This window comes from Schistocerca cancellata, chromosome 9 (assembly GCF_023864275.1).
Source record: "Schistocerca cancellata isolate TAMUIC-IGC-003103 chromosome 9, iqSchCanc2.1, whole genome shotgun sequence".
NCBI lineage: Eukaryota > Metazoa > Arthropoda > Insecta > Orthoptera > Acrididae > Schistocerca > Schistocerca cancellata.
Genome location: NC_064634.1, coordinates 348,537,011 through 348,609,099, shown reverse-complemented (window position 1 = coordinate 348,609,099; position 72,089 = coordinate 348,537,011).

Here is a 72,089-nt window from a genome sequence, read left to right as displayed (position 1 = left end):
AGAAAGGCTCGTAACTATCTTTTTCCGCCCTGTAATCAGTCTAACCTTTTCCTCACGACCTCTACTGGAGCGATGCATAGGAAGTTGTAGTGTATTGCTAGATTCCTTACTTATGACTCATTCTAACTTGGCTTCCAAGACATCTCTGTTCAAAGCTAGGCCGAATATGCCGGACATAAACCGAAAATTGCGAAATAATACTCTTGAACGAATTTATCAATCACTACCTTCATTCAAATGGCTCTGAGCACTATGGGACTTAACATCTGAGTTCATCAGTCCCCTAACTAACCTAAGGACATCGCACACATCCATGCCTGACGCCGGATTCGAACCTGCGGCCGTAGCAGTCGCGCGGTTCCCGATTGAAGCGCCTAGAACCGCTCTGCCACTGCGGCCGGCTGACCTTCATTGCAATGAACTTTTTCCGTACGTACTGTGTTTCACTCCACCAATTCTCTGTTGCCTTCGAAGGGCTGAAGAATGAAACCTGTTTTACAAGTCTACGTTCAGTATATATGTTCAAAATCTAACATATTTTGAGAAATAGTGTAATCCAACTTTATTTTGTTGCAAAGTTTGAATTTTCGTTCACAATCACAGATCTGTAATTGTACTGCATTCTATGATAAAAAACCTGCGTGTGTGTGTGTGTGTGTGTGTGTGTGTGTGTGTGTGTGTGTGTGTGCGCGTGCGTGAGTGCGTACGTGTGGTGTGTGTGTGTGTGTGTGTGTGTGTGTGTGTGTGTGTGTCGGGGGGGGGGGGGGTGTACTCGAAGTACTTACTTACTACTGTAATTACAGTTCGATGCAGGGACTGTATTTTCGAGAAAAAGAACCCGTTGCCCTTGACAATGTACGGTCGCAGGTTCGAATCCTGCCTCGGGCATGGATGTGTGTGATGTCCTTAGGTTAGTTAGGTTTAAGTAGTTCTAAGTTCTAGGGACTGATGACCACAGATGTTAAGTCCCATAGTGTTCAGAGCCATTTGAACCTTGACAATGTTTCTGGTTTGTCTTGGTCCACCATCTTTGGTCACATTGTATGTTTACATCTCATATTCAGAGCAGTAGAAAGTTATATTCGTATATTACAAAAATACGCAATTTAATGTGATATATCACCATAAAGATCTTATCCAAACACCTTCTTCCTTCTTAGAATGGTGTTTGGTCAGTTTGTCTCTTGTCTCCAATGTTTGTGAGTCTGTGTTTTTATATCGTGTTTTTTATTCTGGTTTTTTTTTTTTTTTTTTTTTTTTTTTTTTGTAGGTGGTTATTTGAACTACAATTTCACGGAGCCTTGGCGTCCGAGCTTCGGTTGGTAAATATTGTAGCGTTCTTCAAAACTTCGTTTTTACTTAACCTGCGGTATGCTCAGTTGTAATGAAAATTAAAAGTACTGTAATATTACTAATAATATCGACTGTAGTTTCTAGTGTATAACGGGATACAGTACTTTGTCCCCCCATAAAACCGAGCTTTCCAAGATGAAAGACACTTGTAAAAGCGACAGGACATGACAGTTCATTTTATGAACGCACATAATATCAGATTGAAATACCAACAATAATTACCCATTTTAAAGTTGGAGATGTCATTCTAACACTTGAAAAGCTTCATAGAACAATCTGGATGCGAAAATATTTAAGTTGAACATTCGCTCTGCTTCACACTAAGTTTAGGCCTAGAAAGTGGAATTAATTATTAGGTTGGTGCGTAAGTGTGTAACATTTTTCCATAAGTTCAATAAACACAACAGATGCACATAACAGAGACCTTAACCATCAACAATATACCCTCCTTCACTGTTCACAACAGTTTGCCAACGCTGGGGTAACTGTTTGATTCCGCGACTGTAGAAATCACGTCGTGTTGAGGCGTAGAGCTCGTCGAGCCATGTTCGGAGCGCATCTGCATCCGGAAAGGAAGTTCTTTTAGGATTGCTCGACAGAGGGTGGAAAAGACGAAAATCTGAGTGCGCAAGGTCAGGTGAGTGAAGTGGGTGCGGAATGACTTCCCAGCCTAACTTCTGTACAGTGTTTTTATATAGCAGAATGCGTGAGGGCGTTACCGTGGAGTGCCATGACTTGACGCAGTCCTGGTCTTTGTTCTTGGATTGCATCTACAAGACGTCTCTGCTGTTGTCAATTAATGATATCAGTGATCGTTACACCTCGGCGAAACAATTCGCAGTACGCCACACCGTCACTGTTCCACTATATGCATGACATTATCTACATGAAGATAGTAACTGTTCCGAAAGAACAGAGACCAATGATGACCATACAGATTCTCTAGAAAGAAATGATAATTAATCGAAACCCTCAACTGCCAACAGGTGTTGTTGATATACGTCAATGCGGACAGCTGAAAATGTATGTTCCGACGGAGACTCGAACCCGTAATCCCCTGCTGCCATTGCAGACGCTCTGTCCATCTGAGCCACCGAGGGCACAGAGGATAGCGCAACTGCAGGGACTTAAACGTTTCACGCTTCCCGTGAGACCCACATTCCCAGCTGTCCACAACCGACATTCGTAATGTTCCTAAAGAATATTTGCCCATTCACTCGGGGGGGGGGGGGGGGGGGGGGCGCTTATGGGCGCTCACCGTCGAGGTCATCAGCGGCCCATTCACTCATTACTCGTGCCAACTAAGGTGACGATTCCCGTAAGAATTCGGGCAAAGTGTGCGCTTTCGCATAGAAGAAGATCATTGTAGCATTTGTACACACATTCTCGACCATTTGTTGCACATATTTCAATCTCTGCTGTCCTTTTTAGTTTCTCCCATACTATCGCTCCCTCTCGTAACACTGTGGGAGGTCGTTTTACATTTTATTCTTGTCTGTACTCGGAAGGGGATTGACGCTCTAGATTAATTAATTGAATTCTATTAGGCGTCGATAAAATGTATGCAAATGTAATCTCTGACATGTGAAGGGGGAATTTATGAATATTAAATAAAACAAAAATTATAATAACTTCGTTTTATTGCTATATAGTGAATATTAAACAGCGGCAACCTGTAGCAACATTCATAATAAATTATTGATAAACAAACAAACGAATGGCAACCGGTGGCAACTTTACTCTAATATCCTTGGCATATCTGACGTAGGGTTTGGGGGGAAAGCTAACAATGTCGCAAGCAAATTACTTATAATTGCGGAATGCCTAGAGATTGTCGAGAGGTTACTGGAAGCAACTCCCACTAAAGAAAGGAAAAGCGTCCCATCTGTGGGGCAAAGCCGAAAGCAAACTGTCCATTACTGACAAACAAGGGCGCCCGTACCTATGGGCAATGAGTTGCCGTCGGCCCCTCCTAGGTGCCAGAGAAAGGAAAAAATATAGTGCATCCAGGTGTTTTTCTTTCAAGAATACGATTTAAAAGTCAATATTACACAGGTTTTCAACATGGGTGATTCGATTGCCGAGGCTAATATCTTTCAAGTGTTCTATTGTCTCCTTAAAAAATGACGTCAAGTTGGTGATGTTTCCTTGTTAGAGCGTATTCTATCAGCCGATGCAGTGTTTTCCTCATCATTCTGCGGAGAACCACCTCTTTTCTTATTTTATGAGTCCACCTAATTTTCAACACCCTTCTGTAACACCACATCTCAGAAGGTGCATTTTTTTCGAGTCCGTGATTCGTTTCCACGCAGTTTTGTGTTCGAGACGTACTTTCTCAAGTTAACATCTAGAGGGTTCTGTTCACTAGGAATGTTCTCTTTGCAGCTGCTGCTCTTTCACTTATTCTCCTTGCTTCGGCCGTCATGCGTACTTTTGCTTTTAAAGTAGCAGAATTCCATCACTTCGCCTACTATCTAGCCTCCAGTGTACCGTTAATCTCATGTCTGCTCCTCCTCAACACTTCCATGATTATCTCAGCCTATATTCTGTGCGCAGAGGAATGTTCATGAATTGGGCCTGTAATTATTTCTCACTTGGATCGAGAATAGCATTATCTTTAGCGGATCTTCTCATCGATTTCCTTTCACCCTATGTTTTAATCCCTCTCCTGTATCTTTTTTTTATTTCTATCATAGTTTCTTCGTTATACAGATTGAACAGTACGGAAGAATTACTGCTTCCCTGCGCTCGGCCAGTTTTAGTCAGAAGACTTCCCTGTCGGTCTCCCATTCTTATACTTCTCCGTTGTTTCTCGGACATATTGTGCATTATCGGTCCTGTCATTTAGCGTATACTGATGTTTCTGAAGGTTCCTAACATCTTGGACTTTTGTACGTTGATGAACGGTCTTCCTTTATCGACTAATCATCTGAAAGAGCCTTGATTTTTCTTAAGCCTCGTTTCAGCTGTCAAAAGCAACGCAAGAACTGCCTCTCTAGTTTCTTTACTTTCAGTAAAGCCAATCTCAGCGACACACAACAGATAGTTCCATTTTTCTACCTACTGCTCTTGTCAGTAACTTGAATGCACGAGTTGTTAAGCTGACTGTGTGATAATTATTGCAGCACCACATCGAGGTCGAAGTTGAGAGCGGCAGTAAAGTTATCTGCTCACGTATAACAAGTATAGGTGAAACCAATTTAATGGTTGGATGTTTTTGCCGGCCACCCGATTCCACTGTGATAGTTCTAGAGTCATTCAAAGAAAGACAACGGCAACAGCGCGGAAATACTGAGACGATGCAATACTAGTCAGAGGCGACTTTAACCTACGGAGTATAGACTGGGATGTCAATGGATTAATCGGAAAGGGTAAAGGCAGACAGTCATGCCAAATACTTTTAAACATATTTCCTAAAAACTGCCTTGAGCGGCTAGTACGGCAGCCCAAACGCAATGGAAATATGTTAGACCTTGTAACTACAAATAGGCCGGACGTTATTGACAACTTCAGTATTGAAACGGGGACTACCGATCATTATTTCATTACAGAAACTATGATTAAGGAAGTTCATAAAACAGTCAAGAAGGTTAGGAGAGTGCTTCTATTAGATAGAGCACATAAGCAGTGGCTAGCATTTCACATAGAGAATGAGCTGATGGATGTAGAGGAATTATGGGCAAAGTTTAAGCATATTGTAAATCTTGGTCTGGAGAGTTACGTGCGTATGAAGTGGATGAAGGATGGAAAAGACCCACCATGGTTTAATAACGAAATTCGAAGGATGTTGAGGAAGCAGAGGCTGTTGCAATCTCTGTTCGAAAGGAAACGCAAAAATGACGATGAGCGACGGTTAGTAGAGAGTCGTGCGTCTGTGGAAAGATCTATGCACGAAGTATATAACAACCATCACTGTCATATTTTAGCAAAAGAGCTGTCAGAGAACCCGAGAAATTTCTGGTCGTATGTCAAATCGCTAAGTGGATCTAAGGCTTCCATTTAGTCCCTTATTGACCAGTCTGGTGTGGCAGCTGACGATAGCAAAACTAAAGCCGAAGTTTTAAATTTCACGTTCTAGAAGTCGTTCACACAGGAGAATCGTACAAACATACCGTCATCTGACCATCGGACAGACTCCCGTATGGTCGATTTAGTAATAAGTATGCCTGGCGTATAGAAACGACTGAAAGATTTCAAAGCAAATAAATTACCACGTCCAGATAAAATGAAATGTCGTGTGGCTGGGGCCTCCAGTCTGGTAGACCGTTCGCCTCGTGGAGGTCTTTCGAGTTGACGCCACTTCGGCGACCTGCGCGTCGATGGGGATGAAATGATGATGATTAGGACAACACAACACCCAGTCCCTGAGCGGAGAAAATTTCCGACCCAGCCGGGAATCGAACCCGGGAACTTTGGATTGACAGTCTGTCACGCTGACCACTTTTTTTTTTTTTTGCGTTTTGTTCGTTATTGATCGTTGTGTTTGGTCGTTGCGGACGTCGCAAGACATCCTGTTCAAGTTCGGTGGTTGATCCTTTCACTCAGTTTTTTATTACAGAAGCCAGCCGGCTCTCTGACCGAACACGCTGAGCTACCGTGCCGGCATCCACTCAGCTACCGGGGCCGGACACCACGTGGAATGCCAATTCGGTTTTACAAAGATATTCTACGGCATTAGCCTCTACCTCGTTTGCGTTTATCGTGACCATCTCGCCCAGCGCAAAGTCCGTAGCGACTGGAAAAAAGCGCAGCTGATGAAAGAACGGACTCGCAAAATTACAGAACAATATCCCTAACTTAGTTTTTCTACAGAATTCCTGAACATATTCTCAGTATAATAAATTTTCTTCAGACCCAGAAGCTTATGTCCACAAATTAGCATGGTTTTAGAAAGCATCGCTAGTGCGAAACTCGGCTTCCCCTTTTCTCACATGATATACTGCTAACAATGGATGAAGAGGAAAAAGCAGATTACATATTTCTAGATTTCTGGGAAGCGTTTGATACTGTGCCCCACTGTAGGCTGAAAACTTGAGCATGTGTAATAGGTTCACAGATGTTTGAGTGCCTCAAAGACTTCTTAAGTTACAGAAACCAGTATGTGGTCCTCGACGGCGAGTGTTCATCAGAGACAAGGGTATCCTCTGAAGTGCCCCAGGGAAGTGTGATAAGATCGCTGTTGTTCTCTGTATACATACATGATTCGGCTATCAGGGTGGGCAGCAGTCTGTGGTTGTTAGCTGATGAAGCTGTGGTGAACGGTAAGGTGTTGAAGTTGAGTGACTGTAGGAGGAAGATACAAGACGACTTAGACAAAATTTCCAGTTGGTGTGACGAAAGGCTTGTAAGTCTAAATTTGGAAAAATGTAAGTACATGCGGATGAGTAGGAAGATCAGATCTGTAGTGTCCTACTTGACACAGTCAAGTCGTTTAAATATCGAGGAATAACGTTGCAAAACGGTCTGAGGTGGAAAGAGCGTCTGAGAACAGTGGTAGGGGAGATGAATGGTCGACTTCGGTTTATTGGGAGAATTTTGGGAAAGTGTGGTTCACCTGTAAAGTTGAACACATGTAGGACGCTAGTACGACCTATTCTTGAGTATTGCTCGAGTTTTTGGGGTCCCTACCAGGCCGTAATGAAGGAAGACGACGAAGCAATTCCGAGGCGCTCTTCTAGATTTGTTACCAGTAGGTTTGAACAACACGTAAGTGTTAAGATGGTGCTTCGGGAACACCAATATCAGTCCCTGGAGGGAGGGCGATGTTCTTTTCGAGAATCACTATTTAGAAAATTTAGAGGATCTGCATCTGTAGCTAACTGCCAAACGATTCTACTGCCATCAACATACAGTGCGCGTAAGGACCAAGATAAGATACGAGAAATTAGGGCTCATATGGAGGCATACAGACAATCGTTTCTCCCTCTGCCTATTAGCGAATGGAACAGAAAGGAAAATAAGTAGTGGTAGAGGGTTCCCTTTCAACACGCACCGTTCGGTGGCTAGCCCAGTATTTATGTAGGTGCAGATGTACGAGGGCTATTCAGAAAGTAAGGAACGACAGGTCGCGAAGTGGAAACCACAGTGAAAATCAAATCTGTTTCATTTGCAACAGTTAGCTACAACTTCCAGCTACTTAACTCCATACTCGCCGATCCGACTTGGACGTTTGTCGTAGCTTTGTACCAACTTTCCAATAACCTCGTTATAGAAGGCAGCCGCCAGTGCTTTCCTCCAATTCTCTACGCTGGCCTACAGCTTGTTGTCTGTGCCAGAATATTGTCTTCACAGCCAGCGGTTCATGTGAGCAGAGACGAAACTCAGAGGGAGACAATGACGGGCTGTATTGTGGGTAATGAAACATTAAAATTGAAAACGATGCAGGAGCATCTTAACTGCCCCTGCAGAACGCGGCTAAGGATTGCCTTGAAGAAGAAAACGCACGACAGCTATGCAATGTTGGCTGCATAGCTTCAGGCGTAATTTCTCACCAGGCCCTAGTACTTGGCGAGAGACCCTATTGTTCTAGGTACCTTTATGTGCGCCCTGTCTGCTCAGAACTAAAAAGAACGACGTAACGCGACCGACGGGCATACTAGAGACACTGCCCAACACACCTGTGCAAAACTTCATCGGATTTTCACTGTGTTTTCCATTTCGCGACCGATCGTTCCTTACTTCCCGAATAATCCTCGTAGATTCTAATTCTGGGATGATTTTTCCTACAGTTTCACTGTTTTGCTGCTCAACAAGTACATAACATAGCTCTGCAGATTGGGAATGCGGCATTTATACCGGGTGTCCCTCCTAAGGGTCAACAGGCGAGTACTTGAAATTTCGTTTTTGCAGCCGTTGCTGGAGTCAGCCCAAAAAATTAATACTCGGCGCCCATTGTCGACGGAAATTATCGCTTTGTTTCTCGTTACAAACAAAATTATTTTAAAGAGGAATTTTACATTCTCATTCCACGAAGTTTTCTCAGATTTGTCTAATGTGATGTTATTTTTATCGATATATATTAACAGGAACAGAAAAACACGATAAATAACCAATTTTCAGCACCAACTAGGCAGCGCTCCTTCATGGCTGTAGCATTCAGCGCGGGCCGGGGCGGTGCTGTTGTTGCTGAGTACTTGTTGTTTACCGAGCTTCAGTGTCCCTGTTAACATACACTGAAGCACCAAAGGAACTGGTATAGGCTTGCGTTTTCAAATACAGAGATATTTAAAAAGGCAGAATACGGAGCTGCTGTCGGCAACGCCTGTATAAGACAACAAGTGTCTGGCGGAGTTATTAGATGGATTACTGCTGCTACAATGGCAGCTTATCAAGATTTAAGTGAGTTTGAAAGTGGTGTTACAGTCGGTTCACGTACGATAGGACACAGTATCTCTAGGTAGGGATGAGTAGGGGATTTTTCCTTACGACCATTTCACGAGTGTGCCTTGAATATCAAATCTCCGACATCGCTGCGGCCGGAAGAACATCCTGTCAGAACGGGACCAACGACGACTGAAGAGTATCGTTCAACGTGACAGAAGTGCAGTCCTTCCGCAGAATACTGCAGATTACAATGCTGCACCATCAACAAGTGTCAAGATGTGAACCATTCAAGGAAAAATCATCCATATTGGCATTCAGAGCCTTGATGACTGCACGACACATAGCTTTACGCCTCACCTGGGCCCGTCAACACCGACATTGGACTGTTGATGACTGGAAACATGTTGCCTGGTCAGATGAGTCTTGGCTCGAATTGTATCGAGCGGATAGACGTGTACGAATATGGAGACAACCTCACGAGTCCATGGGCCCTGCATGTCAGCAGGGGACCCTTCAGGCTGGTGGAGGCTCTGTAATGGTGTGGGGCGTGTGCAGTTTGGAGTGATATGGGACCCCTGATACGCCTAGATACGACTCTGACAGGTGACACGTACGTAAGCATCTTGTCCGATCACCTGCATCCATTCATGCCCATCGCGCATCCCGACGGACTAGGGCAATTCCAGCAGGACAGTGCGACATCCCACACGTCCAAAATTGCTACAGAGTGGTTCCAGGAATGCTCTTTTGAGTTTAAACACTTCCGATGCCCACTTAACTTCGGAGACATGAACATTATTGCTCATATCTGGGATGCCCCCTCCTGCTCGCCGGCCGGGGTGGCCGAGCGGTTCTAGGCGCTACAGTCCGGAACCGCGTGACCGCTACGGTCGCAGGTTCGAATCCTGCCTCGGGCATGGATGTGTGTGATGTCCTTAGGTTAGTTAGGTTTAATTAGTTTTAAGTTCTAGGGGACTGATGACCTCAGATGTTAAGTCCCATAGTGCTCAGAGCCATTGGAAACATTTGAACCCTCCTGCTCATACGGATTTATTGACAGCCCTGCAGGATTTATGGTGTCAGTTCCCTCCAGCACTACTTCAGATATTAGGGGAGTCGATGACACTTCGTGTTGCGACACTTCTGCGTGCTCGCGGGAGCCTACACGATATTAGACAAGTGCACAAGTTTCTTTGGCTCTTCAGTGTATATACTGGGTGGTCAAACAGTCAGTATAAAATTGAAAACTGAATAAATCACGGAATAATATAGATAGAGAGGTACAAATTGACACACATGCTTGGAATGACATGGGGTTTCATTAGAAAAAAAATACAAATGTTCGAAAAATGTCCGATAGATGGCGCTTCATCTGATCAGAATAGCAATAATTAGCATAACAAAGTAAGTCAAAGCAAAGATGATGTTCTTTACAGGAAATGCTCAGTATATCCACCATCATTCCTCAACAACAGCTGCAGTCGAGGAATAATGTTGTGAACAGCACTGTAAAGCATGTCCGGAGTTATGGTGAGGCATTGGCGTCGGATGTTGTCTTTCAGCATCCTTAGAGAAGTCGGTCGATCACGATACACTTGCGACTTCAGGTAACCCCAAAGCCAATAATGGCATGGACAGAGGTCTGGGGACCTGGGAGGCTAAGCATGACGAAAGTGGCGGCTGAGCACACGATCATCACCAAACCAAACATCGCGCAAAAGAGATCTTTCACGCGTCCAGCAATACTTAGTTTTTTTTGGTTCTAATAAAAACCCATGTCATTCCAAGCATGTGTGTCAATTTTTACCTCTCTATCTACATTATTCCGTGCTTTATTAAGTTTTCAAATTTGTACTGACTTTTTGATCACCCGGTAGATAAAATGAATATCGCACTGGACCAGTTTTGGACCGCTCTGTCGAATGGGAACATGAAGTTCCTCTGTTAAAATCATTTTGTATGTATCGGGAAGCAAACTGATGCTTTCCGTCTACACTCGGGGCCGCGTGAAAGACTTTATGATCAATATTAGCTTTGGTCCGACTCCAGTTACGTACTGAGGAAATGAAAGTTTTACGAGGGATACATTCCGAGTACTCTGCTCTATGGAACACATGGGCGTTGGCGATTCGTGGTAGTACAATAATGTAATAATGATTTATTCGGTTTCTTGCTGCAGTCACCCTTGTATATGAGAAAACACCTCCAAAACAGTGAAAATGCCTGCAACATGTAATTACGAAAATGTGAAACACAAAATACAGAGTCCTGCCTAATAGCTCCCTGATTCAGAAGTACTGTAGTGTGTTGCCGTCGCTGCGTGAACAATTCGGCACAACGTTGCGTGCCGCTCTTCCATTGCATGCAGTGAACCCATACACGATATGCATATCTGCCAACTCTCCATTTGTAACCTGTCCCCTGTACCACTGTGTTAATGCACAACTGACACTCCAGGAAAACAAAACCCTGGACAAAACCGAGCAGTACTGAAAGCAAACCTGAGTGTAACGAGGTAAAGAGGACGTTACTATTGTCAACAGTAGTTACAGTGAGCGGATGGAAACAGGTGACACAGTGCATACCGTCGACAACTGCACTGTTGTTTACTATTTTCAGAGCACTACAGATGCAAAGCTAATTGGGACATGAAACAAAACGAAATGGAGTAACTCTGTAATGAGCCGCCCGAGACAGCGAGTCCTACATATCAAATTCCCCAGAAGGTACATATACTGCTCCTGTGCCGATTTTGATGCATCAGTACAATGTTGTCATCCAGCAGACATGCAGCTCAGATTGTTAGAAATATCCTTGCTATCTTACAGACTACTAGAAACATTTTTACCTTTCTAGAACAGGTGTTTGGTTTTAGCTAGACTAGGTACCGTAAATTCGTTCTCTAGTAGAATGGTATGTCATTTAGACTCGAATGAAAGAATTCAGAGGCGAGTTCGTGTGGTGACTACACATACTAAGAATTTCCGAGAGTAACATTATTGCCCTCATTCAGTGCACTCGAAGCAGCATTCAAAACATAACTTGCTGCAGATTGGTTAAACCCACTTTTCTGCTGTTGCTTGATGTGAAATACGCATTATGCTATGTCCTTACTGTTACACTGTAGAAGGAAAAATTCTTAGCCTCACCGTGATGAAGGACAGGTGGCGGAATGATTCTTGTCGGTCACCCCTAGGGCCATGATGCACGTATCTCAGTACTTCTGCAATTTTTCTGCCCTTTGTGGAGAAGAAATTTTTCTCTTGTACCTCTAAGTACGGTTCAGCAGCGTTACTGACGTCATATACATCTATATACACTACTGGCCATTAAAATTGCTACACCAAGAAGAAATGCAGATGATAAACGAGTATTCATTGGACAAATATATTATACTACAACTGACATGTGATTACAAAAAATGGTTCAAATGGCTCTGAGCACTATGCGACTTAACTTCTAAGGTCATCAGTCGCCTAGAACTTAGAACTAATTAAACCTAACTAACCTAAGGACATCACACACATCCATGCCCGAGGCAGGATTCGAACCTGCGACCGTAGCGGTCGCGCAGTTCCAGAGTGTAGCGCCTTTAACCGCTTGGCCACCACGGCCGGCATGTGATTACATTTTCACGCAATGTGGGTGCATAGATCCTCAGAAATCTGTACCCAGAGCAACCACCTCCGGCCGTAATAACGGCCTTGATACGTCTGGGCATTGAGTCAAACAGAGCTTGGATGGCGTGTACAGGTGCAGCTGCCCATGCAGCTTCAACACGACACCACACTTCATTAAGAGTAGTGACTGGCGTATTGTGACGAGCCAGTTGCTCGGCCACCATTGACCAGACGTTTTCAGTTGGTGAGAGATCTGGAGAATGTGCTGGCCAGGGCAGTAGTCGAACATTTTCTGTATCCAGAAAGGCCTGTACAGGACCTGCAACATGCGGTCGTGCATTATCCTGCTGATACGTAGGATTTCGCAAGGATTGAATGAAGGGTAGAGCCACGGGTCGTAACACATCTGAAATGTAACGTCCACTGTTCAAAGTGCCGTCAATGCGAACAAGAGGTGACCGAGAAGTGTAACCAATGGCACCCCATTCCATTACGCCGGGTGATACGCCAGTACTGCGATGACGAATACACGCTTCCAATGAGCGTTCACCGCGATGTCGCCAAACACGGATGCGACCATCATGATGCTGTAAACAGAACCTGGATTCATCCGAAAAAATGACATTTTGCCATTCGTGCACCCAGATTCGTCGTCGAGTACACTTATCGCAGGTGCTCCTGTCTGTGATGCAGCGTCAAGGGTAACCGCAGCCATGGTCTCCGATCTGATAGTCCATGCTGCTGCAAACGTCGTCGAACTGTTCGTGCAGATGGTTGTTGTCTTGCAAACGTCCCCATATATTGACTCAGGAATGGAGACGTGGCTGCACGATCCGTTACAGCCATGCGAATAAGATGCCTGTCATTTCGACTGCTAGTGATACGAGGCCGTTGGGATCCAGCACGGCGTTCCGTATTACTCTCCTGAAAACACCGATTCCATATTCTGATAACAGTGATTGGATCTCGACCAACCCGAGCAGCAATGTCGCGATACGATAAAAGACGCGCAGGTCAGCCGAGCGGTCTGGGGCACTGCAGTCATGGACTGTGCTGCTGGTCCCGGCTGAGGTTCGTGTCCTCCCTCGGGCATGTGTGTGTGTGTGTGTGTGTGTGTGTGTGTGTGTGTGTGTGTGTGTGTGTGTTTGTGCTTTAGGATAATTTAGGTTAAGCAGTGTGTACGCTTATGGACTGATGACCTTAACAGTTATGTCCCATAAGATTTCACACACATTTGAACATTTGATACGATTAACCGCAATCGTGATAGGCTACAATCCGACCTTTATCAAAGTCGTAAACGTGATGGTACGCATTTCTCCTCCTTACACGCGGCATCACAACAACGTTTCACCAGGCAGCGCCGGTCAACTGCTGTTTGTGTAAGAGAAGTCGGTTGGAAACTTTCCTCCTGTCAGCACGTTGTAGGTGTCGCCACCGGCGCCAACCTTGTGTGAATGCTCTGAAAAGCTAACCATTTGCATACCACAGCATCTTCTTGCTGTCGGTTAAATTTCGCGTTTGTAGTACTTCATCTTCGTGGTGTATAAATTTTAATGGCCTGTAGTGTAGATACTCCGCAGACCATATTAAAGTGGATCTATGAAGGTACCCTGTGCCATTGCTAATCATTTCCTTTCCTGTTCCACTTGCAAACAGAGCGAGGGAAAAACTACTTTCTATATGCCTCCGTATGAGCCCTAATTTCTCGTATCTTATCTTCGTTGTTCTTACGCGCATTGTATATTGGTGACAGTAGAATAGTTTAGCAGTCAGCTTCAAATGCCAGTTCTCTAAATTTTCTCAACAGTATTCCTTGAAAAGAACATTGCCTCCCCTCAAGGCATTTCCATTTGAGCTCCCGAAGTATCTCCGTTCCACTTGGTGTTTGTTCGAACCTACCGGTAATAAATCTATCAGCACGCCTCTGAATTGCTTCGATGTTATCCTTTAGTCCGACCTGGTACGATCCCAAACAACTCAGCAGTACTCAAGAATAGTTCGCAACAGTTTCGTACATGCGGTCTCCTTTACAGATGAACCACACTTTCCTATAAATTCTTCCAACAACCCGAAGTCTACCATTCTCCTTTCCTACTACAGCCCCGCATGCTCGTACCGTTTCACACTTCTTCGCATCTTTACGCCCGGCTATTTAAACGACGTGACTGTGTCAAGCAGGACACAACTAATTCTGTATCCGAACATTACGAATTTATTTTTCCTATCATCCGCATTAACCTACATTTTTATAAATTTAGAACTATCTGCCATTGATCGCACCAACTAGAAATTTTGTATAAGCTATTTTGTATCCTCCTACTGTCACTCTACTTCGACACTCTACCTTACACCACGGCATTGTCAGCAAACAACCGTAGAGTGCTGCCCACCTCATCAGCCGAATAATTTACGTATATAGAGAGCAACAGATCTATCACACTTCCCAGGAACTTCTGACGATACCATTGTCTCTGAAGAACACTCGCCGCCGAGGACAATATACTGGGTTCTATAAATTAAGAAGTCTTCGCGCCACTCAAATATCTGTGAATCTATTACACAAACTAGTGTTTTCAGCCTGCAGTGGGGCACAGTATCAAATGCTTTCCAGTTATCTAGAAATATGTAATCTGCTTTTTCCTCTTCATCCATTGTTAGCAGTATATCATGTGAGAATAGGGCAAGCTGAGTTTCGCGCTTGCGATGCTTTCTAAAATCATGCTGATTCGTGAACGTAAGCTTCTCGGTCTCATGAAAATTTATCATATATAAACTGATAATATGTTCAAGTATTTTGCAGAAAACCGAAGATAGGTATATTGGCCTGTAATTGTGCGGGTCCGTGTTTTTATCCTTATAATATACAAGAGTCAGGCAGGTTACTAATACACAGCGTCACCGGTTTAGATCCGGTCCAACTGTCTCGGTGGACAAGTAAGAGGAGACTCAAAGCAACGGCTGAAGAGCAGCCGAGCAGAGCACTTTGAAAGTGTGGCGGTGTAACTTTAAGTTCTGTGCCACTCTACGACGGTGGAAGCACAGAGGAGGGGTGCAGTAATGCTCCAACTCTATGGTCAAGGAGAAAGGTGGCTGGGCGTGAACAGGCTACTGCTAGTGACTGTACGAAACGGACAGAAAAACGTGGTCGGATTGGGCCTATCGTTAGTCATAGCCCGAATCCGAGTCCTCCAGGATGGTGAGCGGAACGGAGTGTCTATGCCAGCGCCGTAGAACTGTGGTGCCGATGGTTTGGAGTCCAGGGATTGTCTCACAGAGGACATCCACTTTTCTGTACAGTTGGCGAGCCTTACGGCCAATGGTCGTCTTGAGAAGGGCTGTGTTTGTCTCCTCATGCAGAGTGACAATCCTGGTGAGCGGGGGGGCGTGAAGACTCCACCTGAGAACTTTATTCTGTAGGCGCAGGAACGTCAGCATCCAGGACTTATTAATCGTGGCCCACGTTAATGAGGGTAGGACAACGGAGTGATACAGCCAGAGCTTGGTATCTAAATTTAGCTCACAGCTAGAGAAGAGCGGGTACATGGCCTTCGTCAACTTTATCCCTCAATGGGTGACGTATTCGGAGTGGCGGTGGAGGAAAATTTTCTTATCCATCCAGACCCCGAGATACTCGGTAGCTTGGACCCACGGGACCCGGATGCCCCTGATTGAGATGTTGTTTCGGAGTATAGGGCGCTGTTTAATGAAATACACAGCCATGGTTTTGGTGGCATTGAGGGCCATTTTATTGGAGCGACACCAGGTGACTGTGGTGTCCACTTGCCTTTGGAGGCGAGCAATGAGTTGATTAGGATTGCAGCCGGTCGTATAAAGCGCCGTGTCATCGGCGTACTGCGCCAAATGGCAATGACAGAGGACGGGCATGTCATTGACATAGACATTATAAAGAAGAGGGGACAGCACAGAGCCCTGAGGGGTACCCATCAACATCTGGCGTACACTGGAGCGCTTTCCACGCTGAGCAACGAGGAAGGTCCTCTGGTGAAGGAAATCATCCACAATCTTAATGTAGAAGCCAGGGATGGGTGTTTGTGTCAGCACCTTATACACCAGGCTGTCCTGCCAAATCTTATCATAAACATTTTTCACGTCCAAGAAGACCGCTGCCGTCGACATACTGGAATTAAAACCCTTGTTGATGTGCTCCGTGATCTGGAGAATTTGCAGTTCAGTGGACAGGTGGGAATTAAACCGAAACTGTTCGGGATGGATCGTCCCTGCTGCCGCCAGAGGCTGGGAAATGCGGTGGAGTATGAGAGATTCCAGGACCTTCGCCATGGTGTTCAAAAGGCAGTTGGGGCTGTTGTCGGTAGGTACCGTAGGGTCTTTAGAATGCTTTGGGATCGCAATAAGCTTTGCCTGTTTCCACTGGAGAGGGATAAGACCACTCTGAAGACAACAGTTCAATATCCTGGTGAAAAGGAGTAGGGGCTTTCGCGGTAGCTGACAGAGATGTTCGTTGACGATTCCATCCAGGCCAGGGACCGAATTACCTCATTTCCTCTGGAGGATTTGGAGCACTTCCGCTGTGGACGTAAGGAGAAAGGTTATAAGTTGTGGTCTGTTTCGGACTGCAGCTACAGCCCTCAGGATATCTTCGTCATCCTGGAGTTCATCTGGCGTGGAGTCCAGGACGAGCAGTTGGGTTTGGGCCTCAAAGGCATCAGCCAGTGTTTCCACTACACAGAGGGTATCATACATGAGACCATCACCCATCTGGATGGGATGGTGGGTCTCCAAGGTGGTACAGTGCAGGGCTCGGATGACAGCTCAGTCTGATTTATGCTGGATGAGAAAGGTGGACATCCTATTCTCCCACTGTTCCAATTCCCAAGCCGCTAAGCGGCGACGGAACTCCTGTTGGAAATGCTTCATGTGATGATTGTCCTGAGGGTCACGGTATTGCTTCTACCGATGGCGGCAGCAGTTCTTTTGGATTTTCAGTTCGCACAAAAGTGGAGGTAAATCATCCAGTGGGTTTAGAGCCCTAGGAACATAGAGACTTTTACTGCTCACTGGATTTTCACGGTGAGATAGTCAACCACATATAAGATTGGCAGTGGTCATCAGGTCTAGGTCCAGCCGGGTGCTGTTGTTGAGGATCCTAGCAAATTTGGCCCAATCAGTAACTGTGACAGTAGAACGGATGTCAAAGGACAATGCAACATCACTTACGTGTAGAAGGATCGGGTCATGGTTAGAAGTTAGGTCATGTACTGTTTCCAAAGAAAACTGTACAGCAACGTGTTTAAAAATGGCCACATCCAAAACATCTGGCTGTCAGTTGGAGCAGACTGGTATGTGCGTGGGCTATAGACACACAGTGCCAAGATATCTTCCAGCTCAAGGAGGTGGAACCCTTGGGACTGGCGACACGAGAATGCCACGCTGGATGTTTGGCATTGAAATCAGCACCAATTATAAGCTTGTCAAATGACGTCAGCTTGCGGAGGTCAGCCTCAAGGAGTGGTTAGTTAGGGCTCAAATAAGCTGCAGCATATGAGATGGCCCCAAGGTGGGTGGAGACTGTGACAGCTGTGGCCTCTTTGCAGTCCAGTGGCTGAAGAGCCTCTTGGTTGTGGACCAATGCCCTGCAGAGGAACATGGCTGTGCCTCCACCACTGCGATTGAGCCAGTCAGTCCGATAGCAGACCATGTTGCATAGACTTAACTCATTGGTCAGCTTAAGAAGGGCTTCAGTAACAAGGGGAATATGCAGATGGTAGTCATGTATCTAGGTGTTGAGTTCAGCCTTCATCCATTTGACAGCATTGGCACTAAAGACACAGACGACAAGATCCCTAGGGGGATGGTGGTTGTGTGGTGGGCGAGCCGCCATTATAGTAAGATCTGGCTGAGCCGTTAAACCAGGGCGATGACCTTCATGAGCCCGTCCTCCTACCGACGGATTTTTTGAGCCGTATCATGAATAATCGCCCTGATGTGGGGCTTCGTGAAAAAGGAGACGACCTGTAGGATTTCTCGGATGTCTTCCTGAAAGAATGTATCGACCTCTGCAGCTGGAGGAATTTCCCAGGCCGGTTACTAGACCCTGCGACGAGTGGGGGTGGGAGTTGGCACTGGCGGAGGAGATACCACCCCAACAGGTTGAGCCACTTCAGCAGGTGGATGTAAGGATGCTTAGCTGGTCTTTTTTGTTTGGTGATCATTAGCGGCCGCCACAGGAGATGGACGAGGAACAGGAGACAGAGCCACATCAGCAAAGGTGGGCGTATGGGATGGAACTGAAGGGGGCTCCTGTGGTGCAATTGCAGAAAGAGGCTGAACATCCCCCGTCAGAGGAAACTCGGTTGGCCCCAGACGAGGGGAAATGGCGGAGGTTTCGCTCAGGTGGAGGTGGCAGATCCGACTGAGGTTTCTTCCTGGGAGGGCGGGAAGATTTAAGCGCCTTTTGATACACAGGGCAGCCCTTCCAGGAGGCCAGGTAGTGTGGGTCATGAGAAGTGCCCTGACATCTGGCACAGGTGGGCTTCTCTAAGGCTGGGAGGGTGCACGTGTCCGAAGCATGTGGACCTGCACGCTTGACACACCGCAATGGCAAGGAACAGTAATTAGCAGTGTGGTACAAGCACTGGCACCTATGGCAAATGGGGGTGCCGGCGCGGCCTTCATAGGATTCAATGTGCACTATAGTGTTCAGAAGATACTGGATTTGGTAGATCCTTTCAATATCATCTCTACTAGAGACGGAGATCACATGTGTGGGCAATGGGATAACCTGCAGGTCTCAGGGTCCCTCTTGCTGTATTGATGGACCAAGGGGTCCGTGAAGTTGAGACGGAGCAGTTCGCTCCTGACATCCACTTCCGTAACTGCAGGTGGCAAGTCTTTAATGACAGCTTTTGTCTTCCTGTCACCAGATACTTGACGAAATCAAGGACAGCAAGATAATCTTTTTTGCTATCAAGGATGTACTGGACATGGTCCATTTGAAAGACAGCCCTCAACTGGCCACCAATGAGGCGTTGTAGTTCAGCATTCAGCTTTAGGTAATTCTTTGGTTGGTATACCACAATTGGAGGGATTTTCTCCTTCTTCGGTTGTGCAGACGGCGGAGCTTGAGAAGCAGGACCAGGAGATGGACCCACCTCCATGGCATCCTCGGGCGCAGCTTCCCCTTGAGAGGGTGCGGCAGATTCGGAACCACCGCCATTGTGACGAGCGCGTTGGGAGTTTCTGTGATGGCGCGGGCCGACAGTAGCGAAGTCCTCAGAAGGCCCATCAGGCCGGCTAGACGGAGTAGATGAAGCAGCACTCAGTGGGGCGGCAAATTGGTGGTGCATTGGTGGGGCTGACGGCGCAGCCTAAAAAGAGAGACGAGCAGCGGGGCCCACGTCCTTGGCCGAAGCAGGTGAGGCTTCCCCAGGAAGGGTGGGATCTGAGCCGGAGCCATCACCGCTGCGACGAGCATGTGCGGACGAGGGGCAGGATGTACGGTGATGGCGTGTTCGGACAGGGGTGACGGCCTCACAAGGCCCATCCGGGCGGTGAGAGGAAATGGACGAAGCAACCCTAAGAGGGGCGTCCAGGTGGAGATGGGGTATAGCAAGTGACTGATTTGACAGGAAAGGACAGCCGTCGGGTGAGAGATCAATCACAAGAAGACCAGGTAAAATGTCAGACGATGACAACGACGACGATCAGTCCCGCATATGGGGGTGCGGGAGAGGCACACTTCGATCGGTGTCAGTGCCAGAGGTGACTGGAGATTTTTGGCGGTCGGAACGCGTTCGTTAGCTCGTTGGGAGATGGCAGTGTGGGTGCCACCGACAGCACGCTGTTTCATAGGCACCACAGCGCCACGTGGGGCAGCGGGCGAGTCGCCATGCCGCGGCCTCGAGGGCCGTGCGATATCCATAAGACAACACAACGCTATAGAGAATATTGAAACCTCCCCTTAGAAAAATTTATTAATGACTGTGCTGATAAACCTCTACGTTATTTGATTTTTAAACAGCTGAGAAAAACTAAACGTACTCAGACATTGCTCTCTTTACTTATTCTGATCAACACTAAACTGACACACATTATTTTTAGCGCAACGCAATCTGACTTTCAAAAATCCCTACAAAAGAATGGCCCTGACTAACAATAACCTATACCTTTCATGAATCACTTACCTCACAAAAATCTTCGTTATTCGAACACCTGCAATACAGCGAGCGCCACTACTGCCAGCTAAATAAAAGATTCTAACTACTGAAGGCACTAACTACTGATAGGCATAGTTAGCAAATGAAAGATTTTGATAGAGAACAAACAATGTATTTACCTTATTAGTGTTCAAAAGTCATTATATATATATATATATATATATATATATATATATATATATATATATATATATATCAGTTCATGATATCCATTCTTACAAATTTATTGTCTCTGATGGACACACGTCCAGATCATCCACTCTCAAAACTCCGCCATCTCTCTCCCCACACCCACCACTGCTGGCGGCTCACCTCCAACTGTGCAACGCTACGCGCTGTTCACATCCAACTGCCCAACACTAAAATAGCGAATATTACAGCAATGCCAACCTGCCACAGATTGCACACAGCACAGCCAGTGATTTTCATACAGAGCGCTACGTGGCGTTACCAATATAAAAACCTAAACAGCCTACTTACAATACTCGTGAACGTTACGAAAGATCTACGCGCACAATCGCAGGAAAACGTGCAGTGAACACTACGGGACTCCAACCCGTTCATGGGCTGTAGTCCGGAACCGCGCGACTGCTACGGTCGCAGGTTCGAATCCTGCCTCGGGCATGGATGTGTGTGATGTCCTTAGGTTGGTTAGGTTTAAGTAGTTCAAAGTTCTAGGTGGCTGATGACCTCAGATGTTGAGTCCCATAGTGCTCAGATACATTTGAACCATGGGCTGCGGCTAGGCTGAGCGGCTCTTATATTCTCTTCGTATAGGGTCCGCTCCTGTCGTGGCGACGTCCTAGTCAGCGTACTATTGGCTGACGTCGTTTCACAGCCCCCTCTGCTGTAACGTTCCAGGCCAACGTGCTGGCGCTTGATGTTATGCCAGGATACTTAGCATGTCTGAAGATATGGGCGATACGTATTCTTTGGCTGCCAGAGGTTGTGGTATTAATGAGTAGAGCTCGAGCGACTGCATGAATCGGAAGCAGTTGTCGGCCAGAGAGGGAGAGAGAGTGTTGTGTCATGGTAGAGTGAGGAACCTAGACAGCGTATGTGCCACACAGAGATTTTTATTTGAGATGTTCCGTGATTTGAATGACGATAGAAAATGATTCTGACATGATTTCATAGAGGGACGACGCTTTTGGAGGCAGATAATAAGCATTAGTTTTGTTTGCTGCAAGCGCAAGAGCTAATGTATTGTAAGATTTCATTGTGTCTAATAATATGTTCATGTTGGTATCTAGGATGAATTATCAGTCACGTGTTCAGCATGTTAATCAGTTTCCTCCCACAACTGTTAGTTAAAAGTATTTCATTAAGAAAACAATGACAAATTTTGCGTACTGTATGTTAGAGTAAATTTTATAATAAGTGACAATCTTATAAAACCGTTATCGTTCATACATGTTCAAGTTTGTTTTGTATAACGAAAAGGATTAAATACAATTGCATTATAGTTTCTGAATCGTTTATAAATATTTCATGAAGATTATCCGCATTACTAGGCGATAAGTAGATTGGGTAAAACCTACTCTGTCACGCGTTGCACTATTGCGTGGACAGTAAACAATATTTTCAGAAAAGAAACAAAAGTTTCATTCGAAAAAAGGAGCCTGAAAAATAAGATATTATATCTTATTTGCCAGGCCAACTGTCGCACAGTGATTTATTTAAGCTAATCATTCTCATGGAATGCTTTTCATGAATGATAGCACAGCAGGTCGAATAACCAGATTGACGCACAGTTTTGCAATCAGTGCGCCTGGGATAACCACAAATGTGCTCTTGCTATCATACGGAATTCCACCTCAAACCATTCCTCCAGGTACAAGTACAGGGTGTTTAGAATGCAGATAGGTTCGGTGCAGGTCCTCAACTGGTCTCTTTCCTACCAACACACAGCCACGACTGACACCAAGGCACAACCGAGTTTCATCAGAAAACAGAGCTGAGCTCCGCCCCGTCGTCCAATGAACTCTCGCATGACATTGTTGAAATCGGAAATGGTGATGGTTTCGGGTCAGTGGAATTAACACTACTGGCGTCTGGCCCGGAGCTGTCCTGGAAGTAACCGGTTTGCAACAGTTCCTTGTGTCAGTGTGATGCCAAATACTGCTACAACTGCTGCTGCAGATGCAGTACGTTGCGACAAAGACGTACACCGAACACGGTGGTCTGCCGTCTCGGTAGGGCCACATTGCTGTACGAAGCCCAGTCTTATTGGGACCGTACATTCTCGTGACCACCGCTGCCAGCAGTCACGTACAGTGGCTACATTCCTGTCAAGTCTTTCTGCAATATCGCAGAAGGAACATCCAACTTCTCGCAGCTCTATTACACGACCTCGTTCAAATTCAGTGAGGTGTTGATAACGGCGTCGATTTGCATTCTCATAGTGACGCTACTAGCTTTCGCTAATGTGCATGAAATGGAAAATGAATATTAATTTTCAACGAAACCACGTTACAGACCCTACAAACACGATACAGAAAGGCCAAGTGCACGAGAAAAATCGATACGTCAGGACGAGTGCATCCAGACTTCAAGCGTGATTCTAGGATAAATGTTAAGAAATTTTCACTTGTTTTTAATTGCAAAAGATTATAAAACTCATAAAAATTGAACCATTGCAGCGTTTGGTCACGTAAAGTATCAAATGAAAGCTGAGAACGTTAGTAAACAGCACAACAAACTAATGTATAAATAGTTACAGAAGCGCTTATTAAAAGTTTATCTGCAAATGTGTTAATACTGTACGTCCTCCAGAGTCACAAGTAGTATGTAGGCAATATGCATTGCCTGAATCATTAGATCAACTTCCTAGTGAGTGAGTCCCCACTTTACTGTCTGATATGTTTCGAATGATAATTTGTGCAAATGACAATTACTAAAATTGTATAACACCGTCATGATTCCAAGAATTCTAACGAGTAAAACATGAAAATAAAAGGCAGTCAAACTAACTAACAGAAAGGCACTATTTTCAAAATGGCTGGTTCAAATGGCTCTGAGCACTATGGGACTCAACTGCTGTGGTCATAAGTCCCCTAGAACTTAGAACTACTTAAATCTAACTAACCTAAGGACAGCACACAACACCCAGCCATCACGAGGCAGAGAAAATCCCTGACCCCGCCGGGAATCGAACCCGGGAACCCGGGCGTGGGAAGCGAGAACGCTACCGCACGACCACGAGATGCGCGCACTATTTTCAAATTGACGATATATATATATATATATATATATATATATATATATATATATATATATATATATATATATATATATATATATATATATATATATAAAAAATACCATGTTTTGCAACTCTAACAGAAATCTCAATTTATTTAAAAGCATTTTCAGTAGTCGCAGAAATAACGCAGTTTTTCTTGAATCTCTATATGCTGTGGTTATAAACAGCTCTCACATTTCAGATTAGTACGATTAAACAACCTTAAATTTACGGCTATTTTCCTACTCATGTTTTTTGGTTCCCTGCTTCATTCCTGACGTTCTTCTGCAAATAGGTGTTCGAGCTTTCGTAGACTGTACATCACTGACACGGAATGCACGGCCTTAACATTAATAAAACCGACAAACGGCAGGGATTGATTCCTAGCTAGAAATGGAGTAAAAACAAAAAGTCCTACGAATACGTGTCCGGAAATGTTGCCACCGTAAATGGCGCTGACGAATGAAAATTCGTTGATTGGTTAATATGGAGGAGGGGACCAAAGAGCGATAATGAATGGGTATGTTAGCTGACCTGTGTCTTTCAATGGTTTTCTTGCAATGGTACGATACTGGTTTTTGGTACTTAATCTGTTTTCTTGGCCTTTCTGTTGTTGTAGGGTAACGGTTTTCCTTATCAAAGGTGTTCTGCAGATTCTGAATGGCTGGTTCCATGTTTCCATGCTCTTTTATGTTCTTTACATCTCATTTCAAATGTTCTGATGCTATTTGCTAAATTTAGGGCATTACAGCTGTTATACAAAAATTTATAGATGCCAATTTTTCCTCCATGTCACTGTCAGTCTCCTTCTTTAAATATTTCTGTATTGAATTACTGCTTTGGTAAGCTACACTTACTCTTAGTTTCTTAAAGATGTTACCAGTTCAGTGTGTCAGCTTGTTCCCATATGTGAATGTGTAGCACTTTTGAACTTTAGTGTTGTCTTCTTGTTGTGTAGTAATGGTGTTAGTGATGTGTGTTTGTGGTAAGTGTTATCGGCCCCTGGATTTGTGTGATGTTTTGCTTGACTCGTTTAGCTTGCTTTATTTTGTGTCTCTCTGGAATTTTTTATTTAATTTTGTAACTAGGGATTATTCGTTTTTGTTTTTTTGTTTCCGGCTATCTGAATTAATAGGTCTGTCTCCTTATTGTGGTTAGGTTTGGCTAGTTACTGTGTTTAATCAGTGGATAATTTATTTCAGAGGTGAATGTTATTGAGATGGTGACTGGTTTGGTGATTGGTGTAGCACTGCGTCTGTTGTAGTGGATTTACTACAAATACTGAATTAGTGTTGGTTATTTTTCTTTCTGGTACATACGTCTAGGAAACTTCCTACCAGATTAAAACTGGTTGCCGGACCGAGACTCTCACTCGGGACCTTTGGCCGAGTTTGAGTCTCGATCCGGCACACAGTTTTAATCTGCCAGGAAGTTTCATATCAGCGCACACTCCGCTGCAGAGTGAAAGCTCATTCTGGATACGTCTAGCAAGTTTATTTGACCTCCTTGTTAGTTCTCTAAAGTGAACTTCATGTTCTTGAGAAGTGTGTTTATCGCTGTGTGTAGTTATTTTATGTACATTTCTGGTTCATTAACCAAGGAGACAACGTTATCCATGTATCTCCACCAATGAAGAACAGGGGTTGGAGAAAAATACGGAAATTCCAAGAAAAATGCATAGTTGAACATAAACGCAGATCCTAGGCAAGCCTGCAGGTTGCACTGTTGTGCATGAACGTCACCTGTACATTTTTCTAAGTACTTCGCAAATGTCAGTCATCGTCAGAAAAGTGCTGTGTTTAGTTGTGACTACACTATGTCGCAGCTAAGTGAATTCGAAAGAAAAAAATTGTTGGTGCTCGTTTCGTGGGTACTTCCAGAACCAAGACAGTTGAAGTGTTTATTGCTCCAAGAGGCACCGCTTTGAAGATTTATACCATAAAAATGCAAGCAGAATAACGTCATTCGTTATGTCGCAATGCAGAAAAGTGTGTGTTGGGTGATCGTGATGGACAATCATCGAAGAGGATTGTGACGAGGAATAAGAAGACCACAGCTGCAAAAATCGCTGCAGAACTGAGTATCGCACTCGCTTTGGACACAAGGGAGCGTGATCCCTATCCATCTCCATCATTATTACTTAAAACTGCCACTATTTTACAAGAAGAATAGTATAAGAGTCTACCGAAAACCGTACAGGATCTGATTTATTCATTCTTATACGAGTAGAAGTTTTTTTGAATATCAGCGTGTTTCCGTCACCGGATTAGGCATCGTAATGTGTTGTGTATTCGGTGTTCCCATATTCCTATCCGTCTCCTGTTGTTTGAATTTTCTAGATATTATTTTCTGAAATATTCTTTCCTCGGTTTTTTTCATGAAGATATTTGTTAAATTTTCTGAAATGGGAGATCCCGTTGGCGATCCTTTCACTTGTAAGTATTAAAATCCATGTAATTTTGATCAGTAATAACATGTAGGCCTGTGATTATCCCTGAAATGTGCGTCCTGTGGTAATTGACTATAAGTATACACATCTTGTTCTGTTATCATGAATGTTTCTTTTACTTGGATTGTCGAGTACGTGTGTTCTACGAGGTGCATTCAAGTTCTAAGGCGTCCGATTTTTTTTCTAATCAACTACTCACCCGAAATCGATGAAACTGGCGTTACTTCTCGACGTACTCGCCCTGCAGACGTACACATTTTTCACAACGCTGACGCCATGATTCCATGGCAGCGGCGAAGGCTTCTTTAGGAGTCTGTTTTGACCACTGGAAAATCGCTGTGGCAATAGCAGCACGGCTGGTGAATGTGCGGCCACGGAGAGTGTCTTTAATTGTTGGAAAAAGCCAAAAGTCACTAGGAGCCAGGTCAAGTGAGTAGGGAGCATGAGGAATCACTTCAAAGTTGTTATCTCGAAGAAACTGTTGCGTAACGTTAGCTCGATGTGCGGGTGCGTTGTCTTGGTGAAAACAGCACACGCGCGGCCCTTCCCAGACGTTTTTGTTGCAGTTCAGGAAGGAATTTGTTCTTCAAAACATTTTCGTAGGATGTACCTGTTACCGTAGTGCCCTTTGGAATGCAATGGGTAAGGATTACGCCCTCGCTGTCCCAGAACATGGACACCATCATTTTTTCAGCACTGGCGGTTACCCGAAATTTTTTTGGTGGCGGTGAATCTGTGTGCTTCCATTGAGCTGACTGGCGCTTTGTTTCTGGATTGAAAAATGGCATCCACGTCTCATCCATTGTCACAAACGACGAAAAGAAAGTCCCATTCATATTGTTGTTGCACATCAACATTGCTTGGCAACATGCCACACGGGCAGCCATGTGGTCGTCCGTCAGCATTCTTGACACCCACCTGGATGACACTTTTCACATTTTCAGGTCGTCATGCAGGATTGTGTGCACAGAACCCACAGAAATGCCAACTCTGGAGGCGATCTGTTCAACAGTCATTCGGCGACCCCCCAAAACAAGTCTCACCACTTTCTCGATCATGTCGTCAGACCGGCTTGTGTGAGCCCGAGGTTGTTCTGGTTAGTTGTCACACGATGTTCTGCCTTCATTAAACTGTTGCACCCACGAACGCACTTTCGACACATCCATAACTCCATCACCACATGTCTCCTTCAACTGTCGATGAATTTCAATTGATTTCACTCCACGCAAATTCAGAAAACGAATGATTGCACGCTGTTCAAGTAAGGAAAACGTCGCCATTTTAACTATTTAAAACAGCTCTCATTCTCGCCGCTGGCGGTAAAATTCCATCTGCCGTCCGGTGCTGCCACCTCTGGGACGTATTGACAATGAACGCAGCCTCATTTTAAAACAATGCACAAGTTTCTATTTCTTTCCAGTCCGGAGAAAAAAAATCGGAGGCCTTAGAACTTGAATGCACCTCGTACATCAAATAAAATTAACATAGCTGTCCTGAACGTATATATACTATTTTATATGGTTTATTAGCTCCTCCGTGCTCTTCACTGTTCTGCCACTTTGTGTTTCATACAGTTGTGTGAGGGTGTTTAACATATGTCTGGTCAGAATGTATGTAGGCGCTTTTCTGTAATGTGCAACTATTCTCGTAGATTTGTTTACCTTACGAATTTTTATTCAGCTCTGGAGTTTTGGAGTATTAGTCTTGATACATGCCGTACAAACTCTTTGTCATCAAGTATATGTCCTATAGTTTTCAGTATATTTTCATTCTTGTGTAGAACATATTTGTTGGATCTGAATTTAGCTTTGTGATTTTAATCTCTGTAATAGGTTCCACTTATCCAAACTGTTTATGATTATGTTTGCTCTATGAGTTTTCAGAGTTTTCGATTCTGTGGGCATCTTTTCTATTTTATTGTGTTCCTGTCTTACATCTATGATGTTTTTAGTTTATTGGCCAATTAATTCCCATTCTAGATCTATGTTCATGGTGCTTGATTCCTTGCTATGGTCTTGACATAGTATGTCCTTATATTATATAATTAAATTTTCCATGTAATGTTCACTTACTTTTGCGTTTACATTGTCTTTTAAACCTTCATGTAGTAGCTGTGTTTATTCATCATTACGTTTGAAGTGTGTGAGGATTATATGGATTGGAAAGCATTGATTTGTGTGTTTCTGTGTGTTGGGGGTGTTTGATATCTTTAGTCTACATCTGAAGCAAATTATTTCACTTTCCATCGGAATAAATGGTACAGAAATACAACAAATTTCATCTAATTTAACGTCAAACGTAAGACATTGTTGAATCGTGGAAGCTGTATGTTATGTATAAAGAAAACTCAGCAGTAAGTAATTTAACTATAGAAAATTTCTCAAAAAATCTGTTGAAAAGGGACAAACACAATGAAAATTTTTATCTATAGAACTGAAAATACAAATTTATGTGTCATGTACATGGTGAATACGGGCTCTGCTAGTAGTTACAACAGTAATTTAAACTGACACAGTTATCATTTCAGCGCCGTCAGATATGAATAGTTACATCAAGCTGTGAGCAACACAAGAATTTTTACTTATTTATCTATATAAATTTTGTTGTACATTGAAGCGCCAAAGAAACTGTTATAAGCATGCGTATTCAAATACAGAAATATGTTAACAGGCAGAATACGGTGCTGCGGTCAGCAACGCGTGTATATGACAAGTGTCTGGCGCATATGTTAGATCGCTTACTACTGCTACAATGGCAGGTAATCAAAATTTAAGTGAGTCTGAACTTGGTGTTGTAATCGCCGCACTAGCGATGGGACACAGCATTTCCGAGGTAGCGATGAAATGGGGATTTCACGAGTGTACCTTGAATGTAAGCAATCCGGGAAAACATCAAATCCCCGACACCCTGCTACCGGAAAAAGATCCTGCAAGAACGCCTGCACAGAATCGTTCAAAGTTACAGAAGTGCAACTCTTCTGGAAATTGCTGCAGATTTCAACGCTGGGCCATCAACAAGAGTCAGCTTGCAAACCATTCAACGAAACATCATCAATATGGGCTTTCGGAGGCGAAGGCCCACTCGTGTACCCTTGATGACTGCACGACACAAAGCCTTACGCCTCGCCTGGGCCCGTCAACACCGACACTGGACTGTTGGTGACTAGAAACATTTTGCCTGCTCGGGCGACTCTCGTTTCAGATTGTATCGAGCGGATGGATACATCCTCATCTATCTATGGACCCTACATATCAGCAGGGACTGTTCAAGCTGGTGGAGGCTCTGTAATGGTGTGGGCAGTGTGCAGTTGGAGTGATATGAGACCTCTGATACGTCTAGATACCTCTATGACAGGTGACACGTCCGTAAGCATTCTGTATGATCCATTTATGTCCATTGTGCATTCCGACGGACTTCGTGTGATACCCACACGTCCAGAATTCCTACAGAGTGGCTCCAGGAACACGCTTCTGACTTTAAACACTTCCGCTGGGCACCAAACTCCCCAGAAATGAACATTATTGAGCATATCTGAGGTGTCTTGCAACGTGCTGTTGAGAAGAGATCTCTACCCCCTGGTACTCTGAGGGATTTATGGAAAGCCCTGCAGAATTCATGGTGTCATTTCCCTCCAGCACTATTTCAGACATTAGTCCAGTCTATGCCAAGTCGTGTTGCGGCACTTCTGGGTGCTTCCGGCGGCCCTACGCCATATTAGGCAGGTGTACCAATTTCTTTGGCTCTTCAGTGTATACTGGGCGATCAAAAGGTTTCCGCTCCAAGGCCTCACAATCCAGAATCGATGTGTCAATCAGGAGAAATCGTCGTGAGCATTGAGGTAATCTTCCCACCGAGCCACCAGCTTGAAGACACCTGTTCGGTAAAACAGCAGATTCTGCTGCGTCAAGAAGTCTGTAACTGCATTTTGCACATCCTCATCCAACAGGAGCCGTGAACATTTCAAGCATTTTTGAAGGAGCCAAAAGCGTGATAAGCGTATGGGAAGAGATCTGGCCCATAGGCCGTGTGCTCGAGTATCTCCCCCATGAGCTAGTGTCACTTCTGCGTTATGGCATTTGCGTAATAGTGAGGCACGTTGTCATGAAGCAAATTTGGCGCGCTATTCCACAATGATGTGTGACAGCTTAAGCTGAAATGTTCCAGTAAACATTTATCCGTAAACGAGATAATTGCAAATGTGTGGCTACGAGCCACCATTGACATCAGTCAGAAATATTGTCCTAGTGAATAGAAATATGTTAGAATTGCAAAGTTTTCGATGAAGTCCTCATCGGACTGGGCTCTAATTTCACAATGGGCAACTTACTTCTCTCAATGTTGTGGAACTTAGTACTATAGATGTGGCACAGGCACATTTTGCTGTTGGTATCAGACGGCGTCTAACGCTCGAGTATGGTCGACGATGTATAGGTCTAGCACAGCTTGTACCTTCCGCCTCCAAGGTCACCTGAACTCAATACTCCAGATTCTTTGTTATGTGAACAGTCAAGTGCATAGCACTCGTTCGATACGTTTAAAGAACTGGAGCAGCGAATTGGACGATGTTGCCAGGATCCACGAGGTAAGAGATGAAAGCAATGTTGTATCCAAATGAGAGGACGAGCGTGTAGCACCTGCTTTAACAGCACTACTGACCAGTAAATCGTAACATTAACGTGCTGTAGTGGTGGAATATTTCTTATTAAGTTAGGCTACCGGTGAAATTTGTGAACAATCGCAAGGGCACTTGATCGAAAAATTTACACCTGATATAAATTTATACCGACTACGACAATATTTCATATGGAAGACAGTGTGGCTCATAACCACACGGTCAAATCACCAAATGACAATGATTTGATTGTTTAATTAAGGCAGGTTGCTTGTAACTATGGGCACCATTGTCTGAAACAAGTCATTTCGAAATAAACAGCACTCAACAGAAAAAAATACATCTATTTCGTAATCACGCATTCGCAGTTGGTCTGCAAATGGTTCGTTTGTCGTATACTTCCACCTATGTCACTTTTTGCTACTCATTGTGATGCAGACGATGCTGTGTGATTCAGCTGCCCCTAGCGCTGTCGTTTTATGCAACCTGCAAAGTTACAGCTGGCCTTCATTTATGTACGCGAGAGATTTTCATATTCACTCGCTCGGTACGCGCAATCTGTTAGTCCTACATCAAAATGAACAGGGCCTTCTTGTAGGAAAATTAGTGTAGTGAAATTATGTACCGGGACACGTTTACAACAGAGACCGTAGTTTTCGAGGTATTTGAGGAAAGTGTAACAAAAGTGACCATCAAGCACACCCCCCACTCACACACTCAGCCCCCACCGGTCAGTATTTAGAGTGGCATGCCCTCCTCCCACCGTACAAATATTTGGGACTGCACGAATTATATCCCTTATTCGACCTTTTTCGGTCTTCATTGATGGATCTTATTACACCACTAGGTTATTGGAGTGCTTACAGATTGTAAAATTGGCGTCTATGTAAACTTTACCAAAGAGTTTTTTGAATTTTAACAGGATAAAATAAACAGTTGCATCGTTATATTCGTTAGTCCTCCTGAATAGAGGACTACAGCGGTTGTAAAGGTTAAGTCTAGATCTTTTGTCAATGTAATTATTTATTGCATAACGTTTACAAAGGTTGTTTTTCCTTCCTTAGCCTCACGGGCACATTTAAATTAACACTCTTAACGAAGCAGCAGACTATGTTGGTGGCGTAATAGCCCATTCAGCAAAAAACAAGAAATGTCGAAAAGTTCGTGTAGTCGTAAATTTTTATGCAGTGGTAGGACGGCATGCCACGAACAATATGGCCGGCCGGGGTGGCCGAGCGGTTCTAGGCGCTACAGTCTGGAACCGCGCGACCGCTACGGTGTGATGTCCTTAGGTTAGTTAGGTTTCAGTAGTTTTAAGTTCTAGGGGAGTGATGACCTCACAAGTTAAGTCCCATAGTGCTCAGAGCCATTTTTGAACGAACAATATGCTAGAAATCCTGACCGGTGAGGAATGAGGGTCGGGTGGAGATGCGTTTGAAGGTCACTATTGTAGATCTGTCTTGAGTAACTCAAAAACTGTGGCCCTGAGGGAAAACGTATCCCAGTATACAATTGAATTACATTGAATTTTCAACAAGTAGGTCGTGTTCACTTTTTTCTGTTGGACTAATAGTTTGCACATAGAGAGCGAGGGAATATTAAAATCTCACGTGTGTATTATGAGGGCCACAAATAGCATTGCGGGTTGCATAAAACGATAGCGGTAGGGGCAGCTGGGTCACCGTGTATACAGATCCTGGACTTGGCTCCTTCCAGCACCCGTCTCAGTTTTGACGCCCTAACCTTGGGGCTTAAACTAGCCTTGGACCTGCCACTTGGTTTTTGGATCTGTTATTTCGTTCTTCATCATTCAGGCTTATTTGAGCACACTCGAGGCGTCTGAGCTGCCTAATTACTGTGTAGTATGATGGTGCTTTGTTGTCGAACACTTCCATCATCTCAGCATGGAGTATTGCAGCGTTGCTCTCCTTGAAATGAAGAAAATGTATCACCGCAGGGTACTCTATTTTATCAAGGGACTGTGTTATTTTATTATGGGGTGCTCTAGCGGCATGCTACGGTACCGTGATGCAGTAGTGATTTCGATGAGCACGAGGGCTGAGAACACATACCTGCAAACAAACAACGGTCGCAGGTTCGAATCCTGCCTCGGGCATGGATGTGTGTGATGTCCTTAGGTTAGTTAGGTTTAAGTAGTTCTACGTTCTAGGGGACTGATGACCTCAGATGTTAAGTCCCATAGTTCTCAGAGCAATTTTTTAAAACTTTATGACCAGCCCTCAGTAAATAAGAAGACTGTAATAAATGCAGGGTGCAGTAGCTAATCAAATACGAAAAAACTTTCATGGGGTAGATTAGCTTGGAGAGCTACGTGAAATCAGTCTTGGCTGTTATTCTTTTCTTGTGCCTTTGGTTCAAATGGTTCAAATGGCTCTGATCACTATGGGACTTAACTGCTGTGGTCATCAGTCCCCTAGAACTTAGAACTACTTAAACCTAACTAACCTAAGGACATCACACACATCCATGCCCGGGGCAGGATTCGAACCTGCGACCGTAGCGGTCACGCGGATCCAGACTGTAGCGCCTAGAACTGCACGGCCACTTCGGCCGGCCTCTTGTGCCTTTGCACCGGCAGAGTGTTGGTATGGTTATTAACAGATGTGGCATGGTTATTTGAAGGAGTGGCTGAATGCCATCCTTGTCGCCACCCCGTTACTCCCTTAATCGGAGTATGTGTACCCCAACTGACTACGTGTAGCATTCATGTGTGAAAGTGAGAGAAAGTTGTTGAATGGTTGGTTGGTTTGGGGTATAAAGGGACTAAACCACAAGGTCATCAGTCCCTCTAAAGTTGTTCTAAATAATGTTTGCGAATCGTGTAACTGAGGCCGGCCTTGGGTACCAGGCCGCTAGTCACCTGGTGTACGGGTGAGCAGACAGTGGCCCGGGGCGCGGTTCCGGCCCGCGATCGGTTTCAATCCGGCTACTAGAAGAAATTATTGGAAGAGAAAGCGATGTGCTGACGTCGTACTCCGTCCACGACAGGTTTTCGGATATTTCTGATCAACGCTCGGCTGGCAGAATGAGCACTACTTTCTCACTGGCTGTACAGTTTTAGTGAGCTCTGGGGTCACGGGTTTGAGCACTTTCGGCCATTTAGTACAGTGCTGGCAACACACGTTTCGTGCCTGTATATGCAATGTCAGAATTGTCACACGCACGTTAAGCGGAGACTCCACCCACAAATTTTACTTTCCTTCTACCTTGTCGATTTCAAATGAATTTTAAAATCATGTCTATCACGCAAAGCTGTAGCAGAACCCAAACTTTGAAGTGCAGAACTTCATTGGTTTTTGAATTTTTTAGATAATTTTTAATGTTTTTTTTAAAAAGCAACTTTTTGTGCTCAGGTGTCAATTTTCACATTCTAGATTTTTTTAGATGCATTAACAAGATATTGTTCACCAGTTTTATGCACTCATTTTATGAGAAACGTTATTAACTGATTTTCTGTATTAAAGGACTGCTGTGATCCCGCTTTCTTTAAACATACCATACTGAAATGAACTGAACTGAACTGAGAAAGCCCGCATGTCGTGGTCGTGCGGTAGCGTTCTCGCTTCCCACGCCCGGGTTCCAGGGTTCGATTCCCGGCCGGGTCAGGGATTTTCTCTGCCTCGTGATGGCTGGGTGTTGTGTGCTGCCCTTAGGTTAGTTAGGTTTAAGTAGTTCTAAGTTCTAGGGGACTGATGACCGTAGATGTTAAGTCCCATAGTGCTCAGAGCCATTTTTGGACTGAGAAACACCCTTCACAAAACCAAAAGTATTTGATTTATTTTTTGTTATTTTCTTTTCTTCGGGATGCTTGGACCAAATGACAAACTTTCATTTGTATTTTGTTTCTCGGTATCACTGCATCTTGCCAACAGTACATCAGATGCAAGTCTCTGACACACAGGTCCTATCTTAACTGCTTTGGCAGCTGTCAGTGTCCGACGGCCCCTCGCAGAGTCCGTATATCAGATATTTCTGAGACATATTCCAATACAACCGAATATCTTTGGAGTGTAAGCGTAAACACTCCAAAGATTTGAGACAGCCAAGAAATTTTTTTGAAAAAAGTTGACGTTTTAGAGTGGTCTCCCCTTAAAGAGCCCTCACACATTTAATATTACTGTCAATAAGTCAACATAATGACAGTCTAAGGACGATAATTGCCCTATTATCAATATCAACAATACTGACGAACTGCATCGATGCCGACCAAATATGCTCAGTGTTAACAGTACGTACTGCGCGTCTAATGGCGAGTATTAATGTTTGAAAATTCATCACTGTATTGTTCGTATTTTTGCAGTTTGGCTTCTACATAGTACACAACAAATTTGCTGAGTTCAAGCGATTTATAGCATTAAACTTTTTAAAATGAAGAATGAAATGATGACATAATTTATTCAATATTATAGAAATAACCTGTGTGTATGTGATCAATCATCAAAAGATTCTCGATGAGTATTTAACAGATGCTTTCCAATAGTGCTTGTGGATAGTAACACATTAAATTTCAAACACTAAAGTGGCCCACCTGTGGCCAAAAATCGCAAAGTTGCTCCTAATTGTTTGCAGACTGGCATTGTCCACCCATTGCTTTTGTTTTTGTTTTGCTACTATTTCTCGTAATAGCATTACGGAATAATTTCTAACACTCAAATGACCCGCCTATGTCCAAAAATCGCAAAGTTGCTCCTAATTGTTTGCCGACTGGGATTGTCGACTAATTGCTGTTGTTTTTGTTTTGCTGTTATTTCTCGTATTAACATTTCGGAACAATTCTTGTCCGTTGTGGATGTTTTATAACACTGTAACTGTTGAAACTGAAGGTAACTTTCTATTAATTATCTGTAACTAGTTGCCTCTACACGTGTCTATTTTTCATCATGGCATTTCAAAATATCTGGCATCCCATCCTCAGACGCTTACATTTAGGTGTGCGTCGCGAACGTTATTTCTTTAGTAACGCCGTTACAGAATTTGGCAACTATAGTTTTTAATACACCTAAATCGGGGATGTAGGCAAAAGCCTTGCCGCAGTGGATACACCGGTTCCCGAGAGACCACCGAAGTTAAGCGCTGTCGGGCGTGGCCGGCACTTCGATGGGTGACGATCCAGCTGCCATGCGCTGTTGCCATTTTTCGGGATGCACTCAGCCTCGTGATGGCACTTGAGCAGCTACTCGACCGAATAGTAGCGGCTCCGGTCAAAGAAAACCATCATAACGACCGGTAGAGCGGTGTGCTGGACACACGCCCCTCCTATCAGCATCTTCACCTATGGATGACACGGCGGTCGGATGGTCCCGATGGGCCACTTGTGGCCTGAAAACGGAGTGCAAATCGGGGATGTGGGAATCCAGTTAAAATCCACACCTTTTGACTATCGTCGATTATCCGTGAGGTGGATTCGGTACGCTTCCCTGTTCTGGAAGCGGCAATTCAACACGCACTGTTATCCGTGCGGGTAACCATCATGCTAATGACTACAACGTAAATTTCGACTGGCGTATTTTACTGAGAGTAAAGGATGAAATTGTAGTACGTTTCCAGCAAGTTACTGTGACTCATACGTATCAGAGTTTTCTGCGTGAGATCCACCGTAACTGTCGGACATCCACCTCACGAATGCGGAGACGAATCAACAGCAGCGCGCCATGGGGCCTCAGGACAGCCCAACGGCTACTCCCGTCTCCCTCTAAGGAGAAGGCGCTCTGCCCGAAACTCGCATCTGTAATTACGGACAGCTTCACTTGTACACGCGGAATAATGGAAGAATGGCTTCAAAAGAATTTCTGCGCACGGCCGCGGGCGAATGAATAAGGCTTCCTCCGTCCGCCGAGCAACAAAGGCGCGCTGCGGGCTGAGGAGCGCCGCCATTGTGGCGCGGATTAGCAGCTGCAGCGCCAACTATCAGCCGCCCGCGGAACTATAATGGCCGCAGCTTGCAGCGCCGCGCCAGCCGGGCAGCCCGCGCTTAATTGAGTGGCCGGGGACTCATCGCTCACGACAAATTGTCTCGCCGGAGAGCTTCTTTCGAATTAGGAGGTGTCAGGCTTTAAGCACTTGCCTTCCAAAGAAATTGAGTTTTTTTTCTTTTTTTAGCGCGTGTGAGGCAAGAGCACGTCACTTGTGAAGAATGCTAGTGCGAAGAAACCAATTTCGCGTCCTGTCTTTGTCGTACGACATCAATGAAACAGTTCCTCCGCCTGACAGCGGTAGATTTTTTTTTTTTTTTCGAGTTTGAGTTTCCTGCTTCCTTAATTGCTTCTACATTATTATTACTAACTAGTAAACCTGGCGACTCTTCGCTGTTGCCAAATACAGGTTGATTCACGAAGATATGCAAATAATTTAATATGATATTATACAAGTAAAACTAAAGAAAGAAGTTCATAGAAACATAGGTCCCCAACTGTTTAGTTACGTAGTTACGGATAATATGAGATTTTGCCTGAAATTTAGCGACTTCGCTAATGTGAAACCATCGCAAAGCTTACGAGGTTAAAGTAAAGCACGATTTCCATTTATTTTGTTGTTATTGATCTGCTGAATCCAATAAAAAATGTTCCAGACGTGTATCTGCAGTAATTTTCCAGAACGTCGAGAGATACAAAGAAGTAATTTCTTAAAATTTTTAATTTATTAACTAACTGGTCCAACTTGTTTTTTAAATTCCAGACAATTGCACAAAGTTGTCAGTGGAAGATGTAGAGCATTTAATTTCGTAAAAATGACGGTATGACGTTAACTGAAGTTGTATGAATGTGTCGGATAATCTGCTTTTATTAATACTATAGCACACCTGAATTTATGTTAAACCTGAAAAATACAAATCTCAGTGTTAAGGAAGTTGTACAGTGTACATACAATTTCGTATACATTCACACTAAATGTTCAAAAATGTCTCCTCCGAGTTCAACTCATTTAGTTGCACGTGTATGAACAGATTTTGTTGCTTGTTTCAGTTTCACGAGGTTGTTCATAACTTCGTCTGTTCTGGAAAATTACTGCAGATACGCGTCTGGGACATGTTTTATTAGATTCACCAGACCGATGACAACAAAATAAATGGAAAGCGTGCTTTACTTTAACCTCGTACAGTTTTGAGATGGTTTCATAGTAGCGAAATTGCTATATTTCAGGCAAAATCTAATATTATCCGTAACTACGTACCTAAACAGTTGGCGACCTATGTTTCTATGAACTTTTTTCTTTAGTTTTACTTGTATAATATCATATTAAAATATTTGTATATCTTCGTGAATCTCCCTGTATATATGGGGATGCATCCTGATCTCCTCTGTCTGTCCATCTTCTCTTTTTCCCCCCTCTCTTTGACCATATCCTCTTCTTCTCCATTCCACTGTGTATCTCCTCCTCCTCCCCCCCCCCCTCCTCAATCTCTCTCCACGTCCTTCTCAACCTTCTCAATGTCCCCTACCTTTCTCCATCACCTCCTCACCACTCTCTCTGCCGATCTCCTCCTTCCCCATCTCAGTGACCATTTGCTCCCCCTCCACTGTCTTCTACTTCCTGTTTTCAGACCTTGAGCCTTGTATACTGTTACTGCAAACGAAATCTCTATAGGTGAAATAGTTGAAATGAGGTCAGTCAAAGTGAGTGGATAAATTGATTGGGACCATGAAGGTAGGGGGTGCAGGACAGAGCTCTCCAGCTGCAAGATTTGTGAGGATAGTAGCTATAGTGAGAGTAATGATTTATTTCTAATTTCTGCTACCAGCCACTTTTTTATTTTATGTTTAATCTAACATAGTACAACGCGTTTTGAACATGTTCTGTTCATCTTCAGGCGTTTATAACAACACAAGATGGTGTACTGTAGCATGTGTGTCTGTATCGATTATCGATACAAAATCTCGATAATCGATACAGACTCATATGCTAGAGTCCGCCATCTTGTGGTTTGTGCATAACGTTTACATGTATGTCCAAGCAATTTGTGCAGTGAATTACGTTGGCAATCAGTGATAAAATACAATGTGCAATAGTGTAAAGTTAATCAACAGCTCCGCCATTGCACCAGTGATGCAAGTGAAGCAGCAAGATGATGAAATCGTAAGTGATCAAGTGTCATATAAAAGCCTTTCACGCTATTTTCGTAAGACATAACTGACGCAAATCTATCTGCATCCTATACAGGCTGTGATATCATTCATAGTCAACCACATGGAAGAACACCAGCAGAAGAAATCAATGTTTTCTATTTATAGCCATCCACTGCCCCCTTCCTCCCCCCCCCCAAATGCCACACCAGCCGCTACAGTAACAAACAATGGACAAACAGTTCTAGATTAATCTAGTTCAAGACTGTTTATATTTAAGTAACATTTCTCTGTATGTATGCATAAACACCTGAAGATGAACAAAACATGTATTATGTTAGATTAAACAAAATAAAAAGTGACTGGTAGCAGAAATTAGAAATAAATAATTATCCCACACAGTCACAGTTCACAAACATAGTCATTATGGCCGAGAATCATTACAGTGAGAGTATTTGTTGGATTTTTAAACTGTGAATGGTGAGTATTGCAAAGCTTCGGGTGATTCAGAATCTACAGTAGTTTTCAAATCATAAGTCGGTAGGTTATAAATACAGCATTCATCTTTTCTTGTGTATACAAATTTTGCTTAAATTTGTATATAAGCGGTAATAACATATTGTAGAATAAACATTTTGTCCAATGGTTTAAATACCTTGATATCTAAGTTAAAACTGACTGCAAGAAAGAAAATGTAACCGCACATTTTTACAGCACTGTATTTTCTTTCTCGCAGTTTGCTTTAACAGAAAATCTGCAAATTGTTGTTTAAAGAATATGTGCCCTATGCCCATCTGAAGGTTAGTAGAGTATCATATAACAATTTGAAGCAAAACGGTGGAGAACTTTTAGATATTGTTGCTAACAATGTTTCCCTTTAACATATCATATATATAAAATACGTAGCCTATATTCGTCCAAAAGTTTATAAGAGTCTCGTGTAAAAATAGGAAATAATCCGTGAAGAACTTTCCGAGGTTTTTGCTAAACAAAGTTTCCTATTTATTGTTACATGTTATATATATTTAAAAAACATACAGCCTATGTCTGTCCGGATTTTTATCACAGCACTGAGTGAAAATTTCAAGTAAATTGCTTAAGACTTCTTCGATATTTTTGCTACCAACATTTTCCCTTTATGAATTACGTATATATTTATATACGACAAATATTTAAAAAGTATGTATCCTATGTCCGTCCGAAAGTTTATTGTAGTGTAGTGAAAACATAAAAAAATCTGTCAAAAGCTTTCTGAGATGATAACGTTTCCCCTTTCTGTATTATGTACGTAATTATCTACAACATATATTTAAAAAATACGTAGTCTATGTCCGTCAGAGCATTTATTAAGTGTATTGTGTAAAAATTTGAAGTAAAACGGTCTAGATATTTTTCTAGAGTCTTGCTAACAGTGTTTCCCCTTTATGTGTTAGATGTATATTTATATACCATAGATATTTAAATATGTTTAGTCTGTCAGAGAGTTTATTGCAGTGTCACGTAAACATCTGAAGTAAATTGGACAAGAACTTTCTGAGATTTTTCCTAAAAACCTTAAACAACGTTAAATTGCAATACTGATACAAAATCACCATCGATATTTCCCACTTTTCCGGTGGATTGTCTAAAAATTCTCTTTAATACTAACCCTGTGCTGCCAGTCACAAAAAAGAAAAAAGTGAGCCAAATTCGTCAAGCTGCTCTCAAGTAATGATCTTCCATGTATGGGGCAATTGATTTCTGTTTGTATAGATGTCTTTTGCGCATGTCATCAGTCTATGCAGCTAAATAGAAGTCTGTTTTTATCAGAAGAAAAATGCTACTGTCGGAGCACAAAAAAGCTGAATGCGTTCCTGTTTATTTGAAAGGGCCTGACTGAAAAGTGGGGCACCAGCTGCCTCATTCAACCTTCTCCAGCACCTTTGAAAATTTTCCCCAAAAATTTTGTCATGTGAACATATTCGCGCTCTTTTTATATTGCAACTCGCCTCTTACTCCCGCAAGCTCCTCTAACCGTAACTCGCTCACAATCCAGTAGTCCATCTCTGTAAGTCGGCCATACCTCTCCACTCCCAGTTGCCCATTCTCACTCACTCATGCAGCCCAACTCATTGTCATTATGTTTCTCTGTCTGTCCTAGTGTTAATGTCTGCTGACCCGCAGCCACAGTCGCCTTCGTTCTATCCTACTACTACGCTCTCCACGAACCGTCACTGTCTCCCTCTTTCTCTCTATTACTGCAACTATTTTACACTTCCTTCGCAACGCTGCTCTGTCTTCACACTATCAGTATCTCTCTCTTCCTCGCTGACATTGTGACGAACTCTGTCGTCATGATTAATGGCTCTCATCCACTTCCAGTTTCTGCTTCTCTTTATTCCTCTCCCACTGGCATGGTTTCCTTCACTATATTACCAGCACTGTGCTGCCCCTGTCTGTCAACTACGTTCCACTAACACTCTTTCCCTCTCTGTCTCTCACACTACCGTTGTCTCTCTCGCTCTATCTAAACTACAACCACTGTCTACTGTCTCCCAGTATTTATTATTTTTTCGTCTCTTTGTCATTACCACTGCCTTCTTCTCTCTCAGTATAAAAAAGCGAGGATATGTTCGAATGCCAGAATTTTTAGGCACTTTTTAAAGGTGTCGAGGAAGGTAGAATGTGGTAGCTGGTACCCCACTTTTTAGTCAGTCTTTTAAATAAACAGAAACATATTCGCATTTTTTTGTGCTCGTTTGGAAGCATGGGGTCCTCGTCTGTGTTATGGTTCGCTGGTGACAGCGAAAATAAAGTAAAAAATCTTTTTTGTGTTTACCGAGAAACTGACCATAAACTAATGCTGCCACCGTATTCTGACCAAGACCAACGTAGACCACATTAAAAGGGAAAAGAAACAACCGATTTGCTCCATTTCCCTAAGCAGGACGAAGTGTGTAATATTCATATTTTGACAATGTGCTGTAGGTTAGTGACACGAAGACGATCCTTCTGTTCGGCATACAAATGCTCCCTAGCCCAAGTGCTAGCCAAAACACTTGACCCTACCTCTTTGCACCAACAGAACCCGAGATATGACCACCGCAAAATACATTTTTGATGCGCGGCGTTTAGGAACATATTAAATATGCATAATGTCGCGTGCATAACGGTAACACACGCTTTGCACTCATTTTCATTTGCGAATCACCTGCAGTGGTTTGTAATACAAATTTATTGTATGCACATAATAAATCCTTTTCAGGACAAGCTACTATCTGACAGTTCCTCGTTATTCTCTCATTGTTAGTTAACAAACAACTTTTTGGGCTCAAGTTTCACCAGCTTAATCTGCTATTTGGTTCAATTTACCAGTATCTGGGATGTCGCTACCACACATGAGTTGCCCTGGAATGGTATCTCGTTATCCTGCGTACACAAGGATGGCAGATCTCTGGCATTTGCGAGCATATTACACTAAAAAACTTATCTTTCAGTGTACTTTTTTTAATATGAGTTATGGTTATGTGTGTTTACTGTTTGTAGTTTACCACCTGCTGCCGTGTGTTTCTTGCTCGTCCTTTGTTTGTATTGCGGTATCTTTATGCATTTACACGTTGGTTTGTTTGATATTGTGGCGCCTCTTTATTCATGTTTAAGAGTTTTTACGTAGTTCTTATGATTTCTTAGTTACGTGTAAGTGATAATAGTTAATGTCGAAGCACAGTGGGTAAATTTATATAAGAGCAAGCAGAAACAAATGCGTAGAGACATAATATAAACTACGTCACCTCGTGACGAGAACATTTTATAAAATTGGTATATAAGTGACGAAACAATGTGGACTCTTTCATTAGCATCCTAATTTTCCATCGTATTCATAACCAATTCCTTTGCTGATTTCATTCTTATTCTGATTGCTGTTCATTGCTGAATTAATGTAAGTGTATGTTGAAAGTATAATTTGAAATAAAATGGCATCAGAGTCATGTGTGCTATTTATGCATTCCCAGTCACAACTTATTTTTAAAAATATTGTAAGATAAGTGGCATATGTTAAAGACAAGGTTTCTGTGAGAGAGTTCTGAGTCTGCTTCGCCGACGTTTATCCATACTGTACACTAAAAAATGTAATCTGCAATTTTCGACATTAGCTTAACACAGGTTCGATGGTTTTCCTGATGGGCAGCACAGTCAGATATTTTTAGTGACCCTATTCAAATCACACAAGCCGAAATCAGAGAGAACTTTGGCTTGGAGTGGAACTATTTTATGGAAGACTTAAATTATGATATATTACAATGTTTTATCTCATTAGCATTCCATACGAAAGAAAATTTTCTTGATAACAATTTATAAGCCAATGATGTAGCACGATCGCATTCCAGCTTCATGTAGGATTTCGTTGTTATAACTAAATAAAAGTAATTGTAATCTCCCACCACATACAACACTTGAGTGAGACTAGTAAAATTTTAAAAAAGTACATATTTTTTTATTTATTTGGAAAATGTAGGTAAGTGTGTTGTTGTATGTCGTCGGGAATGCTTTGCGAAAAGAGGGAAAAAAGAATAAACTAATCGCAATTATTTTAAATGTTTTCAATGGTAGAGCCAATGGTGGGGAAATTCGTTACGTTGTTATTTAATTGGTTAAGATCTCTATCTCTGTTTTTTATGACTAACATGATCAATGAGTTGGGTCGATTGCAAGGGCTCTTTGCATGTGAAAATTGTCTTTGCGATATTGGTCGTTTGCTGTTGCTTTTGTTTCATCTTAAATGATGCAGGCCTATGCCTTATCAGCTGTTCATACTGACAGTTTCTTCTTTGATCTTTGTAACTAGTTTCCAAGATTTCTGTCTATCATCAGCAGTTATATTGATTTTCAGTCTTAACATTCTAACTGGCATAAACAGGCCCGTCGCATTTGCCTGTTTTTCTGCTGGCGTGTGTAAACGTGGCTCGATAGTATTTCTTGTTCTGTATGTAATGTGCATCTTTTAGGTCGATATATTTCCTAACATATTAACGTACGTCGTTCATCGCACTCTGATTTGGAACGCAAAGTGTCACACCATCAAGTATCAGTTCGGTTGTTGTATTTACTAAAGCTAAACTAGCTCCCAACACCCAAATAGCAGGAAACAAAGCTCATACTACAGGATATTGTTTGCTGTACAAAATAGTTCTCTTGAATGCTGTGCAAAGTATGTGATAATAGGACGTAATCTTTAATTCAACGTGGGTAACACAATTTGAAACTAGTAATAAAAGTTTATGAAAATAAATATACACTTAACTTTCAGTGTGCTTCGTTCGCTCCGTGGTACTCACGTTGAAGTCCTATTCTACCTGTAACCTATAACAAGGAAAATTAACTAGGTAACCTACAGAGTTCTCTGTGGTCTGATGTCTATGATAGTTATTAAATTCAGCCTATGAATCTGAAATTCACTACACAGCCGGCATTTTACGGTCCGGCGATCACCCGTAAACAGCATGGAAGAGCTGATGAACCGCAGTTGGGTCCGCTACTGTGGAACTGTACGAAGTGGCTGAGTGTGGCCACGCGTCTCCATTTCTCCGCGACTGGAAGAATAATTTTGGATCTGCGACTTACTGACGAAAGCAGAAATTATTTCTCGGTACCAGCGCTCCATGTGGTGGCTGACGGCAGTTGTGGCTGATGGATTTGACTCAGAAAGTTTCGTGGCGAAGCAGAAATTGTTTCTAGATTATGAGCGCCAGACAGGCAGCGCTTGGAACTTTGAGGCTCGTGGCACGAATAGTGTCTGCTTAGTGGAGCGCTCTGGTGATTTCGTTGTGTTCTTTTTTTGTTTGTGGTATGTTTCTATGGAACAAAACTGCTGAAGCCATCCGTCCCTATGTTTACACGCTACTTAATGTAACTTAAACTAACTTACGCGAAGGACTACACACACACACACACACACACACACACACACACACACACACACACACACACACACAGCCATGCCCAAGGGAGGACTCGAAAATCCGAAAGGGGAGTCGCACGAACCGTGTGAAGGCGCCCTAGACCGGGCGGCTACTCCGCGCAGCGGTTGTGTAGTTACTGACTGCGTACACAGCACCGATATTTATCAAAGTATGTGCAGATGTCATCACATACTAAGTGTTAGGTGACTGAACTTCCATTACATTCGGAACAAATGTCAGTGAACGATGTATGAATGAAGGGTGAGCACCAAGGCCACTAATACACTCCTGTATTCGTTGTGGCATGCAAGAAAACAGGTCCTGAATGTCATATTGCGGAATTTAGATCCATGCCCGAAATACACGATGCGGCAGATTATGAAAATTGCTGGCTGGAGGCTACTGTGGCAGAATACGTCTCCCCATCGCATCCCAGACATTTTCTTTGGATGATAAACAAGGGGATTGGGCAAGCAATGCAAGGATCCGTACATTCCTCAAGGACAATGTGGCACTGTCAGGTCTTGAATTATTCTGGAGGTATATGCCACCTGGTTTTCTGGTCCTGAAAAGGATGACAACAGAACTTGCCATGTTGCTTCTTACTGCGAACATTCGGTCTACTTCCAAAATTTACCATTCTGGACCTGTGTCATATCAGGTATCTCCCACACTATGATACCAGCTGTCGTAGAGATATGGGTGTCGAGAATCGCTGCTTCCATTGACCTTTCACCAGGTTGTCTACGGATACATTGGCATATACATGACTACGACAGAAGCAAGCCTAACCCATCACTGAAAACCACGAAATGCCACACAGTGTCCTAGTTGGCTCTGAATCCACACCAATGAAGTCCCTGTTGTCTATTTTATCAAAACTAAACGATGCACGACAGGTCGAGATCTCTACTCGACTCTAGTAATCTGTTCCCAACAGTTCGTAGTGACACTCTACCTGCAGCTTCTACCCTAATTTGAGCTGTGGATATCCTTATGCGCGTCAGTCCAACTATGTTACTATCTCCAGAATGAGAGTTCCACTCTGCAGCGGAGTATTGGCTGATATGAAACTTCCTGGCAGATTAAAACTGCGAGCCGGACCGAGACTCCAATTCGGGACCTTTGCCTTTGTTGAAACATCACCCAGGCTGTGGCAAAGCTATGTCTTTGCGATATTCTTTCTTCGAGGATTGCTAGTTCTGCAAGTTTCGCAGGAGAGCTTCTGTGAAGTTTGGAAAGTAGGAGACGAGGTAATGGCGGAAGTAAACCTGTGAGGACGGGTCGTGAGTGGTGCATGGGTAGCTAAGAAGGTAGAGCACTTGCGCGTGAAAAGCAAAGGTCCCGAGTTCGAGTCTCCGTCCGGCACACTGTTTTAATATGCCAGGAAGTTTTATGTTACTATCTCTGTGTGGTGTGGCTTTTCTGGGAGGACCCACGCCTTATTGAACTGTCCAACTGCTGTCCTAGGATCACCTCGTCACAGCTCTTTCTCTACAGACAACGGTCTGCTTGATCTATCGGTATGACGCTCCCATGTCCTCAAGTCCATAATTCCACCTTTCTCAAGGTGTACCTCCTCTGACCATGCCGTGTTGCGAATTTCGCCTGAATATTTCCAGTATCATTAAACTCATCCAGTGGTAATCAAGCAGTAATGCCTGAGATTTTCAACAAAGAAGAAAGTGATCTTCCGTAAGTCGCTAAAAATAAAAAAATCTTTTATCAAAATTCTTTTAATCGACTAGAATGCATACGTATACAAAAATTGGCCAAGTGCAACAGGGACTGGCTTGTTTGGGGTTCCGACAAGCTTCATTATATATAAAGTAGATAGTTCATCCATCCCAGGAATCGAGAATATCGATGAATATTGCTTGTTGTCTATATTAATATTGGCGAGATTATAGTCACGGGAATTCTAAGGCTTACAAGAATGTTTTGCTTTTAAGTTTTAAGTTTGAATGTTTTGTGTAATTTGGCATTTGCTGTGAGTCTGCGAGTATCAAAATATGTGACACACATGGCGGTATTTTGACTCCATGACATTTTCGCAGCCAGGGAAGCACAATTTTACCATTTGATATCATGGTCAACTCGATACATCTACCAGTTACTTAGAAAAAGGGGCCTTAACAAACTGACTTCAAATTTCATGTTTTCCTACAGCTATGGAACCAGACTGATTTTTATTGACCTGTTACAAGTAAAATGTTTTTTTCACAGAACTTTTTCATTCTGATATAAGTGCAAGTGTGGATTTTATTGGTAGCTTGGCTTTCGTTCAACCTGCGTCTTATATAAGCATGGTATTTTTTAAACGTTTTTCTTTGATGTAACACTTAATATGTAAATACCTTTAGTGCAGATATTGAGCTTCGTACATTATGTGCTGACATGTTTACCACGAGTAATAGGTTATTACCTTTGTATTTGTATTTGCTTCAAACACTTTAAATTTGACGATTACTTTGTAAATAATTCTAAACCGACTGTAAATTTTTTGTCTATTCATGCAGGTATATAATGAGTCTCATTATTGTCGTTGTCGTTACTATGGAATTTATTGTTTAACTTGCCTCTTATACAACTCCAAGGAATTGCATGATGTGGTTATTTATATATACAGTAGAGCGTCGATTATCCGAAGTAATTGGGGGACATGGGTGTTCGGAAAACTGGTTTGTTCGGATAATCGAACTGTACATGTTTATTTGCCAAAAAGAAGTACTGTACAGTAAATTTATTCATAAAAACAGGCATCTCTTTTAGTATTACAAAGTAACATACAAAGTCAACTTCAGTAGGAATATATAGTATGTGGCACAGTTCATTAAACAAATATATATATATATATTACATACGCATTTTGCATGAACAATACACACAGTATACAAAATTAACGTTTTAAAAAATCCTTTATTTTGGTCTGTCTAAGCAAGCCTGCACGCTTACGAGCAGCTAAGTCACGTACTTTTTTCATTACAGATATCTGAAACTGGTCACTTTCATCTTCGGCTTCAAACCATCGCAAGGCAGTATCTAAACAAGTGAACGCCTCAGAAGCTGTTGGTATACTTTCATCTTCACTTTCTGGAGCACTGATTGATGAGATGCTGGCGGCGTCATCTTTATCAGTGACGACGTTTACAATCTCGCTGTCCTGCATGATTTGGTGTCCTGGATCTGCATCATCGATATTCATCCATTCATGAACGTCTTCTTCATCACATTTCTTTTAGCATACCGAGAATTTCGGACATATCATTCTGTTCGTAATTTTCAATCATACCTTGTGAATATTCTTGTGTCCAAAATTTTATTCCAGGCTTTCTTCAAATTCTCTTCCTTTACACTATTCCATGCTGCGCTAATCATGTAGGACGTGTCTTTCAAGTCAATATTCTTATGATTTCTTAAGAGACTTTCTTCTCCATCCTCTTCGCTTTCTAACAATAACTTACGCAACAGTTCTTTCCTGTAATGTCGTTTGAAAGTCTCAATAACGCTTTGATCCATGGGCTGTAATAAGGAGATTACGTTAGGTGGAAGAAATATTACCTTTATGAACTCGTCTTTTTCGTTTAAAATATCACATGACAGATCAGTTGGTGCACTGTCAAGGAGAAGTAGTGTTTTCTCCCTCTTCCCATTCTTTAGCTGATGAGCTTTTACAGAGGGTGCGAAAACGTCCAGAAACCACTTCATAAAAATCGTACTATCCATCGAGGCACTCTTTTGTGAAGTGTACACAAAAGGCAAGGCTGACATATTAACGTGCTTGAAACAACGCGGTTTTTTACCAATGACGAACATAGGCAGTCGCTGACTCCCAGTAGCATTAGCACAAGCCAAAGCTGTAATACGGTCCTTGCTTGTTTTAGGACCAGGTGCTACTAATTCATGACGTGAAACAAGAGTTTTTCTCGGTAAAGCTTTCCAGTTAAGTCCAGTTTCGTCAGCATTGTAAACGTTTTCGAGAGCATAATCTTCTTCCCTTAATACGTCCCTTAGTTTGACTTTGAAAGAATCAGCTGCTGAAGAATCAGCCGACAGTTTTTCTCCCTGTATTGTAAGCTCACGAATGCCGTGTCTTCACTTGAAGCGTTTTAACCAGCCCGTGTTCGCTTTAAAGTTCGAAGGCCCTCCAAGTTTTTCGTTGAACTGCATTGCCTTCGCCGGCCGCGGTGGTCTAGCGGTTCTAGGCGCTCAGTCCGGAACCGCGCGACTGCTACGGTCGCAAGTTCGAATCCTGCCAGGGCATGGATGTGTGTGATGTCCTTAAGTTAGTTAGGTTCAAGTAGTTCTAAGTTCTAGGGGACTGATGACCACAGATGTTAAGTCCCATAGTGCTCAGAGCCATTTGAACCATTTGCATTGCCTTCTCACACGGAATGGGGCCTGAGATAGGTTCTCCTTCCGATCTATTTTGTGTAAACTTAATAGTTTTACGGCTTGTTGATCCATCAGTAGAATCAAGCATAGCTATAAAATTTGCTATGCTCGTCTTTTGTTTCTTTTTTTTTTATATCCGTAATTGTCGACTTCCCTACCTTGTAGTCAATGGATAAAGTGATTGCAGATTCACCTTCTTCTAACCTTTTAATAATGTCGTACTTGTCCCTCATAGAAAGGACAACACGTTTACGTTTAAGCATTTTGTATCGTCAAGTTCACTTCTTCACGCAGCAGCACACAAGTGGTCGTAACAGAGAACAGGTGACTGTCTGCACCGTGAGAAGCTCTTCTTGGGGGACGCAATCCTTCAAACTGCGCGGAGCGGCAGGCCTCAACTCTAATGTCGCAGCAGTTGCTGTGAACAGCTTTGATACTGCCGCTACTTCTACTGCCAGTGCCGAGCCGACAGAAGTGTGCTCATTGTTGAAACACAGCGACTGGCGGCTTGGCAGGTCAGCAGCGCCTTGTGAAGGCCCCAGTAGAAGTAATGTTCCGTCAGCGGTGGCCCAGTGCGGCGACTACTGTGGGAAACTTGGTTTGGGAGTGAGGGGGATGATGGACGGTAGGGTGGGAGAGTAACAGGTGCGAGCGAGTACACAGTTCGGTTAAGGGGTCGTTCGGTTGACTGACGTTCGGATAATGGACGCTCTACTCTATATATATATACACTCCTGGAAATGGAAAAAAGAACACATTGACACCGGTGTGTCAGACCCACCATACTTGCTCCGGACACTGCGAGAGGGCTGTACAAGCAATGATCACATGCACGGCACAGCGGACACACCAGGAACCGCGGTGTTGGCCGTCGAATGGCGCTAGCTGCGCAGCATTTGTGCACCGCCGCCGTCAGTGTCAACCAGTTTGCCGTGGCATACGGAGCTCCATCGCAGTCTTTAACACTGGTAGCATGCCGCGACAGCGTGGACGTGAACCGTATGTGCAGTTGACGGACTTTGAGCGAGGGCGTATAGTGGCATGCGGGAGGCCGGGTGGACGTACCGCCGAATTGCTCAACACGTGGGGCGTGAGGTCTCCACAGTACATCGATGTTGTCGCCAGTGGTCGGCGGAAGGTGCACGTGCCCGTCGACCTGGGACCGGACCGCAGCGACGCACGGATGCACGCCAAGACCGTAGGATCCTACGCAGTGCCGTAGGGGACCGCACCGCCACTTCCCAGCAAATTAGGGACACTGTTGCTCCTGGGGTATCGGCGAGGACCATTCGCAACCGTCTCCATGAAGCTGGGCTACGGTCCCGCACACCGTTAGGCCGTCTTCCGCTCACGCCCCAACATCGTGCAGCCCGCCTCCAGTGGTGTCGCGACAGGCGTGAATGGAGGGACGAATGGAGACGTGTCGTCTTCAGCGATGAGAGTCGCTTCTGCCTTGGTGCCAATCATGGTCGTATGCGTGTTTGGCGCCGTGCAGGTGAGCGCCACAATCAGGACTGCATACGACCGAGGCACACAGGGCCAACACCCGGCATCATGGTGTGGGGAGCGATCTCCTACACTGGCCGTACACCACTGGTGATCGTCGAGGGGACACTGAATAGTGCACGGTACATCCAAACCGTCATCGAACCCATCGTTCTACCATTCCTAGACCGGCAAGGGAACTTGCTGTTCCAACAGGACAATGCACGTCCGCATGTATCCCGTGCCACCCAACGTGCTCTAGAAGGTGTAAGTCAACTACCCTGGCCAGCAAGATCTCCGGATCTGTCCCCCATTGAGCATGTTTGGGACTGGATGAAGCGTCGTCTCACGCGGTCTGCACGTCCCGCACGAACGCTGGTCCAACTGAGGCGCCAGGTGGAAATGGCATGGCAAGCCGTTCCACAGGACTACATCCAGCATCTCTACGATCGTCTCCATGTGAGAATAGCAGCCTGCATTGCTGCGAAATGTGGATATACACTGTACTAGTGCCGACATTGTGCATGCTCTGTTGCTTGTGTCTATGTGCCTGTGGTTCTGTCAGTGTGATCATGTGATGTATCTGACCCCAGGAATGTGTCAATAAAGTTTCCCCTTCCTGGGACAATGAATTCACGGTGTTCTTATTTCAATTTCCAGGAGTGTATATACACAACTTTCGTTCAACGTGCGTCTAATACGAGCATGATACATTAAAAAAAAATTCTTGATGCGACGCCGTAAAGTTGCCAGTGATTCCCATTTAGGTAATATTTGATGCTCATTCCAAGCGTTATTTCGTACATTAGAATGTTAGATGCTAACATTTTAATCATGATTAGGTTATTGTCTTTGGATTTGTGCTCTCTCGAACCCTCTAAGCTTGAAGATTCCGTTGTAAGGAAGATTTTCTAAGGCCATTTTCTATTTTTTGTGCATGTTCGCAGATCTGAGAATGGTTGCATTGACAACTGAAACTATTCTAGTCATCATATTTTAGCCGTTATACAGGATGATTAAGAAAGAAAGAACGTGTTGCATTTGTTTATTACAAACTGTGAAAGATAGAAACACATTGATAATGTCACTAGATACAGGAAGGTTCAAAGTTTTATGTTCGCACAGGCACTGTACCGTCCGCTCAGCAAGAGAACCATGCGTTGCTCGAGAAACATCGAAGGAATAGTCTATTTCATTCCACACACGAATCACCAGGTCCCTGTTTATCTAGTCGATAGCTTCAACAATTCGATTTATCAGATCTTGAAGAGTAGTTACCGGAAGTGGGACAAAGATTTTGTCTTTTGTGTATTCCCACAGAAAAAAAAAATCGCAAGGTGTGACGTCTGGTGACCTGGGAGGCCAAAAGCAATGAACAAGATTTAATGTTTACCTATTCCAATCCAACGTTGTAGGACGGTGTTGTTAATATAACGCCGTAACTCTAGGTGGAAGTGAAGCGGAGCGCCGTGTTGCATAAAAGTGAAAATATTGAAATTTTCTAAAAGTTGAGGAAACCAACAATTTTGCAGATTGTCCATGTATGACATTTCTGCCACAGTTTCTTCCGAAAGGAAGAAAGGTTCATAAACTTTCTGAACAGAAACGCCACAATCATCATTCAGTTTCGATGAGTCTCTTTCATTTTCGACGACGACGCCGTGATTTTGTGGCCTCCAAGTCCTTACATTATGGCGGTTTACTTTTTTCGATAGATGAAACATCGATTCCTCCGAAAAAATGAATAGGTCAGGAAAAGTGTCGTCTGCCATATCGTGGACAACTGAAATGCAAAAATCATACGTTCTGTTGCGGTTTACGTGAAACAGTTGCTGCAGTAAATGCAACTTTTAAGGCTTCAGGTGCATGAGTCGTTTTAGAACACGCCACACTGTTGTTTAAGGAAGCTTACGTACCTGGCCTGGCCATCTTTCGGGCTACCGAGAGCTCCTTCTGAACGCATCTCGGGTACTCTCGACATTTTCATCAGACGTGGCTGATCAGCGTCTTCTCCTTGTATAAGCAATCAACTTCCTAGATTTTTTTTTGCTTGCATGGAGGCGGCTTCTTGCTGAATCGACGGCGGAATGCACTTTTGCACTTGAAATTCCAACACACAAAATGATTTCTTTTGTGGTGTTGTCGCCACGTTGCTACAAACAAACAACAACGAAACTGTGTCACAATTTTGAACATTCCTCTGTTCAATGATGTGCGCAGTGTGTTTCTGCCTTTTATAGGTTGTCTGTAATAAACAACTGAAATATATTCTTTGATTTTGAATCGCCCTGTGTATGTACGCGATTGAGGCAATTAAAACATTATTGAAAAAAGGTTTTTTTACATTTTGGTAAGTTAATAATGTGGAGTACGGTCGGGTAAGATTACGCTTCTGCCAAGAATTCGCAGTGGTATTTTCTCGATACTGGTAACTCTGACCGACAACGAAAAACTACGTTAAGCAGTTGGTTTTATATTGACGCCATCACATGCAATCTTGAAGAGCCCCGCCAGATTTATTGGTTGTTATACGTAATATAATTTTTTATTTCAAATTATATAACATTTAAGTTGAATATTGTGAGCAGTAATCACTAACCAATTATGCATTAGAAAATAAAATTATTTGCCAAAGGAAACACGGTTCCATGCCTAACAAACCACGGCATGACAAACAGCAGAACCAAACAGAGACAGTTACTTGTCATCTTTTCTTGAACGTGTGGCACATCAGATAAGAACACCCTGTAAGACACAGGGAAAGATTACACGCGTACTCTTAACCCCTCTCTCCGTCCTCTTGGTTTCTAACACTTACTAACTCAGGAAGACCCGTTAGGGAGACAGATGTGAGTCTTTGTTTCGAGCTGCATTTTCTAGAGTAGCCGCAATACAAACAGCTGAGAAATCCTTCGAATGAACAGGATTATTCCCGTTCAATCTGGACGTCTTAACAGCAGAAGACTTCCTTCCATTAGAAATCACTGAGAGAACAGAACTCCCCACAACTCAAGAAGGCAAAGAATTTTAACAGGAGCCCACGGACAAATGCCGCTCCTCAGTGACGGATGATTTATCTGAGCAGTCACCAGGAAGAAACCAAGGACGTAACATAAATGAAGTCCAGAGAGCTGATGCACGAACAGGTGTAAGTCCATCCAGTATTTATCCACTGCCAAAATGTGATCGACCCTTAACAAAGAAGAAAACGTAAAAAAAAAAATATCCGAGAGAAATGCACACTTAGACAAACAAGCTAAACCAGACAAAACTAAGAAGGGACAAAATAACAGTACCAAGAACGCAGACTCTCTAGTGCTAATTTGGACTTAACAGCGCCATCATTTTCAGGAACGACCAGGTCTAAATCAATGGCAGGGTCTGATGTTTCGAATTGCCCAGAGTGTCACAAAGTCTACGAGGAGCATATTGCGGAAGACTCTATTAAGTGTGATAATAGCTCCCAGTGGTGGCATGGACAATGCACCGATTATGAAGGCCCTTCTTGTGATTTATGTTTCTGCTTACTCTTTGACTACATGTCGCGTCCTCTTACCAGACAATGCGCCTGAGGGTACGAACAGGCAGTATCTTACGTATGCTGACACTTAAGATTTACGTTAAAAGCCAGGAAATTGTAGCTGATGTCTGTTGTTCCCAAATAAACCAGAAATAATTTGCTGTAAGAACAGTTTGTTTTTAGCTTCTCATCTACCAGAATGGGCGGTTAAATACTAAGTGCGTATTCTTTCCCAACTTTCCTCCACTTACACCATGTAGGAGTTGGTTTTTTGTCTAGGCGAGAGTGTTTTACCGAGAGGGTAGTGTACCTGGGAAGACATGATGTTTTTTGGCTGGTACTTCAGTCTAGTGACAGATTTTCGAATTACACGGAGGAATACGCCCCAGAGACCCGCCATAATCAGATTCCGCCCTTTTCTACAGATTTTTGTTATTGTGAGACATGATGTTCTGTTTTAAGCAGGATTTGCAAATATTTCATGTTCCACACATTTAAGTGCTGTATGACATATCAAACTTACTTCGAATATACTGTTAATTCTTCACGTAAAGAATTTTGTGGCGAGTAAAATTTTGTATATTATTGCATATATTTAATAAAACGTGGACAGTTAAATTAGACTTCGTCGGTCATACAGCATCTTGTACCTCGAAACAGAATAGCTTCTGTTTCAAAATATATTTAACTTTTAAGTGGTTTTTTATAATACAATACTTCTGCTTAATTTGATTTCACTTACTGATTACTTTGAAAGGAATATTTGTTCCTTGGTACATAACCACGTTGTACCATGGAAAATGTTCTCACATTATGAAAAATCTTAATTTTCCGAAAGAGTTTTTGTTATTTCAACAAAAGACTGCAGCACATAAAAAGTGATTGTCATCTTTTAAAAATAAAAAATAAAATATATCAAACTTGTACTACCGGGCTTTAAAGGCGTTCCAAGGAACAACAATCTCTCTAAGTGAAAATAAGACCTCATAATGATGAAATTTTGATCAACATACCCCATAGGCATGGCATACCGGAGTACAAGTTTCCTGGCCTTCATACTGTTCATGGTGTAACACATTCCATTCCCATCACTGTTTTTTCAGGTGTCCTGCACATTTGATAAACGATCCTGAAACATACGAGGGCTACAGCTTCTATACTTAGTGAATTAGTTACATGTTTTGTTGACAATATTCACAGTAGTTCTTAAAATATAGAGAGCGTCAATTAAACAAAACATTGCAGACAACTTACAGTCTCAAAAATTTATTTTTCAAGTTAAGGCCTACGTTTGACACCTTTTTTTTTGTCAAGGAACGCTCTCTGTGCCTACATCAGTGTCTTTCGTATGTCCTCTTTAGCTCGTCTGACATGTGTTAATTTTCATCACATACTGAAAAATTCCTTCACTGAGTGTTCTTTGTGACCTCCAATTTTTATGTTAAGTTTGTCGCTGATGCCCTTTCTTCTTCTTCTCTTCATTACTTCTGTCTGCCCTTGATTCACAGTCCATATCCTTTGCTTAGTAAGCTGTTCACTTCATTCAACGTTTTCTGTATTTCCCACAGTTTACACGAGGGTATGCATATTATCAATGATATTCCATGATTATGAACTTTAATTACACTGCTGAACCTTTCTTTTATTTGGCCATTGCTTCTTTGGTCTACTGGTTGAACAGCAGCGGAAAAGACTACATCTGTATCTCATGCACTTTTTCATACGACCACTTGTCACTTGGTCTTCCATTCTACTTGATTTTAATATCAACTTAGATTATTTTGAAATATTTACATTTTAGATTTTTAAATATTCTTCTTGCAACTTTCTTGGTTTTCCTTCCTGTATTTTCTGTTGATATAATTTCTAAAATGTATATCTGAATCCCTTTCTTTTCCTGAACATCTTTTACTTACATTTTTTTCGATGATTTCTTATCGTATTTATTCATGTACCGGAGGTAATCGTTTATAGACGTTTCGTTGTCACTTTTGTGAAACTGAGTAACATTTTTTATTTGATTCTCAAGCTATTTACTTCAGTGAACATAATTACGTTTTTTACTGCACTTTAGGAACATAGGAAGCTACAAAATTCGCACTTTGCACTTAAACGCGATACTGAAGCATGCCATGCCACAGACGTTACAATCCAAAATGGCGGCCACTTTGCACTTAAACTTGGTTCTGAACGCTGCAATATCAGTGACGTGACAAACCATGTCCTTTTTGTGTACTACATCACGTTGGAGGAAATTAAAAAAGATAATGATGTAACAGGCAGACTGTTTATATTCGCCATGTTCAATCAGAACGACTAGTGTTATCAGCTTTTTTACAGTAGGTAAGCTACACCTCAATTCCATAAAACGAAATGTTAAAAAACTGCAGATACTACAGTATTTCCAAAAATATGGAAACTTCAGCTGAATAGCTTAAACTGGCACTCTTTCTCGGTCTCTGTGTCTGACTTTCTCCCTGTCTCTCACTCTCCAACCCACCCCCCCTTCCCCACAGCCACACACACATATTTAGATCTACCATTCAAAACCTAGTATTTTCCTAGACTCTAAAATGAAATGTACAAAAAGATATATAATTTACCAAAAATACATAAGCTCTCTCTCTCCCCCCCCTCTCTCTCTTCTCTCTCTCTCTCTCTCTCTCTCTCTCTCTCTCTCTTGTTCATTGTTGAATATTAGGAGGTGTGGTTCAAATGGTTCAAATGCCTCTGAGCACTATGTGACTGAACTTCTGAGGTCATCAGTCGCCTAGAACTTAGAACTAATTAAACCTAACTAACCTAAGGACATCACACACATCCATGCCTGAGACAGGATTCGAACTTGCGACCGTAGCGGTCGCTCGGTTCCAGACTGCAGCGCCTAGAACTGCACAGCCACTCCGGCCGGCCATTAGGAGGTGTCCCACGAGTCTTGTCACCTCAGTGTACTTAAGCAAATGCAATTTTTTTTGCATAGAAAATATAGTCTCAGGTGCAAAATTAGTTTTGCGTTATTTAAATTTCACATAAGTAAACTAACAAAATTTGGTTTACTCATAAAGTTCTTTTAATAAGAGTACATGCAATGCTGTGGCAGGCAAAAGAAGGGAACCAGCGGAAAGTGCTCCTACCAGAGTACAGAAAAAGCGAGTATGCTCCTGTTTATTGAGAGACTGTGACAGAAAAGTGATTTAGCAGCTGTCTCATTCTACCGCCCTCAACACCATTAAAATTATCTCAAAAATTTTGGAATGCGAACGTATTCGCGCCCTTCTATACTGAAAGAGACGAAGACATTGGCGGTGGAGAAGAGACAGGAAAGTAATAAGTACTGGAACATATTAGACAGTGGTTGTTGTATAGAAAGAGCGAAGGAGACAGTGTCAGTGTGAGGGAAAGAGAGGAACATGGTGACAGTGGACTATAGTTGAGAGTGACAGAACAGTGCTCAAAAAATGCTGAAGGAGACAGTGCCAGTGGGCAAGGAATGTGGAGAAGGAGAAAGTGGAGGTGAATGAGAGCCAGTAATAATGAGAGACAGACTCTATGACAATGACATCATGGAAGAGAGAGATAATGACAGTGAGAAGAGACAGGAGCAGTGGGAAGGAGTGAATGAGATATTAGCAGTAAGAGAGTGCAGTAGGGAGACAGCCACACTTCGATGAGACAGTAGTAGCAGGAGAGCGAAAAGGAGACTGAGACTGTGAGATGGGGGATATCGACAATACGAGAGACACAAAGAGATAATGACAATGAGATGTGTTGAATGTGTGAGTGAGAAAGGACAAGTGGAAGTGGGTGGATATATGCGGCTCATAGAAATGGACTATGAGGTGCGACAATAAAGTAATGAGACTGATTTTCTTTGCAAGATGTGGCAACCCTGTAGGCTTGCGTAGGCACAATATCTTTGACCTTGGCCAATAAGCCACTTATAGTCCAAGCGGTACATCGATGCAACTGCTCAGTTGTGAGTTGTGCTGTAATAAGTTAACGTGTGTTTGTGTCTCTCATCGCAGAAATGGAACCGCATAATATTGCACAAAGGTATGCCATTTCTTTTTGTGTTAAATTGGGTGAAAACGTGACGTCAACTTACAGTAAGCTTCAGGAGGCTTTTGGAGATGAGGTTATGTCAAGAGCTCAAGCTTTTCGTTGACATGTTTAGTGAAGGCAGAACGAATATTGAAGATATGAAGATCGCAGTGGACGACCATCAACCTCATGGATGGATTTCAACTTGGCCAGGATGCGTGAACTCGTACGACCTGATCGAAGATTATCCATGAAAATGATTGCAGAAGAACTGAACATCAATCGAGAAACGCTTCGTCTAATAGTAACTGAAGATCTTGGTATGAGAAAGATTTGCGCAAAAATGGTCCCCAAAAATCTCACACCACAACAGTGAGAAACACGGAAAAATGTGGCAGCCGATCTATTAGAGAAAACGGAAATCAATCCAGAATTGCTGAAACGTGTTATCACTGGTGATGAAAGTTGGTTTTTCAGTACGAGCCATAGACAAAACGCCAAAGTTGGCAATGGTGCTCAGAGGGATCACCCAGCGCAAAAAAAGCTCGCATGTCAAAGTCAAAAGTGAAATGCAAGCTTTTGTGCTTCTTTGATTCCAAGGGAATTGTTCATAAAAAGTGGGTGCCTCCTGGACAAACAGTTAACCAATACTACTACAAAGAAATTTTAGAAAGACTTCGTAAAAGAGTTCTTCGTGCCCGTGCCAACATTGCTGATAATTGGATTCTGCATCACGTTAATGCGTCATCCCATACTGCTCTGTCAGTGCAGCAATTTTTAGCCTCAAAACAAATTTCAGTACTACCACAACCACCTTATTCACCAGATATCGCTCCGTGCGACTTTTTTCTATTTCCAAGAGTCAAAACGGCGGTCAAAGGATACCATTTTCAAACAACACAAGATGTCCAAAAAGCTGTGACGAGGGTCTTGAAGGATATTACAGAAGATGAATTCCAGAAATGTTACTGTCAATGGCAGAAGCGCTGGAAAAAGTGTGTGCATCAGAAGGGAACTACTTTGAAGGAGACAACACTAAACTTGAGTCATTTAGGAGCAAAGTGTATTTGAATGATGAAAATTCAAGTTTTCGGTAAATCGTAAAAGAAGATTTACCGATTTATTAACTTACCACTATGCTCGTTTAGAAAATTCCAGCTGCACACGCCAGTTGCCCTCCTGTTTCCTTATCCTCCATGCTCTTTCTCTAAATTATTTTCTTTATCCTTGACTCCTTGGTAGCAGCTTCTGCAGCTGTCTCTGCTTCGGTTACCCGCCGCTTATCAATAGCAGTTAGAGCTGAAGCCATATTCCTTCCCGTCTGGATGTTCAATTTCTTCAGAACATTGATCTTTGAAATTGCACTACCATTGAATGTTATTATTGCATCCATTACACCAATCTTCAGCACTGTCAGCCCAACAAATATCGTTTAAGGTATTCTCACCCAATTACAGCTGTTGAAGCTTTCATTTGCATTCTGAGAGAGACCATGCATACATTTCCTAAGTAGATTTTTATTTTCCAGATCCCTATATATAGGCCTAATTGCTTCCATTACAGCAAATAGTAAGGAATGCTTGTGGGTATATTGTATGCCTGTAGCATTGCTCAACCAGTACTTACACCACGAATTTTCTCCTTTTGGACACAAACCATGTTGTGAGGTTTCATCTATTGACACTTTGTGAGACCATGTTGCCCAAACAGCTTGTCTCATGTTCTCCAAATCTCCTACATTTCTCCTTATTGCTAGTCCATGATATTGAGTCAAAGAATCAATTTCACTTTTTGTAAGACGTCCTGGACCGCCTATGTGTTTTGTGTCTTTTTTTTCCACTGAAGTCTTTACATAATTTTCTCAGCCGAGCTCCCATTTCTTTTGTACATGCCCAACACATTCAAGCTTTTCTATCAGAGTGTCCCCATATGATCTGTCATTAACAACAGTAGTGTGTCTTTTACAGTCTCCACCCCCAAGGTAGCCTGTATAACTCACATCACGACTGATTTCTGATCTTCTAAAAACGTTTACAGCTCCTTTCGTTTCCATGTTTCCACTTGGTCCATCAGAGTTCTTTACACAAACATGAGTGCCAATAAATTTACTTAAACAACCCAGGCAGTGCTTTGTTAGACATTCGTAATCTAGTATCTTAACAGTTTCAATAAATGTGGCAGTTACAACCCCATTCAGCGAAGTATGACCTTTCTTCTGCCAAGATCCATCAAATGCTGCTACAATGTCTGTATTCTCAGACAAGGCTACTGCTTCTTCTGCTGCTGTTTTCATTGGATGTTCACTTATACCACGTAAAGCATTATGTATTAATTTATTGTATCTGTCAAACCTCAGTGGAGATGGAGGCAAATCCATCACTCCTCAAAAAGTCTGGGCAGCTCTCTTTTCCGTTCCAATACATCGCATTGCATAAGCAAGATGAATATTTACACTGTAATGTCGACTATCAGTTACTGGCGATGTCGTAGTATCACTCTGCATCTTACACGAGTTGCAGGCAATCACTATCCGACTTGAAACACCCTTTCTTGCTGAAATGTCCTCAGACACTTCAATACTATGTTCACAATTGTGGTACTTACATTTCACAGCCTTCTTCAAAAGTCTTGACAGCATATTTATGTTCACAATAACATTTCTGTCGATACTGCTGTTCAGAATACTAATAGGCGTGTTCTTATTACTTTCAGAACGCGAAAGCTTACGTCGAGATGCACTGCCTGTAGACACAGTTCCGCGGGCGACTTTTGAAGCAACTGATGTGTATTATTCTGTTGTGTTTGGAACTGGTTGCCGCGAAACTTCCGTTTGTGCCTAAATTTATTTACTCTCGGCATTTGTAGCACAGGAAACACACGTACAGAAACAAAACAACACACAGTAACTACAAAACCACACGCGTATGAAATTCCGAAATCATACATTCTCAGGTCTTTGTTTACATTCGAACCATAGACTTCTAGACATGCCTGTACTTTGTTTCCGGGAGTCAGTTTCTTCTAGAATACACCTGTGTTAACGAACCGTAACTAACGACGGAAAAAACGGAAGAACAAAATGATGTAGCACGTATTCTGATGCACTTCAAACTGACAGATGGCTGTGGCCACTGTGCAACATTACGTTCAGCCTCAGTTTTAGAACGAACGGAAAATGATAAGGTCCGTAAACTATACATTTTTGAAATCAGCATGAAATGCTCTTTTCTATAGACAAAAAAAACGTTTTTTTTTATTTTTGGTCATTTTCATGAGCATGTCCCCTTGTTGTTGTTGTGGTCTTCAGTCCAGAGACTGGTTTCATGCAGCTCTCCATGCTATTCTATCCTGCGCAAACTTCTTCATCTCCCAGTACCTACTGAAACCTACATTCTTCTGAATCTGCTTAGCGTATTCATCTCTTCGTCTCCCTCTACGATTTTTACCCTCCACGCGGCCCTCCAATACTAAATTGGTGATCCCTTGATGGCTCAGAATATGTCCTACAAATCGATCCCTTCTTCTTGTCAAGTTGTGCCACGAACTTCTCTTCTCCCCAATTCTGTTCAATACCTACTCATTAGTTATGATCTATCCATCTAATCTTCAGCATTCTTCTGCAGCACCACATTTCGAAAGCTTCTATTCTCTTCTTGTCTAAACTATTTATCGACCACGTTTCACTTCCATACATAGCTACACACCATACAATTACTTTCAGAAAAGACTTCCTGACACTTAAATCTATACTCGATGTTAACAAATTTCTCTTCTTCAGACACGCTTTCCTTGCCATTGCCAGTCTACATTTTATACCCTCTCTACTTCGACCATCATCAGTTATTTTGCTCCCCAAATAGCAGAACTTCTTTACTACTTTAAGTGTCTCATTTCCTAATCTAATTCCCTCAGCATCACCCAATTTAATTCGACTACATTCCATTATCCTCATTTTGCTTTTGTCGGTGTTCATCTTATATCCTCCTTTCAAGACATGTCCCCTTAAGCTAAGTGATAACACTGACCGTACACTTTCCCTTTTACTCAGATCAGAATTGAGTTTTTCAAGCACTGCCTCTTATACCAAACCCATTCCAGGCCACATTTATTCTTCTGTTCATTTTTTTTGCTGTGCACCCAATGTAAATGTAACACCTCAGAATCAGGATCTGTGAATTCAAAGTTAATTGCTTCTGTTTTCTTTCCGATGTGTTATTTGCGCTTTGCTTTCGTCGTATTATAATTCCTTTCAGGTCTACATCCAAACTTGACCCTTACGTTCCTGTATTAGATGTTGCCGTTTTTGTGCAATGGGGGTAAAACACGAAGCTACACGAACTAATTATCAGAATAAGAGGGAGATCAGTAGATGTGATGCACATATACAGATAAAGATATGATTACAGTTTTAGAGACACCGGGCGATTTGTTCGAGAGAAAGAGCTTCAAAAACCGAGCAAGTCAGTGAAGTGTTGGTCCTCCTCTGGCCCTTATGCGAGGAGTTACTCAGATTGGCATTGATTGACAGAATTGTTGGATGTTCTCCTGAGGGATATTGTGTCAAATTCTGTCCGGCTGGGGTCTTCAAATGGTTCAAATGGCTTTGAGCACTATGGGACTTAACATGTGAGGTCACCAGTCCCCTAGACTTAGAACTACTTAAACCTAACTAACCTAAGGACATCACACACATTCATGATCGAGGTAGGATTCGAATCTGTAACCGTAGCAGCAGCGCGGTTCCGAACTGAAGCGCCTAGAACCGCTCGGCCACAACGGTCGGCTGGCTGAGGCCTTGTATCATCAAAATTCCGAGCTGGTAGGAGGGTCCTGCCCATAACGCTCCAAACGTTCTCAATTCGAGAGACTTCAGGTGACCTTTCTGGCCAAGGTAGGGTTTGGCGAGCACGAAGGTAAGCATCAGAAACACTCACCGTGCGCGGACGGGCGTTACATTGGTGAAATGTAAACCGAGGATGGCTTGCCATGAAGGGCTACAAAACGGGGCGTAAAAATATCGTTGACGTGCCGCTATGATGTAAGGGTGCCGCGAAAGACAACCAAAGGAGTCCTGCTGCGAAAAGAGATGGCACCCCAGGGCATCGCACTGGTTGTTGGGCCGTGTGGCAGGCGACAGCCAGGTTGGTATCCCAACGTTGTCCAGGGCGTCTCCAGACACGTCTGGAGCCTAGACTCTCATTGGCTGTAGTAGTATTGTCTGTAGTGATGAGTCCCGCTTCGAAATGAACGCTGATGGCCAGCGAAGATGTGTCTGGCGTACGCCGTGGGCAGCGGCGGGATACTACCCTGACTGTGGCCTGCCATACGGTCGTTGACTACACAGCACGAGCCCTTTGGTTGCCATCCTCGGCACTCTGACAGTATAGCGGTACGTCGATGATATTCTACACCCCATTCTGTTGCCCTTCTTGGCAAATCATTCTGGGCTTATACAGGGTGTCCCAAAAAGAATGACCCAAATTTAACGTGTAATAATACTGAGACAGATGTCACTAGGTAACTGAAACAGCGCTAGATGTAATCGGCATGATCTAGAGTTTCAGGAAAACTCCGCTAGATGTCGCTACGAGCGCTGACTCAATGCAAACGGGCCTCAACGTTGGATAGGGCGTACAGGATTGCGAGACCAGGCTTTACACTCTTGGCTTCCTAGGACCCCTGACTTAACACATGTGATTTCTTCCTGTGGGTATATGTTAAACAATGTGTTCACGTTCCTCCCTTACCTCGTGACACTGATGAACTAAAAACCAGAATATCAACTGCTGTAGCTTCAGTGACAGAAGACATCTTACGCTCAGTTTGTGATGAATTCGGCTATCGGATAGATGTCGCCCGTGCAGCCAATGGAGCGCATACTGAACATTTATGATGGATTTTTATAAACTTCCCCCTTTTCTGAGTAATTTAGTATGCAATTTGTTGGTGTTATGCCCTTCTTGCTAATAAATGATTTTATTTAAAGTCAAGTCATTTGCATTCTGAGAGAGACCATGCATACATTTCCTAAGTAGATTTTTATTTGCCAGATCCCTATATATAGGCCTAATTGCTTCCATTACAGCAAATAGTAAGGAATGCTTGTGGGTATATTGTATGCCTGTAGCATTGCTCAACCAGTACATACACCACTACACCACGAATCTTCTCCTTTTGGACACAAACCATGTTGTGGGGTTTCATCTATTGACTCTCTGTGAGACCATGTTGCCCAAACAGCTTGTCTCATGTTCTCCAAATCTCCTACATTTCTTCTTATTGCTAGTCCGTGATATTGAGTCAAAGAATCAATTTTACTTTTTGTAAGCCGTCCTGGACCGCCTATGTGTATTCCATTAAGATACTCCCTACCAGCATACGGCGAGCGTTTCTACTGCTTGTCTCCGTGCTTGCAAAACCCTACCTTGGCCAACAACGTCGCCTGTTCTCTTCAACGTTTCGAGCATTATGGGCGGCACCCTGCAAACATTTCGGAATTTAGACTATCTAATGCGACAATTGGACGGAATTTGACACGGTGATCCTCAGGGACATCCAACAACTCTTTCAATCAGTGCCAAGCCGAATAACTGCTTGCATGAGGGACAGAGGTGCACCAACGCCCTACTTACTAGCTGAATTTGTGAAGCTCTTTCGGTTCTGGGCGCTACAGTCTGGAGCCGAGCGACCGCTACGATCGCAGGTTCGAATCCTGCCTCGGGCATGGATGTGTGTGATGTCCTTAGGTTAGTTAGGTTTAAGTAGTTCTAAGTTCTAAGCGACTGATGACCTCAGAAGTCGCATAGTGCTCAGAGCCATTTGTGAAGCTCCTTCTTTTGAATAAATCAACTAATTTTTCTGAGACTGTAATCTTTTATTTTTCTGTAGAAGTACATCACATCTAACGATTTCTATCACATTCGGATAATTCCTCCGTGGTGTGTCTTTTTTCTTTTCCTTTCCTTTCCTTTCCTTTCCTTTTTCCTTTCCTGTTTCCTTTCCTATTTCTTTCCTTTTCCTTTCGTTTGTCCTTTCCTTTTTCTTTTCCTTTTCCTATTCTTTTCCCTTTCCTTTCCTTTTTCCTTTCCTTTCATGTTTCCTTTCCTTTCCTTTCCTTTCTCCTCTCCTTTCCTTTTTCCTTTTTTTCTTTTTCCTTTTTCCTATTCTTTTCTTTTCTTTTCTTTCTTTTCGTTTCTTTTCTTTTCGTCTTAGAGTGTAGTACAAAGCCATTAGCAAAACGTAAACGGTTCGAGTATTTTCACTTAATACATAATCCATCTCATTCCCAGTTTAGAAAGGAAGAAAGGAACTGAGGGTTAACGACCCATCAACGACAAGGCCATTACAGACGAAGAACAGTCTCGATTGGGTAAGGATGTGGATGTAATTTAGGTGTGACTTTGCAATTCCACCATCGCAGTATTTGCGGTCTTGGAGCTTAGAGAGACTTTGACAATTTCGCTTATGTGGCTTCATACTTTTGTATGTTCAAATGTGTGTGAAATCTTATGGGACTTAACTGCTCAGGTCATCAGTCCCTAAGCTTACACACTATTTAACCTAAATTAACCTAAGGACAAACACACACACACACACACACACACACACACACACAGACACACACACCCGTCCCCGAGGGAGGACTCGAACCTCCGCCGGGACCAGCCACTCAGTCCGTGACTGCAGCGCCTTAGACCGCTCGTCTAATCCCGCGCGGCATACTTTTGTAGTTTTGTGATTATTTCCTCATGGAGCTCCAGTATTCGCAAATGGTTCAAATGGCTCTGAGCACTATGGGACTTAACATCTATGGTCATCAGTCCCCTAGAACTTAGAACTACTTAAACCTAACTAACCTAAGGACAGCACACAACACCCAGCCATCACGAGGCAGAGAAAATCCCTGACCCCGCCGGGAATCGAACCCGGGAACCCGGGCGTGGGAAGCGAGAACGCTACCGCACGACCACGAGATGCGGGCCAGTATTCGCAGGTAGCATTCATTACATTAGACGAGGAGGTAGCCAACTGGTATAAGCACTGATGCACCGTCAAGAGAGGTCGTTTTGTGCCTGTGGTGACTATTTTGTGACATTGCCAATTCGATCTTTATCTCGAATAACGCGTCTTCTTCGTAATGCCAGTAAAGCTAAAACTGGCACAAAATAATCCCAACTTCCCATCCCATCCATGATCTGCAGCTGGAAGCATACTGCGCATTATTGTTTCTTATAATATCGTAATTATTGTTGGGACCTGTATTCGTACTGTCGGTATAAACTTTGGCTCGTGAATCGTACAGACACATTTCACCAACTAATACAGGTAGTTTACTTTTTAGGTATATTGGTTAGCTTGTGAAGTAATATCATCTTTGTGGAATAGTATTTTCATGAGATAATAGAACATAAGTAAAATATCTAAATTTGACGCGACTGCTTGCTGACACGCTGATTCTGTCACAAAATAGTCACACAAGTTTTTGTTTGAAAATTATTATCACTTCCCATTTCCTTCAGTATCAAGAAAGGGGCGAAAAATCGTAAGGCATAGAAGCGCAAGCTAGGTAGTTTTACCTACCGAAAATATGAAGCAGAACAGTTGATCTTAACGAACGAGCTGTCTCTGAGGAAGACATCGCCAAAACACAAAATTCATAGAAACACACACAGGGTGAAGACGAAAGAGACACGAGGTTTGACTGAAAAAACCAGAAGAATTCGTGGTCGACAATTTTTATTCATGGAGGAGGAAAAAAATCTGCTTGAAGGTAATGCAGTTGCAATTTCGTCGTTTATTTTTCCAGTGACAACTTTTGATGTACGTTTTGGGGTTAAAACATATCTAGCAAGACGGAGAGAAGACTGCCTGTGTTTAAGAATGAAAATTTTCTTGGTAAGGACTGGGCTTGAACTCTGTCTCAGTGAAAGTTCAAAAATATTACTTCTGCTAGGGCTTCGACAAAGAATTGATAAATATGTCTTTTTCAAACTTGGAAAAGGCGCTAAAGCGTATCCCACCCAAGAGCATGCGGAATTTTGATGAAATAAATTTGGTTGATGATCTCAGTAGAAAAAGGATTATCGCAGGAAACATAAAAATATTGTCTCGAATGAAAAACAGCCCACAGTTGCACTAAATTATGTTTATTTTAAACCTTGACCATGATTTCTGATATAATAATACAGCCTTCTCCAGAAGTAATACACAGTAATAAATGAAAAACGTCTTAGGCCATTTTTCATTTATTACTGTTTATGACCTACCCCCATGAACCGTGGACCTTGTCGTTGGTGAGGAGGCTTGCGTGCCTCAGCGATACAGATGGCCGTACCGTAGGTGCAACCACAGCGGAGGGGTATCTGTTGAGAGGCCATACAAACGAATGGTTCCTGAAGAGTAGCAGCAGCCTTTTCAGTATTTGCAGAGGCAACAGTCTGGATGATTGACTGATCTGGCCTTGCAACACTAACAAAAACGGCGTTGCTGTGCTGGTACTGCGAACGGCTGAAAGCAAGGGCAAACTACAGCCGTAATTTTTCCCGAGGGCATGCAGCTTTACTGTATGGTTAAATGATGATGGCGTCCTCTTGGGTAAAATATTCCGGAGGTAAAATAGTCCCCCATTCGGATCTCCGGGCGGGGACTACTCAAGAGGACGTCGTTATCAGGAGAAAGAAAACTGGCGTTCTACGGATCGGAGCGTGGAATGTCAGATCCCTTAATCGGGCAGGTAGGTTAGAAAATTTAAAAAGGGAAATGTATAGGTTGAAGTTAGATATAGTGGGAATTAGTGAAGTTCGGTGGCAGGAGGAACAAGACTTTTGGTCAGGTGAATACAGGGTTATAAATACAAAATCAAATAGGGGTAATGCAGGAGTAGGTTTAATAATGAATAAAAAAATAGGAGTGCGGGTAAGCTACAACCAACAGCATAGTGAACGCATTATTGTGGCCAAGATAGACCCGAAACTCATGCCTACCACAGTAGTACAAGTTTATATGCCAACTAGCTCTGCAGATGATGAAGAAATTGAAATGTATGATGAGATAAAAGAAATTATTCAGGTAGTGAAGAGAGACGAAAATTTAATAGTCATGGGTGACTGGAATTCGAGAGTAGGAAAAGGGAGTGAAGGAAACATAGTGGGTGAATATGGATTGGGGGAGAGAAATGAAAGAGGAAGCCGTCTGGTAGAATTTTGCGCAGAGCATAACTTAATCATAGCTAACACTTGGTTCAAGAACCATAAAAGAAGGTTGTATACATGGAAGAATCCTGGAGATAGTAGAAGGTATCACATAGATTATATAATGGTAAGACATAGATTTAGGAACCAGGTTTTAAATTGTAAGACATTTGCAGGGGCAGATGTGGACTCTAACCACAATCTATTGGTTATGAACTGTAGATTAAAACTGAAGAAACTGCAAAAAGGTGGGAATTTAAGGAGATGGAACCTGGGTAAACAGCAAGAACCGGAGGTTGTACAGAGTTTCAGGGAGAGCATAAGGGAACAATTGACAGGAATGGGGGAAAGAAATACAGTAGAAGAAGAATGTGTAGCTCTGAAGGATGAAGTAGTGAAGGCAGCAGAGGATCAAGTAGGTAAAAAGACGACGGTAGTAGAAATCCTTGGGTAACAGAAGAAATATTGAATTTAATTGATGAAAGGAGAAAATATAAAAACGCAGTAAATGAAGCAGGCAAAAAGGAATAGAAACGTCTCAAAAATAATATCGACAGGAAGTGCAAAATGGCTAATCAGGGATGGCTAGAGGACAAATGTAAGGATGTAGAGGCTTATCTCACTAGGGGTAAGATAGATACTGCCTACAGGAAAATTAAAGAGACCTTTGGAGAGAAGAGAACCACTTGTATGAATATCAAGAGCTAGGATGGAAACCCAGTTCTAAGCAAAGAAGGGAAAGCAGAAAGGTGGAAGGAGTATATAGAGGGACTATACAAAGGCGATGTACTTGAGGATAATATTATGAAAATGGAAGAGGATGTAGATGAAGATGGAATGGGAGATACGATACTGCGTGAAGAGTTTGACAGAACACTGAAAGACCTGAGTCGAAACAAGGCCCCGGGAGTAGACAACATTCCATTGCAAATACTGACGGCCTTGGGAGAGCCAGTCCTGACAAAACTCTACCATCTGGTGAGCAAGATGTATGGGACAGGCGAAATACCCTCAGACTTCAAGAAGAATATAATAATTCCAATCCCAAAAAAGCAGATGTTGACAGATGTGAAAATTACCGAACTATCAATTTAATAAATCACAGCTGCAAAATACTAACACGAATTCTTTACAGACGAATGGAAAAACTGGTAGAAGCCGAACACGGCGAAGATCAGTTTGGATTCCGCAGAAATGTTGGAACACGTAAGGCAATACTGACCCTACGACTTATCTTAGAATAAAGATTAAGGAAAGGCAAACCTACATTTCTAGCATTTGTAGACTTAGAGAAAGCTTTTGACAATGTTGACTGGAATACCCTCTTTCAAATTCTAAAGGTGGCAGGGGTAAAATACAGGGAGCGAAAGGTTATTTACAATTTGTACAGAAACCAGATGGCAGTTACAAGAGTCGAGGGCCATGAAAGGGAAGCAGTGGTTGGGAATGGAGTGAGACAGGGTTGTAGCCTGTCCCAGATGTTATTCAATCTGTATATTGAGCAAGCAGTAAAGGAAACAAAAGAAAAATTTGGAGTAGGTATTAAAGTCCATGGAGAAGAAATAAAAACGTAGAGGTTCGCTGATGACATTGTAATTCTGTCAGAGACAGCAAAGGACTTGGAAGAGCAGTTGAACGGAATGGACATTGTCTTGAAAAGAGGGTATAAGATGAACATCAACAAAAGCAAAACGAGGATAATGAAATGTAGTCGAATTAAGTCGGGTGATGCTGAGGGAATTAGATTAGGAAATGTGACACTTCAAGTAGTAAGGGAGTTTTGCTATTTGGGGAGCAAAATAACTGACGATGTTCGAAGTAGAGAGGATATAAAATGTAGACTGGCAATGGCAAGGAAAGCGTTTCTGAAGAAGAGAAATTTGTTAACATCGAGTATAGATTTAAGTGTCAGGAAGTCGTTTCTGAAAGTATTTGTATGGAGTGGGGTGAAACATGGACGATAAATAGTTTGGACAAGAAGAGAATAGAAGCTTTCGAAATGTGGTGCTATAGAAGAATGCTGAAGATTAGATGGGTAGATCACATAACTAATGAGGAGGTATTGAATAGAATTGGGGAGAGAGAAGTTTGTGGCACTACTTGATAAGAAGAAGGGACCGGTTTGTAGGACATGTTCTGAGGCATCAAGGGATCACAAATTTAGCATTGGAGGGCAGCGTGGAGGGTAAAAATCGTAGAGGCAGACCAAGAGATGAGTACACTAAGCAGATTCAGAAGGATGGAGGTTGCAGTAGGTACTGGGAGATGAAGAAGCTTGCACAGGATAGAGTATCATGGAGAGCTGCATCAAACCAGTCTCAGGACTGAAGACAACAACAACAACAACAACTGTTCATGACTTCTGAAGAAGGCTGTATTATTATAGCAGAAACCATGGTCAAGGTTAAACATAATTTAGTGCAACTGTAGGCTGTTTTTCATTCGAGACAATTTCGTAACGGTTGCTGTTGTCGCTGCCGTGATGAAAATAATATAAAAAATACATGGAAAGCATGTACTTCTGTCATGGTATGCGGAAATGCTGCTGGTGGTGAATTGACTACTATTTGCGGTAATTCTGAAGCCAAGAAATAATGGGCCACATGGATGGACCGGAGGCTGCGAGATACAACCGAACTATATCAGGATGATTTGATCAGGCTTGTTTACATCACTAATTCTTCCAATTTTAAAGAAATAAGAAGGCCTAACAGCTATGAACGGTGGCAGTCTGAGTTTCCATGGAAGTTACGTATGTCTCTGACGAGGAACCCCTCGAATACGAGGTCGCAAAAGGCCAGTGATGTTTACGTAATTCGACGCCCCACATATTGTCTACCATTCAACCACAATATTGGCTGCTAATGGCATCAGGGGGTGGGACTGAAGGTATCCAATGATGAGCACAGCATAAGGCTATGGAACGTAGTTGAAATGCGTAGTCAAGAAGTAACAAACAACAGTACTACAATGATAGTGGTGTTGGTACAAAGGAGAGAAATAGCAACTATAAATAAAGCAAACAATACATTATATCTATAGCAACAGTTGCCGAAGTTGACATTTCATCAAAGACGAACCAAAGAAATTTTTCAGAGTGAGAAAGACGTGGCAGATGAAATATTAGCGTTTCTGAAAGATGAATCAGTGGAACGTGTGGTGGCGTATACGAGCGACTGTGTGGAGAATGTGGCTGGATAATACAATGATGACGATACGCAGTTAACATGTGAAAATGATATTAAAACAGGTGTCGATCCATGTGGCTTACTATCCTTCTCGGACAGGGAGCCATATATTCTGTTCCAGTGAAACGTGGTAAGGGACAATAGTTGTCCAAGCTGTCGGGGTTAAACTTAATAATTACGTACACGTGAGACCATCCGCTGCACAGTAAACAATTATGAACGATTTTCAGATAAGTCCGCAGTAATATGTCCGTGTAGTGCGTAAGAAAAACTACAGTTATTCAAGGGATGACAATGCATACTTGTTACAAAAACTGGTGTTTGTGCATTTCAAGGATGCTCGATACAGTTTACAGGACCTGCATGATAGTGAACTACTACGTTATGCAAATCGAAGTGAGCGCGACATGGATTGCAGTGATTTCAAGAGAAGTAGTGGATGGCTGCATAA